This window comes from Papaver somniferum, chromosome 5 (genome assembly GCF_003573695.1).
Source record: "Papaver somniferum cultivar HN1 chromosome 5, ASM357369v1, whole genome shotgun sequence".
Lineage (NCBI taxonomy): Eukaryota > Viridiplantae > Streptophyta > Magnoliopsida > Ranunculales > Papaveraceae > Papaver > Papaver somniferum.
In genome coordinates this window covers 131,649,711-131,712,547 of record NC_039362.1, presented here as the reverse complement: position 1 = coordinate 131,712,547, position 62,837 = coordinate 131,649,711, and the positions used below count along the sequence as shown (strand labels likewise).

At 36.6% G+C, this 62,837-nt stretch overlaps 2 protein-coding genes and 2 long non-coding RNA genes across 16 annotated transcripts; 2 read left to right on the top strand and 2 right to left on the bottom strand.

The window, feature by feature from the left end:
• Positions 1-2,127: 2,127 nt before the first annotated feature.
• On the bottom strand, positions 2,128-4,683 carry LOC113282737 (probable transcription factor At1g11510). The gene is made up of 3 exons (XM_026531801.1): positions 3,619-4,683; positions 2,519-3,340; positions 2,128-2,414 (listed from the first exon to the last, which is right to left on the bottom strand). The coding sequence occupies exon 1, from the start codon at positions 4,508-4,510 to the stop codon at positions 3,629-3,631; it is 882 nt and encodes a 293-aa protein (XP_026387586.1). The 5' UTR covers positions 4,511-4,683; the 3' UTR covers positions 2,128-2,414; positions 2,519-3,340; positions 3,619-3,628.
• Positions 4,684-6,397: 1,714 nt separating this feature from the next.
• Positions 6,398-7,750, bottom strand: LOC113277815. The gene is made up of 5 exons (XR_003325150.1): positions 7,561-7,750; positions 7,409-7,443; positions 6,940-6,992; positions 6,715-6,797; positions 6,398-6,632 (listed from the first exon to the last, which is right to left on the bottom strand). It is a non-coding gene; the product is annotated as an uncharacterized LOC113277815 (long non-coding RNA).
• A 17,330-nt stretch (positions 7,751-25,080) lies between these two features.
• LOC113282736 lies at positions 25,081-30,740 on the top strand. 13 transcript variants are annotated; one of them, XR_003327153.1, is made up of 7 exons: positions 25,083-25,957; positions 26,388-26,453; positions 26,756-26,881; positions 27,350-27,696; positions 27,800-28,061; positions 28,621-29,991; positions 30,165-30,739. It is a non-coding gene; the product is annotated as an uncharacterized LOC113282736 (long non-coding RNA). The 13 variants fall into 13 exon arrangements; XR_003327149.1 differs by having other exon boundaries at positions 27,800-29,936; positions 30,165-30,241; positions 30,349-30,736; XR_003327142.1 differs by having other exon boundaries at positions 27,800-29,991; positions 30,165-30,241; positions 30,349-30,736.
• Positions 30,741-61,442: 30,702 nt separating this feature from the next.
• On the top strand, positions 61,443-62,621 carry LOC113279609. The gene is made up of 2 exons (XM_026528290.1): positions 61,443-61,530; positions 61,783-62,621. Exons 1-2 carry the CDS (start codon positions 61,443-61,445, stop codon positions 62,619-62,621), a joined length of 927 nt encoding a protein of 308 aa, XP_026384075.1.
• Positions 62,622-62,837: the final 216 nt, after the last annotated feature.

Below are 62,837 nucleotides of genomic sequence, written 5' to 3'. Positions count from 1 at the left end.
CATAGAGTCAGATCACTACAAACACGGACTTATAAGGTCTTAAACGTGTTTGCCGGCTATGATACCAATTGAAAAAGCGGGGGTCTAAAAACCACACCCAATATATTGCTTAGCAATCTGTATGGACTAACTCCAATATACTTTCAAGATAATCAACTAGACAGTCAGACTCAATCTTAAGAAAATAATATCCAATAGTTATAGCTCAATTTCTTAATTCAATCTGCAATCAAACAAATAGCAATTTGCGAGCCCGATTGAATATAAGAAATAACTTGGACGGTATCAAAAACCAATATCCAAGTGTCAATCAATTTAATCAACAACCAAAGGTTGGATTCACAATTGATTGAACTTACGCACAAACTGTGATTTCAAAACAAATATAATGTGGAAAAGAAATAACACAGATACCAGAAATTTTGTTAACGAGGAAACTGCAAATGCAGAAAAACCACGGGACCTAGTCCAGATTTAAACACCACATTGTATTAAGCAGCTACAGACACTATTAGCTTTAAAGCAATTTTCAAGTGATCGAATGATCAATACGAAACATTCTGAGTCTACATCAAATGACTGTCTCACACAAATCATGTAAGATGTTACAAGCCGATTTTCACATGATCATCTTTTGACTTTCGTCAAGAATATAAGATGAACTTGGTTAAAGCGAAAGCTTACCAACACATATTTAGAGAAATATATAAGCGAGTTAAACTCAGCTCGAAATATCAAATGTGTATAATTGAAGTCTATATAGCTATACGACTTTTGTCTCAAATCTTTTGAGTAATAGATGAGTTCAAGTCTGTACATACCTTTTGTTGATGAAGTTCTACAAGCTCCCCTTAGTAGTTCTTCGTCTTCAATCAATGAACTCCGTGAAGTCTAATTCTCAACTACACTTACAATCCTAATCCTAGACTTAGCTATAAGTAGACTAAAAATCAAGACTTATAGTTTTGGCAACTAAACTTGACAAACAAGCTTGAGATAGCAACGCTTGCGAGTTCGACCGAGTAGTGCTCTAGCACTAAGACTGATATGCCTATGAGCTAGATTGATTATGATTCTCTAGAATATTAAAGAAGTAGACCTAATCTTTTGATTTAAATTCGTCTAAATCTAATGAAAGATTTTTGGCACTTTGATTTATCATCTAATAATAGTAAATTAGTTTCTGTCATGTTTGAGGCAGGGTAGCGCTAGACTTCATGAATACGATTATGGAACAACTCCTAGGCCTATAAAGAACATCACCAAGAGAGTCAAATGTATAGGTTCTTGCTTTAATCATGAGGCTTAGGGAAACAACTGCAGTATAGTATCCTGGACGGTTCATTCTATCTCAATTATATTCCATACCAAAGTCATTATAGAAGGATAGTGTTTGTAGCGGCTTAATACAATGTGTGTTTAAATTTGCGATGTCCCAGAGTTTTTTTTACCATTGTAGTTTTCCTCGTTCACAAAATTTTTAGTATCTTGCTTTATTTGTTTTCTGCATTATATCGATTTATTTTTTACAGTTGAAGTATAAGCAAGTTGTAGGTTAATCATTCTTGTGATTCAAGAATCTCAATTAAAGATTATCTAATGATATTGACTGTAAAGCTCATGCAAGGCATTATCTATTAGGTTTTGAAACGAAAAATTTAGTGGTGTACTTGGTACTCTCCCCTTTTCAAATTTCTATCGTTCGTTAAAGACTCCTCAAGGTTCGGGTGACAATGAAAAACGCGTTAGTAATAAGTTAACGTTCTCATAATTTATATTTATGTTATTTTACTTTTTGAAAATTCAATTAATCAATGTCAATCTACAGTTCAAACACCAAACTCTTACATGGAACAATGTTGGTACCAAGCTTAAAGTCTAAGACAAAATCTAGGCACCAAACTACGGAGAATCCAATTTTCTTTTATAATTTTGAAGTTGGATTCATAAAAGAGAGCAGTAGGTCTCAAATAATATGCCTGGGCCCGAAACTAAACATGAAAATAAAGTATTAGCTAAATGAAATTGGAAAGTAGTACACAGTGGTTACAAAACGAACGAATTTCAATAACAGCATGACTTATCAACAAGAATACAAAACGAACGAATTTCAATAACAGCATGACTTATCAACAAGAACAGATGCTTCAAAAAAAAAACAAGAACAGGGGCCGACACTATGTCAGAGCACCACCTATATGGTAAAACAAAAAAAACAAACAGACGAAAACCAAACTGTAAAAAACATTAGAAATTTTGAGCCCTAACAATTTGAGGCAGGCTCTATGCAACAGCCTAGCTGGCCTAGTCCATAAGACGGCTCTGGCCTAGTCCATAAGACATGACAATTGGCATAATTCCATCACCCAGATGGCTCTTCACAAGAGACAAAATGTTGAAGAGTTCCCGTATCTCTAACAAACAAGAAACGGCAAGTGAGACAGTTTGCTCTAAGAGGTTTGAGTAGTACTGAGGCAGAAGGAAGACAGCAATATGTAAGAACTTGGATTTGACCTACCTTGAAGTACTGCTCTAAAACCAACTCAGTCAGACCCCTTCTGGTCGGTCAACTTCTCAGGGTTTCTAGCAATAACAACCACATGCTCATGCACAAGAAAAGGGGTCATAAAACACACCATCATAGAATAGAAAACTGACGAGACAAACCATACCAGTGAGAAAATACCAACAAACGTCCAAGCTGTAACATAGTGGCGATAACTGTAACATGTAAAGAAATACTACAAGAGATGGCAAAATTTGACAAGACTCCTAAAAAAGTCATCAAAAGTGTGTTCTGTAAGAAGTAACTCAAGTGTCGATATCCTGATTAATATATTGAGGATGGGTCTGCAGTGTAATATCAATAAAACATGAATACTAAACGAAGAATCACCTGACACAACATCAAAGAAGACGTTACACAGAAATCTTAAAGCCTGCATGGCCCAATGCCCATACATGTAATGTGTTGTGGCCACTTAACTTAACATTCAGCTTAACACTCACTAAAACTGTAACCACCTAGTCCTCAACACCGTAAAATTGACCAAAAATATGTAGAAACTGGGGAGAGACAATCTACATCTCTATACCTGCATATTCCTCGGAATAGCAGCTCCTGGTGACATAAGCATCCAACATCATCTTAGCCATCAGTATACATACAAATTTTGACTAAACAAACGAAAACCTCACCCAAGATATCTGGAGAGAATCCACCATATGTTTACAAAAACTTCTGTGAGCACTCATTCTTCTCCTCATTCAGTATGTATATAGGTAAGAAGGGGAACTGTCGCTACAACTTTAGGTTGTTATGCGGAGTGACAGTAATTGTCTGTTCCATCAAGAGTAACTGATGATGAGTCGGGTCTAGTGAATGTTAATTTCGAATTGAATTAATACTTTAAATACTTTAAAAAGCTTAAGATCAATCGTTTCCAGTGGATCTCAAACAATTCCGAAAAAAAAAGAAAGACAATCAAACATTTCATATTTTCAAAATCCAAACATTTGCTTGACTAACCAAATTCTATAATAGCAAAAGAAAGCCAACTAACCGGTACTAACTGCATATACATTAGGTATGTATTAATCATTCCCATTACCGATTACCTCGCGAAAGTTAATCCTTTGACGCCTTGACAGCTCCCAAAACAGCCTCTATCGTCTCTCGCATCAATTTCAAACGTTTCAAGTTCATATCAAGCTCCTCCGCATGCAATTTCTTCCATTTTTTCTCAAACTCCTTGACCTTAGAATCACCAATCAATTTCAAACCCTCCTTCGAAAGACACTCTTTCATTCCAAACTTGGGTAAGTTACCCGACACAGGTAAGTTAGCAAGCAGCTCCCCCCATTTAGCTTTCACATTACTACCATTACCATCACCAACCTCCACATTAACACCAGCAGCATTTTTCCCAGTCTTTTCCTCCATTTCCTTCATTTTTTTGTAAAGATCACTCCAAATATCTTTCGAAATCAAATACAATCTAATATCATGAGGTTTCTCAAAAACAGGATCCTCATCACCATCGGTATACTTGTTCTTCATGGCATTAAAAAATCTAATCTTCAATTTTTGAATTTTTGGATACAATTGAGTCTTCGTATCAGGAAAGAAATGCAATGATTCTTTAATACCATTAAGAAATTCACCAAGAGCATTAACAGGGATCCAACCTTTTTCCTTATTCCATGTCTTACCTTTGTTTTTCCAGTCCCTCAAGCCTTCCAAAACCACAATTTCATCCTTTTCACTCCAAACCCTTTCTGCATTGAACTTTTTTGGCTCTGGTGGTTCAACATTAGGTTTAGATTTAGGTTTTTTTGGGAGCTTATCAGAACCAAAATCAACCCCATCTTTATGAAATTTCCTCAGTACATCATCAGAACCAGACTCATCTTCAGCTCCTCCTCTTCCTCCTTTTTCAGCATATTCTTCTGAAGTTGAAGCACTTGGTGGATTATCAAGAAAGGGGTTTGGACGCTTCGTCCGAGCCATGAGAAGAAGAGATTTTCGATGAGAAGGGTTTACTCACAGGGTCTTGGATGCTTCTCCTCCGCTATATGGTGAGTGCCAGGAGAGGAAATGAAGGGGCTTGGAGGCGTTATTCGGCTCTTTTAGGGTTTTGTTGGGGGATAGGAGACGCAGTCCTCTCCAATTATCAATGCAGTTGCCGCTTTTGGCCTTGGAATGTGCTGCTGCTGCTGTCCCATTTTAATCACGCGGCAATGCACCAGGTCTTTATTTTTTTTATTTTGGACAACGACCAAAGGGAGGAGTCCCTTAGTGATGAAAAAATGGCGAGTTTGTCCATCACAATGTTTGTGCAGAGAAACTGAAATTGGCTTTTTGGAAATCACAATTTCATGAAATTAAGCTCAAACTTGGGATCATCAATCAAATTGATTACAGATTTCAGTCAAACATCATTAAACAAACAGATTCACAGTTCAAATTTCTTTAAAATAGCCATCAGATCGATTGAAATCGATCAGTTTCAGTATCATTTTATTAAAAAGCAGTTCCCTTTCATCGTCGGTCTTCACTGCTGCAACAGTAATCTAGTGATAAATTTTTTATTTTGTAAATGGATATTCATTAAAAGAATCACGCGGTAATGCACCAAATCTTTATTTTTATTTATTTATTTTTGATAAAAAATTTAGTTTGTAAATGGATATTCATTAAAGGAAATCAAGAATTGGCGGAACCTCAGTTACATCATGAGTAACGCGATCTAATATGTGAGATCCAAAATATTAGATTTGTCTACTAATAGTTTTTGCATAATATGTCTTCGGAATCCAAAATATTGTTAAAAGATTTTGCTTCCTTTATCAGTGTACAAGGTCTGTTCTGCCCGCCCAGGCTAGTATTATAAAATTGCTTCACGGTTTTCCGATCATAAGAACAATAGTTAAATTCCTTGCTCCTTTGGTCAGTTAACAAAAAAAAAATCAGGAATCAAAATGATCAGCATATAATCTGCCAAACGAAACATGCCACTTAGAAAATTTTCAGTTTAATCTACATGTCCAACGTAAACCCAGGAATGCAAAAGTTGAGTGAATTAAATTTCACAAAATTGGTTAAAAAGATAAAAATCAACAATTCCTGGATGAAATGGACAGTTAGATTTTGATATTGTTTAAATGGACAAAAATGTAAAAATAGGCAGGATGTAACCAGTTTCATCGTGTCCATTTTTTAAATATTTTTTCTTATTTTTAATTTACACAGGATGTATCCAGTTTCATCCTTACTATATTTTAAATTTAAGCTAGGATGAATCCAGTTTCATCCTTGCTATTGTTTTTTTGGCCATTTCACCCAAACTATTTTTTACTGGTCCATTTGAACCGTGATTTAAAAATATTTGGACAAATGACCCATTTTCCGATTAAATTTTCAGTTCAATTTCCTCCATCTTCTCTTGGTTTTGCTATATGTAATTAGTAACCATTATTTACTATATACCTGTTAACATTATCTAGTTCGCGCCTTCCAGGCATATGCACGGCAGTGATACTACCTTTTATTTAGTCGAAGAATGGCGTTAACTACTATTATAGGGGAACAAAAATCACTTTTGGTAGAAGCCGTAGCAATACCCATCAATCCTCAAAGAGCCTACTAATTGTACTTGGATACTGAAATCTGCTAGTAGAAAATATCTCACTTTGGACAAAATTGGATTCATATACACGATTCTTTTTTATAGCATTCATTTTACGGTTGAATGACCAATACTTTGTTGAAACTGCATAAGCATAGCACACATTTCATGATTCCCATAAATACCTTCACAAACAAAGACATGGAACATTATCGTTGGATATTAATATGATAAACGAACAATGTGTTAGATGGTCGGGAAGTAAAAAGCAGCAAAGACATACCACGCGACAGTGAAACTGAAATTGTGAAAGCTTACCTCATTGTTTTCATTGCAGCATAATCTGCTGTCCGAAAAGACAGATATAATCCTACATAAACTTTAACTGGAAATTAGTTCTATCACAAAATCGTCATTGTTCTAAATCCAACTTCTGTTACAGGCTTGATGGAGTATTCGGTATATGTTAGTGGTTTTCAATTGTGCTTGGTATCACAACCACACCTGCAAACGAATGACAACTTGGTTTAATTAAGAATCTTTGAGAAATTTTTGTTATTTTTCTAATAGACCTTGTCTGCCATACCTGCACATAATAGAAGCATCGCAAATTCCTTTCCTGGTCAGTAATCTAAACTACATTTGATCATTCCATTAGGTGGCTTCTAACTGCATACAACAAAATAACAACGTGAAAACGGCCTCCCCATGGATACACGTACAAACAAAAAAAGATGAATATGGAAACCATGTGAGATGCAAACATCAAAAAATTTCACTAAGAAATCTTGGCAGAGTTATCATTCCTAACCTTTCTTGCATTACTAAACGCTTCCAAGAATTCCTTTGACTGGCATCAAACAACTACACACAAAGAACAGTGAAACCAATTAACTAAAATATGATCAAAGGAAATTGCAAACATAATATATAATTTTACTTCTATTTAGAGCAAATCCTTATTCATTATTAGGGCCGTATTTGATGTTTAAGGGTACGGACATTCCCGACACCTCCACCACAAACATAATACTCCACTTCGTTTTTTGGAAAAGGTAAAATTCATGTATCTAACCAAGCACCTGAGATACTGCCCCACTTTCTAAACATGCATTCACAACATAGTTGGAAAACAGGTCGAAGCCTAATACCATACTCCGAAAGACAATGATGGAAACTTGTACAAAGGAGAGAAAGTAATCATGTGATAGAAACTTGTTTTCTACTTTCATCGCGTTTCTTCTGTAGAAGCCTACAAGGCTACAATTTAACCATTTTACCTCTCCGATCTCTTCAATAAGACCATCTCCGGTGACTGCCAACAATAATGATAAACATGAAACCATCTCCTACCTTAACCATAATCTAATTTTAGAACTGTTGTCACAACTTTGCCTAAAATGCTGATTAAAAAAATTCATTGTATACAAACCTTAGTCCAGAAAATTTATGTAAGTATGAGCTATAATGAATATCCCTTTTATTTCCTCAACAGTGTCTCCATATTCATCAGAGTTGGCAAAAAATAGTTCCACACACAGTTACTCTCCATGGAAGCATTGTTACAGTGAACTCCATCCATATTCTACGTGATCACCAGCATCATTGTAACCTCCAACTAAATTGACCTAATCATCAAAAACATATCCAATTCAGAAAACCCACAACTTGTTAAAGAATTCGTAATTTACATTAAAGCCATTTGGCAGAATTATATCTTTTCAAATTTCTTCGATCACCATGAAGAGGGAAAACGATCTAACTTGTTTGGCAGTGTTGGGAATCCTCAATATTTCTTCGATCACCATGAAGAGGGTTTTGTTGTATTGATAAGTGATTTGCATTCGGCAATATATATGTAACTGAATAGTCATGTCTGAATCCAAAAGGCGTGCAAGAGCAGCGTACCTTCTCGTACAGTCCGAGACAGTTATTTTAGGTTACGTCTTTTAACCAAAAGACGCATGGATTCTGTAGCATAAACTGCTGTGCTGACGTGGGCCTCTATATTTACAGCAAACTTAAGATTGAATCTGCTTTCGACACGTAAGCATTATCATTCCCCTTTATATAAAGAAGTATTGATTTGCCACTGTATTTTCAGTTCTTCTAAAAAGTTTTGACAAGATTTAACTAATTTATCTGCTTCCTCCGAAAAGTTCGGCTATTCCAAGAAATAACAATTGGCTTTCCATTTAGGAACTTGATTAAGCTTTCACAATCAACCCCTTATGCTGAAATTGGCCAGGTTCTTTTCTTTTTCCGATGATGTTGCCCGTAGCAAACCTACAACTTATGCTTCTTGGGGGCCTGAACTAGTTGATGGTGTTGGAATTTTGAGTAAAATTATTTATGCAAGTGAAAATTATTTTTCAAAGTTTAAAATCCAACAGGTGTGTTTAGAGTCATGCATTTTCGCCCATAAGACACTTGGTGCACAAGTTTTATGGAGAGTCACTGTTAGATATGGAGAGTCGTCTATGGATGAAGAGAGACCTTGTAGAGTCACTATTGATTCTATAAATACCCATCGCTTGTATTAGTTTTGTATGAGATTTAAACATGGTTTTGAAGAAACAAAAGTGTCAAGAGTCATGTCGTATTTAAGATCACGGTAATTGTTAATATTCGTCGGTCGATTAGTACTATAGTTCTACTTACTACAAGGCGTGGTTGTTGTTTCTTGGGAGACGATATTCGTAGAATCGTGAGCATCGTATGCGGGGATGAATTGTCTTTAAGGAAATAGGATTACCTCGCCTCGATCAACCCAATCCGAAAAGTTTTTCTAACTCTCTATTTTGTTAGTATTTTTGTTTGTCGCACTAACATGCTTTTCGAGAAACCGAAAATGCATTATTTCCAACAGATTTTCCTGCTCCCCCTCTTTCAGAAATACTTGTATAATTATGAATAATTAAAGCAAAGCTAGAAGGTTGGGTTACAGAAATCTATGTTGCATTAACATTGATTTTAAGACTATATCTATCAGGAGTCGTCCAAGGACCGTTTGTTTCCTTAGACCAGAATTGGATATATCGTTGGATTTCTAAAGACAATTGAATAGGAGATTGCAATTTTTCTTAAAACCTTTGTTACATTTTTATTTACATATAAACCACATTTTGGTAGCAACCCATTCTAGAGATATTTCATCCCTAGGGTTTGTATCCACTCTGTACATATGTCTAACAATTTAGTAGAGCTATTGAGTAATCTCAAGATTAAGGTCTAATTTCCAAGACAATTTAACATAAGGGCAATGGAGAAATAGGTGATCCACTGTCTCTTCTTCTTCTACATTAAAAGTACATAATGTATTGATGTTTTTTATTATCCCTTTGAGTTTATAATTTGTTGTTAGAGCATTATGAAGCTATTTATAGAGAAATAGCTTAATCATTTGTGAGACTTCTAGATTCCATACAAATTTCCAAAAGGATTAGTTTAAAGACTAGAGGAGTTTGTTAGAGCATTGCGCGGTCGAACTCCCAAGTGTTGATATATACAGCTTGTTTTCAAATTTAGTTGTCAAAACTATATCTTGATTTCTAGTATGCAATTAGTTAAGTCTCGGTCTAGGATAGTGGAGTTGGAAAATGAGCCAGTCATCATTTGCGTTCTACCGTTTGAAGGTGACTATCAACCGATGCTTTTGGAGAACTTCATCAATAAAAGGTAAGTGAAGACTAAACCACCTACATCTCAAGTGATATTCACTTTTCTATCTTGAGACGATTGTCGCATAACTAATTAGTCTAGCTTGCATAGACAAGAATTTCGAGTCGATAACTAATTATTTAGTTTACGAATTTCTCGAGATATAATGACTAAGCTTAATAAACATTTTTTCATACTTGATCAAATTCGGTGGAGAAAAATTTATTGTTCAGAGCCAAATCATGATTCAAGTTTATCATTTGAAATTAGGCTGGAACAGTGATAAGTGTCATTGTTGTTACTCAGGAATTGATTTAGAGAAATATCAAACTACTATATTCGGAATACAAAACAGTGTTATTAGTCTTAAAATCTGAGAAAACTGTTACATGTCTGAGGCCGTATTACATGTATTCGTAGACGTAGCAAAGTCGCTATATATCGACTTTCAGATTTGTGTGATATGCATATTCGTATGTACATCATGGGAAAATCTGTTTGTTTAATGATCCAGATATTTTTGTATGTTCGTATACAAACAATTATGGAACTGTGGTAAGGGAACCGGGTAAAATTAATAAAACCGGTATGCGAACCAAAACAGTTTTATGTTCTATAACCAGTTTAGTACCCAAACCGGTACGTGAGATGAATGTTCTGTAAACTCCGGAACCGTCAAAGGTCTAAGAGTTTGCAAACCGGTACATGAACTAAAAATTTCTGTAGACTCCGGAACTTTGAGTTGGTCAAAGTTTGCAAACCGGTACGGGAACTGAAAAGTTCTGTAAGAGTACGGAACTTGGTAATTGCATAAGTGTGCAAACCGGTTTATCAACTGAAAAGTTATGTTGACTCCAGAACTCGTTAATTGCATATGAGATTGCAAGCTGGTCCGCATACTGTGACTCAGCTGATTCACGAACGGTTCAAGTAATTGTACCTTGTACATTACAAACTGTGTTGATCATGGTTCAAGTGCGATTAAATTATCTCTATGAAGTAATTTGCATTTTATCTTTTCTCTAATTAGCACTAGACTCAATTGATCACATGATTGTGACTCAATCTTAATTTCTTAGTGAAGCCGAAAATGAGTGTTAAGCTTTTAAGTTCAAATCGGCTAGTTTCGGCTAACCATGTTGAACATAATATTTATACACGGTTCGGTTACTGTTTACCTAACCATAATGTATATCTTGTATATGTAGTTAAGATTAAAATCTTTCATCTAACGGTGGTGTTGATGATGGATTTTTGACGAAGGTTAAAATCGTCAAATCATAACTTTGCATATTTCTGACCAACTTCAGACACGTATGTGAAGTTTATATTTCAGAATCTAAGCATGAAAGTTCATGCCGCGATGATTTCTGATTGAGTGTACAGGATATGCAGTCTCTCAACTGATACCACAACATATTTCATCAGCTAAGCAATTTCAGTATTCACTTCTGTATAGAATCGAAATGATTGGACGGCTCCTAGATGTATTAATCACTAGTATAAAGCAATACCGTCTTCAGGATATCGCAATGTTCCCTGACTTTACAGAATAAAACATTTTAAACGAGTATGACGCTTCAACTAGCTCATACCTCGATTTTCGAATAATTATAATGCTCCTAGACAGCGTGCCTGCTAGTATAGAGCCATCAATCAATTATTTCTAGTCGCAAAATTAATCAATTGAACTCCTAGAAAATATTCTACTTTCTTTATAATATTTCGTTACTTCAATTCTGGATTTTCCCAGTAGAATTCCATGGGTTAGTATAATATTCAACTTTGAATGAAGACTTTCGCGGCTACCTTGAACGTATAACCATCGGCCACCACCGAGTAATCCCCAAGAAAATGGTGCGAGTGTACTTAACAATAATGCACGAACGAGCGTTCAAAAATATGGACGAACGAGGAAACCTATGCAAAATAGGGAATAAAAATAATAATAATAAAATAATAAAGAGGCGCCTAGGGGACCAAGCCGACCGACCAGCTGTTCATGCCGTCGTGGACGGTCCTACGCCTCTCCATTTATTTATCTTATTTTATTATTTTTCCTAATCTCGTGAAAACTCCTTCATTCGAGCAAAACTCTTAGTTTCTCCATATTTCCTCACACGGTGAAAATACCACCAGTCGTCCGGTCATGCCCTAGCTGTGGCCAGTCCCACGGCCTCTCTAAATCCTTATTTTATTATTATTTCTTCTCTCATCTAATGAGACTCCTTCGTTTGAGCAAAAAACCCAAAATTTTCCATATTTCACCAATATTGCTCAAACTACCAAAAAGCAAAAAAAATCAAATGTTCACATGACCGATTAGGCTTCCCACAGAAAATATTAAAATATTGATCGCACGAGCAAAGTTCTACTTTCTTATTCAAGCAAAATTGAGAGTTTCAGTTAGATCAAACTCTTCTGAAAATCCAAAATATTGCTCGAACGCAGTCAGAAGATATCAAAACTCACATAATTGAGCCACGAGCTATATCGTGACATGATGATGCCACCTTGACTGACCAAGGTCGGCCCTTTAGCTTGCAAGGAGCCGGTCCCACACATCTTCCTACTTTTTACCTAATTTGTCTTATACAGTTCATATTGGGTTCAAACTCTTTCCAAACAACTTGGAATTTGATCAAACGACCATCAGTTGATCCCACGACCACCAATGGTCGGTTCTATACCCCTTGGTCGGTCCATCATCTCTCCATAATTAGGTTTTATTACCTAATTCTCAAACGAGCACTATTTTAATAAATGATTAAACCAGCATTTAATCATTCTTTCACCAACTGGTCTACAAAGGACTTTGGTGTTTGCTCATTCGAGCATCTCGGAACTACATGGTGGATCCATCATCCCTTGTAGCGGTCCCTCTCACTCATTGATTTTTCAATAAATCATCAATTGATCAGCCATCGATCAAAATTAGGGTTTCAGATCAAATGATATGCAAAGCATAATTCTGAACAGGTTCAAACACCAATATTTTATGTTGATTCAGCAATCAACATTCTAATTAATTATATTCGGTCCAACTGCCAATATTTTATTTGGTTGTGTTACCAATAATCATTAAACGAGCAATATTTTCTCACACTAACAATATTGATTCAACTATCAATATTTAGTAATTCATTAAATGAGTATTATTTGCTCAGACGAAAAATATTTGCTCAGGCTATCAATATTGATTCAACTATCAATATTTAATAATTCTTTAAACTAGCAATATTTGCTCAGACGAGCAATATTTGCTCAGGTCACCAATATTGATTAAACCATTAATATTTAATTATTCCTTAAACGAGCAATATTTTCCCAGGTTATCAATATTGATTCAACTATCAATATGCAATACTTAGTCAAACGAGCAATATTTGCTCAGACTATTAATATTTACCATGTTGATCCAACTATCAACATTTATTCGAGAATTATACATCTATCTCAACAGATATTCTCAATCTATGAGTTATAGAGCATTCGTCAATCATGTTCGACTCATAAATATCAAGACTCATCGTCTAATCAAGTCAACAACTGACTAATTAAATACACGTCTGCCTTGCAGACTCCACAATCATGAGACATCAATCATGTTACATGGGGGGATATTAACTAGGGTTTTGTTCTGGCGGCCTACGGACATGTGTCCATCCACGATGAGAGATGTGAGTAAGTCGTGCAAGCGTTTGAGGAAGTTAGCAAAGTAGTGGATGGACGATCAACCGATTCTTCGCACGACATGGAACTGGTTAAACCACGATCTCCCACTTTCTCACTCTTTCACTCAAGCAACCGTCACACTGTGGAGATCAATGTGTCTACATTCTGGCAATATAAATAAGTTCATGAATTTATGATTGAACAAGAACACAGATATACGGGAATTAACACAAGAACTTTCTTATTCGGAAAGGAAGAGACTCGACTGAATCTCACCTGAACAATCACTCTCAACAGAGCAGAATTCCAAATTATTTGAACCCAGCATTTCATCTATTTGCAGAAACCTACAACCATTCACAATCCTTTGATCATCATTGATCTCACACATACTTCTCATCTTCCCTCTTACAGACCGACCCATCCTCTCTTATGACTGAATTGACTCTGGGACGACCATTTTCTTGGTTTAGGCCGGAGTCCTACAAATTGATCTTTCGAACTCAAAGCACTCTCGTGCAGTGCATCTGTTTGCAAAAGGTTCAAGCAATTTGCTCGGTCGAGGGTCCCCGCCCGAACGGTCGTCTCTTCACTTTCCCAAAAAACCAACAAATCGTTTTCTCACATCAACATGTGGATATTGTTTGCTTGGTTCCAAAGCTATCTTAACTTAAACCTAAAGCAACCTAAGTTTTGAAGTCTATATAAGGGTAACTCTTGGAAACTTGGATCTTTGAATCCCGATACTACTTTTTGTTGTGTCCTAGTTGTATTTAGAGTCGTCCTCTCTAAAAACCCTTTTAGGGTTTAGAGCAACTGCAGTGGTCCGATCAAAACCAAAGACCAAAAAAAAAAAAAATTGGGTTTAGTCCGTGTTGCTACGCTACGGTGGTGGACTATATTTGATCGAGCGGAAATATAACGTTCGTTTGCTGAGGGGCGTAGGTATTATGCACGCCTGGATGGAGCGTATATAAATATTACGTCCGTTGTTGAACGTAGACTTAACAAACGTCGGGTGCGGGGCGTGTGTATAATTAACGCCCCACAAAGTGACCTACTTATCACCTTCAAGTCAAGTCGATAGAACTACAACCTAAAGGAAAGATTGATAGAACCATTAATCTTGATGTTTTATGTATCCACCGTATGTAACCATATATTTCCAACAACTTCTTTCGTCATGTTAAAAATGTACAATTTCAGCATGTGCTATTTAGTTTGTTACAATTAATGGGGCGTGAACTTTACGCACGCATCAAATGGGGCATATATATTTTGTTCGTCTTAATGGGGCGAACTTATACTCAACGTCTGTCATAAGGCGTACATTATACCAATGCCTAATCAGGCGTACATTTTACCAACACTCAATAGACGCGTAAATTACATACACACCTCACCAATGGCACGAGGAATGTACATACGCTTCATATGAAACGTAAGTTAAAAGCTCGCCTATTACCAAACGTACTTTATAACTTCGTTCGACTAAATTTGGTTGTCTGGGTTTGAGACCAAATATAGTCTGAAATTTGGTTTCAGTCGAGGTTTCACTCTTTAGTCCGTTCGACTGTGTCTGGTTTCTGGACCAAATTTATGGTTTTACTCGTCCACTGTGGTTGCTCTTAATGACTATAAAGACTTCGTATGGATTCGTGAAGCCAGGTCCAGTTATCTTTTACCTTGAGAACTTGAGTATCCTGATCATGATTGTTTGTAGAGCTTCCTCCAACGATCAAAATAGATAATAATCAACAGAGTCTCTTCATCACATACTTTGTTGATTGCACAAGTTTGATACTTGTGAGGTGAATAATAATATAGGTTGCACTTTGAGTTGCATAAGTCCGGATTTTGAGGATAGACATACTTTTGTGTAAGTTGCTATCATTTTTCATCACATGGATCTATCGTTTGATCTAATCATCCATTCAGATCGTAAATCAGGAAATCAAATATAGGTTTAATCGATGGGAGGAAGATTTGGTTTAAAGTCTTCAATTGAGGTTGAAGCAACTATTATTTGTGGGTGACATCAGCTAAGGGAATCAATTGCGCAGAGTCTTGCGAGATTCAAGAGGCGTAAGGAGGCGACTATACCTTATTGGTGGATTTTCTCTTATGGCTCAACTACATTCCAGACGGAAGTTAATTGGCAGTATGTTAGTGTATGTAGTGGTTTAATACAATGTAGTGTTCAATCTGGACTAGGTCCCGGGTTTTTATGCATTTGTGGTTTCATCGTTAAAAAAACTTCTGGTGTTTGTGTTATTTCTTTTCCACATTATATTGTTTATCTCTACAATTGTAATATCACAGGTTGTGCGTTGATCAATCAAACTATCTAGATCCAACCTTGTTAGTTGGAAAAGACTTGATTGATCCTTGGGCATTGGTCTTTGGTACCGTCCAAGAACTCTCTTTGTAGTTAGGTTCACGGATTCAATTCTGTAAGCATTCTAACAACGAGAGAAATAGAGATATAACTCTAGGAACTTTCCTTGATTGAGTTTTTACTCTCGGAGTTGTGTTGAGTTTGTCCATACATATTGCCTAAAAAAAGTTGGTGGAGTATCTTGGTACCCCATGCGTTTTCAGTTGGTATCAGAGCAGGCAAACACGTTAAGACCTAATAAGTCTGCGTTTGAAGCAGTCTGAAGTTATGGACAGAGATGAAATCTCAAAAAACTTATCACCAGTAAAGATCATACCAAATCCCAAGTGTGTTCTAGAAACTATTGATGTTGATTTTAGTACTGATCTAATGAAGGTGATCGATAAGCTCTGTCATGAGAAACACAAATTAAAAAGAATTATCGATGGACTTCGCTGTGAGATCTATATCAAAGATTCTTATCTTCGAGAAGTTTCTGAAAGGGAAAAGACCCTCCAGGATAAATTGGATGAAAAAATTCGAATTAATAAAGAAAATGTTGTAGGTACTGGACATTCTATATCCACTATCAACAAAACTCTTGGGATTTTGAATTAGGTAAGAAAAACTTCCGATCTATCTATGGATTCGAGAAATTCACTTAACTCATGTGTCATGAATTGTCGTCAGTATGGAGATAAAAGAGGCTTAGGCTTTAATAAAACTATTCCGACTCAGAGTGGTGCGAAGGAATTTCTTGGTGTTGTCACACAAACTGTAAGCTCCTGTATGTTTTGTAATGCTCTCGATCATTACCAACATACTTGTAAACTCTTTAAGAAAAAATGAATTAAAGGTTGCTAATAATCTTAATAAGAAAACTGGAAAACTTTTCTCTAACCTCATGAGTTCTGAAAAACTAACAAATTCCTTCCCCGGGAACAATGATGTTAGTATGGGATCTTTTTTTTAAAGTCATCCTCACCTTTTCAGTGGTTTCTAGACAGTGGGTGTAGCCGGCATATGACAGGCGATCTCTCGTGGTTCGTGAACTCGAGTAACTTTGATGGAGGTCATGTGCTAGATTAGCAAAAAGGGAACGATCAAGCTACCTGGTGTGCCTGAAATCCATGATGTTGTTTACGTTAAAGATATGACTGCAAATATTCTTTTTCTTAGTCAAATTTGCGACAAAGGCCATAAAATTATCTTCAGTGCCCAAGAATGTGACATTGAAGATAAATCCAGAAGAGTAATTTTTCGGGAATAAGTGGCAAGAATAATTGTTATCTGTTGGATATTCAGTCTAATCTTTGTTGCAATCTGACAAAGGTGGAATCTACACACCTTTGGCATGAGAGTTTTGGTCACATCAATTTTCGCCTTCTTGGCAAGATCATTAACAAAGAACTTGTCATATGTGTACCCAAAAATCAATGCCAAAGTTGATGGTGTTTGCGGATCTTGTCAAAAAGGTAAACAAGTACGGGTTTCACATAAATCATCTCGAGAAATTTCCACCAAAGCTCCACTTGATTTATTTTATATGGATCTCTTTAGACCCATTCAATAACCCATTGTTAGGGGAAAGAAATATGCCTTGGTAATGGTTGATGATTACATCAGATTTACTTGGGTGGCGTTCTTGGCTCACAAGGATGAAACCCTAAGTGAATTCAAGATTATTGTTAATAGAAAGCAAAATTAGGAGCGATTTGGGAACTAAATTCAAAGATACCAAAGTGTTTGAATTCTGTGACCAACTGGGTATTATTCAACAATATTCTCCACTTATTACTCTGCAAGCTAACAGAGTTGCAGAAAGGAAGAATAGAAGTATACAGGAAATGGCTAGGGTAATGCTCCATAAAATAAACTTACCATTGAAGTTTTAGGAAGAAGCAGTCTTTACAGACTATTACTTGATCAATCATGTGTATTTACACTCACGAACTCTGAATACTCCTTATGAGTTATAGTATGGTAAGAAACCTAACTTACACTATCTTCGTGTGTTTGGCAGTAAGTGTTACATTCTTAAAGATCGTGAACAAAAAGGTAAATTTGATTCAAAAAGCGATGAAGATATTTTCCTTAGCTATGCACCAGACAGTCGTGGGTTTAAAGTATATAATCTCAGAACTCGTGTCATGATGGAATCAACAAATGTTATCATTGATGATTTGAAAGAATTTCATCGTGGTGACTCTCCTGCTGAGTGGCCTTATTTGGAGACAACTGAGAAAGTCAAAGAAGTTATGGAGTCAGTAGAAGTTGTACCTATGGTTTCTGACCCCGACGTTTCAGATGACGAGAAGAAAAACCATACAAAGGGTGTTCCTATTGAACGTGCCACTCCACGACATTTGTCGGTTCATAGGAATCATGATATTAACAATATTATTGCAGGAACATAGTTTACTGCTAAGAAGAGAAACCAACTTCGAAACATTTGTAATTTCGGCTGTTATCTTTCGCAAGTTGAGCCTAAAAATGTTGATGAAACTCTGAATAATCCCTTCTAGGTGAATGCAATGCATGAATAGATAAATTAATTTTAAAGGAAATAGGTATGGGAACTCGTTCCTTGTCCTCCTAACATTAATATTGTCGGTACAAAATGGATATATAAGAACAAGTCAGATGAATTCGGTACAACGGTCCGAAATAAGGCAAGACTTGTCATTCAAGGATACTCACAGATTAAAGGAATCGACTTTGATGAAACTTTTTCTCTTGTTTATCGCCTTGAGTCCATAAGATTATTATTATCGCATGCTTGTTTTCTCAAGATTAATCTATTTCAAATGGACGTAAAATATGCATTCTTGAATGGATGTTTGAAGAAAGAGGTATATGTAGCCTAACCTAAAGGTTTTGAAAGTCCAGAGTATATGATTGTGTATATAAGCTCAACAAGGCATTATATGGATTAAAAAAAGCACCTCGAGCATGGTATGAAAATCTTACTAATTCTCCTCTTCGTAAACGGTTCTCAATAGGAGGAGCGGATAAGACTATGTTTACCAAATAGAGTGGGAAAGACGTCCTTATTGCTCAAATCTATGTAGATGATATAATTTATGGGTCTACTTCAGAGAAACTTGTTAAAGAGTTTCAAACTTCTCTCGGCAAGGAATTCGAGATGAGCAATGTTGGTGAATTAAGATTCTTTTTGGGTCTACAAATTCAACAACACAAGGATGAAATTTATATTTCTCAAGAAAAATATACAAAAGATCATGTTAAAATATTTAGTCTTGAGAAAAGTATTCCCAAATTAACTCATATGCCCACTATAAGGATAAGAATGGATTTGATGTTGATCAGAAAATATCTTAGTTCTTGAATGCTCAACATGATTTTCAGTAATTCGAATCGCACTTGAGTTATCACAAAATATCTTCATAGTTCCAGTATCGACTCCATAAATCAATAAGCATTTGTTTCATCCATAAAAGTTGAGTACAAAACAAACCTGCAACAATGTATTCTGCTTCGCACGTTGATAGTGATGGTGAGTTTTGCTTCTTCCAATGCCATGCAACAAGATCGAATCCGACATAGTACAATCCTCCAGATGTGCTTTTCCTATCTTCTACACAACCTACCCAATCTGCATCAGAATATGCTGTAAGATCAGTGTTAGTATCAAATGTATAATAGGAGTATGATGTACATATCTTATGATCCGTTTTGCAGGTGCAAGATAAGATTCTTTTTTCTTAGCCTGAAATCTAACACAACAACCAACGCTAAAGGCGATATCTGGTCTTGTTGCTGTTAGATATAGAAGGCTTCCAATGATACCACTTTATTAGAGATCTCTATGGAAACGGTATTATCAGCATAAATTTTGTGCCGTCAGAACAACAATTGGCTGATATTCTCACCAAACCTTTAGACACCAAAACATATCAACACTTATGGAAGTCTTTTGGTGCTGTTTTGGTTAATTAAATCAAGTTTTCCAATTGCCCCTGTACTTATCTATATTCCTTTGGATGTGTAAACTTGAGTTCCAGGTAAGAAATTGTTGTCATTCATTCAAATAGTTCTTTTTCACGAAAGTAAGGTCACTCACGTTGTTCTCTCGGGAATGACATTTTATGGGGGAGAATTGTTAAATGAACTTGTGCTTAATTGTTATGTCTTTGTGGGGGAGTGTGGCTGTGGAATTATAAAGGAAATGCTTGTATCTTTTTAATCTCCTAGGATGAGCACTAATTATTTATTACTATGTGATATCATCTAAAACAAGTTGATATGAGGAGTTGCATTTTAACTATATGTTATTATGTAGTATCTCCATCTTCCTTAATAATTTGGTTGTATTCATTATGATCCTGCAATTTTCGTACCTTTGTTAATTTTATTGACAAAAAGGGGGAGAATTGTTTAGTAGTTTCATACTACATACATATGGTTTACGGATCATTATGTAAGGAGGAGTGGATCATTTAAACAATAGATTTTCCTATTAAACAAAGTATTAATTAAGGGGGAGAAACATATCACCATAGTATTGCTTCATAGTTGAGATACAATTGAACTTTGGAGGGAAGATAATAATACTATGTGTCTGCATAACAACGATAGGGAATATTTTATTTTCAAAAAGTTGGTATCGCCATGGAATCGGTTCTTCAACAACAACGATGTTGAGTTGAAAACATTCAGAATCATTGCAACTTGAAATTATGAAAAGTTCAAGGAGAGTTGAAAAAACCGGTAAAATCAAAAAGACATGATGGATCGAGGAGTTTTTCTTCAAAACTTTATTTTTGCTATCCATATGTATTAAATAGTTTTGTCACTAAAATCGACAAAGGGGGATATTGTTAGAGTATTGCTCGGTCAAACTGACAAGTGTTTCTATATCAAGCTTGTTGTCAAATTTAGTTGTCAAAACTATATCTTGATTTCTAGTTTACAATTGGTTAAGTTTCGGTCTAGGATAGTCTAGTGGAGTTGAGAAATGAGCCAATCATCATTTGTGTTATACAGTTTGAAGACGAAGATCAACCGAAGCTTTTGGAGAACTTCATCAACAAAAGGTAAGTGAAGACTGAACCACCTATTTCTCAAGTTATATTCACTTTTCTATCTTGAGACGAATGTCGCATAACTAATTAAACTAGCTTGCAAGCCTTGCATAGACAAGTATTTCGAGTCGGGAATTAATTATTTAGTTTACGAATTTCTCGAGATATAATGACTAAGCTTAATGAACATTTGTTCATACTTGATCAAATTCAGTGGAGAACAATTTATTGTTTGGAACCAAATCATGATTCAGGTTCATCATTCCAAAATAGCCTGGAACAGTGATATGTGTCAATGTTGTTACTTAGGCAAGTTCCAAATTGATTTAGAGAAATATAAACTATTATATTCGGAATACAAGACAATGTTATCAGTCTTACAAACTGAGAAAACTGTTACATGTCTGAAGTCGTATTACATGTATTAAGTACACATAGCAGAGTAGCTATATATCAAATTTCAGATTTGTGCGCTATGCATATTCGTATGTACATCATGGGAAAGTTTGTTTGTTTAGTGATCCTGATAGGTTTGTATATTCGTATACAAACAATTGTGGAACTGTGGTAAGGGAACCGGGTTGAACTAATCAAATCGGTATGTGAACCAAAACAGTTCTATGTTCTAAAACCAGTTTAGTATCCAAACTGATACGCGAGATAAATGTTTTGTGAACGCCGGAACCTACAAAGGTCTAAGAGTTTGCAAAACGGTACACAAACTAAAATATTCTGTAGACTCCGGAGTTTTGAGTTGGGTAAAAGTTTGCAAACCTGTACGTGAACTGAAAAGTTTTGTAAGAGTCCGGAACTTGGTAATTGCATAAGTGTGCAAACTGATTTATGAACCGAAAAGTTTTGTTGACTCCGGAACTCGATAATTGCATATGAGTTTGCAAACCGGCCCGCGTACTGTGAGTCAGCTGATTCACGAACGGTTCAATTAATTGTACCTTGTACATTTACAAACTATATCGATCATTATTCAATTGCGATTAAATTATTTATATGAAGTAATTTTTATTTGATCTTTTCTCTAATTAGCACTAGACTCAATTGATCACATGATTGTGACTCAATCTTAATGTCTTAGTGAAGTTGAAAATGAGTGTTAATATTTTAAGTTCAAATCGGCTAGTTTTGGCTAACCATGTTGAACATAGTCTTTAAAAACGGTTCGGTTATGGTTTACCTAACCATAATGTATATCTTGTATATATGATTAAGGTTCAAATCTTTCATCTAAAGGTGGATATTGTTTGTTTGGTTCCAAATCTATCTTAGCTTAGACCTAAAGCAACCTAGGCTTTGAAGTCTATATAAGGAGAATTCTTGGAAACTTGGATCTTTGAATCCCGATACTACTTTTTGGTGTGTCCTACTAGAGTCGTCTTCTACATAAATACTTTTAGGGTTTAGCGACTATAAAGACTTCACAGGGATTCGTGAAGTCAGGTCCAGTTATCTTTTATCTTGACAACTTGGGTATCTTGATCTTGATTGTTTGTAGAGCTTTCTCCAACGATCAAGATAGATAGTAATCAATAGAGTTTCTTCGTCTCATACTTTGTTGACTCCACAAGTTTGATACTTGTGAGGTGAATAATAATTTAGGTTGCACTTCGGGTTGCGTAATTCCGGATTTTGAGGATAGCCAGACTTTTGTCTAAGTTGTTATCAATTTCCATCACCTGGATCTATCGTTTGATTTGATCATCCGTTTAGATCGTAAATCAGGAAATCAAATATAGGCTTAATCTGTTGGAGGAAGATTTGGTTTCAAGTCTTCAATTGAGGTTGAAGAAACTCTTAGTTGTGGGTGACATCAGCTAAGGGAATCAATTAAGCAGAGTCTTGCGAGATTCAAGAGGCGTAAGGAGCGTGATTGTACCTTAATCGACGGAATTCCTTTTAAGGATCCACTTCTGGTGTTTGTGTTATTTCTTTTCCGTATTATATTGTTTATCTTTATAATTGAAATATTACAGGTTGTGCGTTGATCAATCACAGTAGCTAGGTCCAACATTGTTAGTTGGAAAAGACTTGATCATTGGACATTGGTGTTTGGTACCGTCCAAGAACTTTCTTTGTAGTTAGGTTCACAGATTCAATTCTATAAACATTCTAACAATGAGAGAGAAATATAACTCTAGGCACTCTCCTTCATTGAGTTTTTTCTCTCGGGGTTATGTTGAGTTTGTCCATACAGATTGCTTAAGAAAAAGTTGGTGGAGTATCTTGGTACCCCCTGCGTTTTCAGAGTTAATTCCAGCCTCATTCAATTTGTTGGACATGGATTTAACTGAAATTTCCCCTGAAGTTGTTAATTTCCATATGAGTTTTTCATATTTTAAAGAGTCAAAAATATTTAAAAAGAGAAATATTCTACTTATTTTTGATGTTATGTTTGCTGGAAACATTGCTTGTAGGATTAATCAGATCTGCTACAAGAGTTGAATAGCTGTTTGTTGAGTTACGGTAGGTTGTGAATTTACCATGTAACCTAGGTATCTAGTTACCATCTAAGCCCATCCCTTACTTCCCGGATACTATTTTATTTTATTAGTTATGTTCATTTATATATGTATTTCTATATCCACAAATTTTTATCCGAAAATTTTATTTTAAGTGGAGATTTATTTCTTAAGTATTTACAATCTAAGAATTTTTCCGAGAGTGGGTTTGGTACTTTAATTAGTCTCCAAGCAACTTCAGTTAATATTGCTAAGTTCAATTTTTCAGCATCTCTGAATCCTAAACACCCTCTAATTAGTCATTGGTTTACACTAGTCTCGCCAAATTTTAGGTAGAAACTTTTAACGTTTGGCTCTATCCCACACCAGAAATACGGTTAGATTACATTAATTGACCATATGAAAGGTTGGCATACTAGCTAAAACATGTTTGGGGTAGCGCCTTAATTTTCTAACCCAATATATTTCATCTTTTTTACAATTTTCTTTTGTCTATGAAACCTAAGAGTATTTTAGGATGATATGCTTGATTTTTATGAGTTTAGACATTATTCTCTGATGTTTAGGATGTACTTTTTTTTTTTGCTAAAGAAGACTTCAGATTTTTCGAAATTAATCGATTGACCAGAAGCCCTACTAAACAACTCTATAGTTTTTAGAGGATTTTTACATTCAGTTAGGTCTGCTTTCACAAAAAGAAAGCAGTCATCAGCAAAGAATTAATAAATGAGAAATTGGGTTGCCTTTCGGAGCAATTTTGACTTCGTGAAGGATTTTCTTGCTTTCATGTATTAGGAGAAGTCTTTATAAGACATTTACATTTCATAATTTATGCAAAAATGATACAAATATGGTAAAAAGAAAACTATTCTATATCCACTTGGGCACTGGTGGCTAAGAAAAGTTTTTACCACCCGTTGTTAGATAGGTTTACCACAAGTAATTTTAGTATCCACGTAGGGAAACACACAATTTTGGTGTCTATCTAGGAGAATGCGCGACAAAAATGTGTGCATCATACAACTGACTCATCCTTATTTGAAAATTGGGCATATAAGATAGGTGGTCATACTTTTTTAGGTACTGAATATGACCGGCTCATGTTTGTTTACAAAATAGGCATATAAGATAAGTTTCCATACTCTGTTAGGTACTTAATATTTATGGAAGAGAGAGCAGAGACGTGTCTATGAAGGGGCTAACCCGAACTATAGCTTATCCCTGAATTTAGCCCCAAAGTATTGGTATACTTATTTGATTAGTTTTTATACTTAGCCGAATGGATAGACTGAGTACCTTATTTTGTTTCACTGACGTAAGCCTTCTATTATTACCAGACCACTTAGAGAAATGTTAATCGTAAGCTTATTACCAAGCCCACTACTATTACTTGTTTTCACTGATCTGATAACAAGTTTGAAGATTTTACATTAATATTCAAATATCTTGATCTCATTATATATGTGTGCGCGCGCACGCAGTTTTGGCTTAATTTATTTTTCTATAGTTGTTAACATTGAAATTAAATTGCTAATACGAGAATCTACTACTATTGATATTTTTTCTTTTCTCCGGTTTTTAGTATTACTAATACTATCTTAGGTTTTTAGAACTACTAACAACGAATACCGTGTATAGGTAACATAGCAAACTTTTTATATGGGTAACATAACAAACATCTTATATAATATCTAATTCCTTTAAAATCCTAAATTCCTTAGGCTCCATGTTGAACGGTGACCATCACCCTCTCACATAATTGTTCCGTTTCACTTTTTCTGAAAGGAAAAAAAGGAATTCCCTCACAAAAAAAAAGAAATCTATTTATTAACATATTTATCCGAGAAAAAAGAAAAACAAATCCGGAAAAAAAAAACATGTACGAGAGAGCAAATTCAGAGAAAGATCTTGGAACAAACCCTAGAAGAAAATCATTAATGGCTGCAAAATCATGATGAGTGCAAAAACATAACATAATATCTCCTTTACTGAATCTCCAATTCTCTTTTCTCTTCGACCTCTCACAGAATTGTAACACTGAGGGTTCGAGATCGAGAATTTAATGATAAAGAAGATCGTTGTCTGATTCCGTTTGAAGAGTAGATGGGGAAGAAATTGATGGTGGTCTGTTGATATCGAGAAGAAGGAATTGATGGAAATTTGATAAATTAGGGTTTGGATTGAGATATGAAGATGATTCTGATAATACTGGTGTTAACAGCGAGGAATTGGAATTGGGTTTTGTATGAATTAGGTTTTGAGATGTTGGTGACGAGCTCTGTCCAGAAGAATTGATATTAGGGTTTGGTGATCTGAGCGAATTCTGTTTAGATTTAGGTAATCTTTTTCGATTATGCTGTTGAATTCAGAGAAGCAGATTCAGAGTAAACAGCGAGGAATTGAAGTGGTTTTGATTGAAGTAGGTTTGGGTTTGTCTCGAATTAACAGTTCAGAGAAGATGATAATGGTAAAATTGGAGTTAGGGTTTCTGGTGAAATTGGAGTTAAGGTTTCTTGATTTTTCCTGATTGCTCTGTGATTGATTTCTCGGTTGATGCACGAATTTCTCGAAATTGTGGCCCTCAGGTTGATCATGCAGGTGTGAAAATACTAGATACTTCGATTGTTTATTTTGTTCAATGTATTTTACTGTATTCATTAAATTATTTTTTCGAATTAGTGTAACTACATTACACTAGACTATAACGATTATTTATGTGTTATTGGGATTTTAGGGCAAGTTGATCGAATAAACTTCGGCAAATAAGAAGATGTATATAGAAATATTGTTGCCAGAATTACATTAGTTTCAATTTTTGTTTATGTTTCTTTTTTTGATTAAGCTTTTTGATTGATTGTTGAGGAGGAAGGAAGTGAGATACAATATATATACTGGATTATCTTTCCCAAGAAGCTTTTTTTTTAATAAGCTGGTTTCACAATCTCAGAATACCACGAACTCAGCAATCAGATTGGCAATATTAATCTTACATGTATGTCATCTAATTCCCTTACTCATGTTGATTCAGAGAAGCTTGAAAAAGGAGTGTCGGAATTGAGAACTGACAATCGTGGGCTTGAGGTCTATGTTTATGGTGATGATAATTTCCGTGCTTTGTTAGTTTAAGGTTTTGGATTTTAATTTATGTCTTTTCAGATGGTTAAGGAATTTTTGCTTTTGAGAGATTTTAGTTTGTTTGTTCAATTTTTAGTTGAATCCGAATGTGGGTAAGACCTATTCTTTGTTTATAACAGCAGAAATCGCAATTCAGTGATGCAAGGGGCTTCAATTTAGTGCACCAGTTTATAGATATACGAATAGAAGTTTTCATCTACAATTCTTATTTGTTGGCGTTCTTAAGATTCACATAGCTTATTAGTTTTATCTATTTGACAGGTATCAGAAGCCATTGTGAGCAGCAACACCAGTTTAATCACTGTTACTACAGAAAGTGGTGAGTACCCTTCAGGAACATACTAGGAAGATCAATGAAGCCTGAAGGATTTTTATGTACCCAATCAGGTAGTTTTTATTAAATTCTTCCCAATGTCATAATATGTATTCCCAAATTGCATTTTCCAGTCGTATAATTACTAGCGCTGATGTATATTGGAATATGTTCTTTTCATTTGTCCTTCGCTAGAGAGGTGTCATGAGCGGGGAAAGGGGAAGATGCCACTTAAACATGATTTTGTCTATTTGATCTTTGTCGCCCTTACACACAAGTGCAGTTAGACATGTAATATATATTAACTTAATTCAGTTTGCATGCGCATAAACCACTTTGTTAATCGATACATCATCTTCTACAGAGGTCCTGTACATCACAATGTCAGGCTTCTCTCTACGAAAGTTGGTCAATGGAGCTCGATAAATGTCTCGATCTTACAGTTTGTTAAGAATCCTGTTTTTGGTTACTGGATTAAGAATCCTTTTTTTTTTGGTTACTGGAATTAGCATCCTCTGACTTATATGTTCCTTCCATTACAGAGCAAGCACAACAGACACCTGGCCCCTACTGATAATCCAGACTGATCCGTGAACGTTTGATTGTGGAAGACCTTCCATTCCTAGAAAAGACCTACAAATTTGGGCACCACTAACTTATCTGGGTTTTCTTTTAGTATCTATATCTATCATTCTCGAATCCTTGGCAGGGATGGTGGTACTATGGGAACTTGTCTTACGGAATGGGTAGATATGCTCAGTTCAGTTTAGCAGATGGGGGATTGATGTGTGATGTTGTCCATTGTGGGGATGTGAAGAAAGCATACTTAATTAAAATTCCCTCTTTGGATTCGACATGATGATTCTGCCTTTCTAGACTGTCCTCTGAGGTAAGCCTTACTCTATGTAAAATTTATTTTGTGTTTCGGCTTTAAATTGGTTTTGTGCTTTTACGTTTTGCTATAAACAAAAAGGTTTTATGTTTTTGTGCAGGACTTCCAATACTAGATTCTTGAGCATGCTATAGATGGAAAATCCAAGATAACATTGAGGTACTCATATAAATAGCTTTTGAAGTTGTTGAGGAGCTAGCTGTTCCTGAGAATAAATTCATATAAGGGCAAAATCAGTTTCTTTAATAAGTGAATAGAGTTCAAAAGATAACAGTGGTTTGGTTGTATGGATTGCGCTTGACAACCACCCTCTGTATTGTGAAGCACACAATTTATTTTGTGTCCATATTGATGCGCTAAAGGTACGTGCATATCGATTCCTTTGTCTTGCTGCTTCGTTGCTTAAGCTTTCTTATTTTATATTTCATCTGAGCATAATAATTCATGTGAATCACTAAAATCTTTTGGAACCTCACCTGCGGATAGAAACGGATGCATTGAATTAGGTACATGGTTTTGAACTTGCAACTAATATGATTTTGATACTGATCACATCCCACACTTTCCGCTTCCTCTAGGCAGTGTACGTAGGCTGTAACATTTTCTACCCATGTGGTATACTGGTGAGTTGCAGTTTCAATGTAGAATCAGTTCCACTTTCTCCCAGTGATAACATTGTATTACCGAAGTTTTTAGAACTATAATGTGAAAGCGGAAATTTACCCAAAAGATACAACTGATTGCAATATTGAACCTCTTGACATGCATAATTGTTATAATTTTAGTTTTGAGTTAATCAACCTAGCCAGTGTTTCTTTATCAGTATAGTGATTTGGTATCAATTTAAAATGTAATTGTCATATGTAATGGAAAGGTATTTATGTATCTATTATGACATTGTTCCTTTTACTAAGCTTACAGAAGTGCTGACAAGGTTTGGTTAAAGTTCAAAAGGATGTGGTGATTACAGACACGGACCTATTCCTCCACATTCGACTGCCAAGGCTTTTGCGTGTATTTAAGCCAAGGAGATAGCGATGCTGATGCATTTTTTATAATGATATAATTATAGGGGGATAAATTATATTATCCCCCTACAATCATCTTCTATTTTCTCTTTAACCTTCGACCCTAATTTCAGATGTTTATCTGTTTCAATCGAATCAGCTTAATGAAAATCAACAATCTGGGGCTGTGCTGTAATTGGGGATTTCGTCAAAGTCCATATTTCATATCTCATACACCGAGAAACAGTAATTGGGGATTTTTGGAGCTGTGCTGTAATTGGGGATTTTTAAAGTTGATTCAAATCAGTTGAAGTGTCGTTAATCAGTAGAGTTTTTTATATATCGAACTCTTTAATCTTCTTTTTGTGAATTTCTGGCGCAATCAAAACCGGTAATTCAAATTTGGATTTTTGGTTTAGGGTTCAGTAGTATTCGATTTGCGTTTGGTTTTTTCTGATGGTTCAATTATAAGGTTTGCTGATGGAATATAACATCGTTTAATGTCGACAGTTGTGTTTCTAATTTGATTGTATTATCAACTTTCTGTTAAGCACGAAGCTGCCTGAATTTTGTTTTAGCAGGCTTTATATAATCAGTCGTTGTGTTTTTATATATAAAGTTGTCTGTATTTCTTGCTGAAAAAATGTCCAAGATTTTCTCCTCTCAACTTAATTCATTAACGATTTCCTAGCTTGTGATTCGCATAAGAAAATCCTCTTCTTCTATTTTACCAATTTTGGTGTTCAATTTATTAGCGTTTGGCATCAATTAAAGTATATAACTTTGATTATTGCAGTAATTGTTTTAATTGATTTCAGAAACATGTGTGAGAGTAATGTTATGAGATTCCAATATGTTAGGTTTTTAAAAATTCCTATTGGGGAATTCATAAAATAGGTTATTGTTTTGTTTATAAGTGTTTTATTGTATTTAGGGACAATCAGAGGTTGAATTGGAGCTGTGATCGTTGAGCAGTTTTCATGGATTTGCATCCAATTATAGTCACCACTGAGTGCATGAAAGAAGTTAAGTGTTCATGGACCGTCGAAGCTGCCACAGACTGGTAATTGTGCCTTTGTTATGTTGTTACTCTATCAGCATTCCCAAAACGGAAGAGTGTTTTATTATTTCGATTTGCTATAACATAGTTTCGAGGGAAAGATTGAGACTATTCTTAGTCGTCAGAACCAGCTAGCTTGCAATTAGTTCAATTTCAGAGATGTTAGTCAGGTGGGTGTCCCTTGGAGCATCAATATGCATCCCAAGTTTCTGATTCTGTCCGTAGGTAATGTTCTGGCTCTCCTATAATTAGGTGTAACTTCGTTGATCGCTTCCTAGGCATGTGTCTAAATTATTATCTTCTACCCTGATAGGAAATCTTGCATAGTTTTAATGGCTATTAGAGTATGGGTGCGTATTAAACATTTTACTTTCTATTGTGTTCTTATGCAATGCCAGGTATCATAGAAAAAAATTAATTGCACAACAAATGATGTATTCAGCTCAAGCTTCGGCGACAAGAGGCATTAAACAAGGTATGCAAAATTCTGAAGCTCATGTAAATCAAAATAAGCATCGAGGCAGTTCAATTCCGATGTTGATAAATTAATAACGGTTAGCCGTAAACATATGCAAGCAACAGTGACATGATGGACAGTCCAGTGATGCCAAACTCCCATGTTCATTCCAGCGTCACAATATATTGTTAAGAAGAGACATCGATTCAGTATATAATGGCATATGACATAGAGATACCAATATGTGCGAAGACTAAAGTTGGCTGGAGTCCATCAACTTAAGAAGAAATAATGGCGGCATCTACGGTAGGCTCTTTCTTATGGATGGGGGTGAATGTACTGAAGCCTAAGGAACATGAGACTTGAGAGCGGATCCATAGAATAAGGAGCTGATGTGGCTTTTTTATGATGTTGTAGTAAGATGATTCGTTCACTCAGATTTGTTGAGAATTTGTTTTAAGATTTAATAAAGAAAATAAGGAAAAATATATATACAAAATTTGTCACAGGATGAAGAGAGACCGGGACTCGGGATTCCACTGGTTTTCATGTTCATGGGGTTCATAAATTAATCCTAGACATTTATAGTTCAAAGCAAAAGAAACAATAACTCTATTCTTTGCCAAAGTAGATTTTGTAAAACATCAATTGTAAATTACAAGCATAGTGTATCTAAAACATCTAAGACTAAGCATACACTATCTAACAAGATAACAAATGATGAATAGAAATCATAAATCATTTAAAATTTATGCAAAAAGTAAATAAGGAATTTATTAAATTACCCCAAGGATGAAATACAGCTTCCTCCGTCGTCCCAGTGAAGGGTTCTAGCTCCACATGGTGAAAACACACTCAAAAAGATAACTCATAGCTCAAATGGTGTTTTTATTGGAGAAATAAGATAAAACAGAGATTTGCAATGGTCTACGGGTGTTACAAATGTTGCAAAGAAGCTGTTACAAAATTATAGCACAAAACAGTCGCAGAAGCAACAGTCTTTTTCTGGAAGAAAACGAAACGGTTTTAAGACACTAGAAAACGACTGCTACTTGCAGTCTATTGTTCTTCGTGTTCTTCTCTAATGGAAGCAGCAGCAACACTCTGCAACTCTAATTTCTATACTCTGTTCTCACCCCTAACTCTCCATCCCCCTTCTATGACTCTCGAGAATCCTTTTTATACCCAACAGCCTCATAAAATCTTGCTCAATCACTCCAAATATTCTCCCATTACTCGGCAGTAAACGATATATTTTTCTTTCCTTTTTTTATCTCGATCACGTATCTGCAGCTGTCAATTAGTGAAAACTATCCCTGTTTATCTTTGTCACGCTCCAACAAGTCGTTCAAGTCATTACACATCATCAGAACACGTACAAATTCTTCTAGAACCCGTGGATATCTTCTTCCTATACGTGTTTTCCCTGTTTACAACTCGTGGATTGCCTAGCCGATTCTATCTAATTCTGATCAAACCAAAAGCCCACAACGTGTTTGCTAGGCCATATCACAACTTCCTACCAAAAATCAGCCATTGAATCTCCCTAGAACACGTTCAAAACTTCGATCAAAAATCTGCCAGTGAAGAAGGAAATTTTCCCGCCAAAAATGAAATTTGAATTTTAGAAGGACACCCCTTATCCAGTGGTCGCCCCTTATCCGTTGCTGGAGTGCGAATAGCAGATGCCTTTTGGGTGACCTGGGGTGCCCCTTAGTAATTGAGGTGCCCCTTATCCAACGGTGAGAGTCCGAATAACACGTGTCCTACGGGGGTTTTACCAACATTTCGAGCCGAATTTTCCAAAAAATGTTTATTTTCCAAAGGTGCCTACAAACACATAAAACACCAAAATTAGTACAAACTCGAGTGCCAACAATATATAGTATTGAGATCAAATTAAACACAAAAATGTGTCTATCAGGAGCTTGCAGATAGCTTACTAAAGGTACATCTCTTTTGCAATTAATAATTGCAGGTGAATATTTCAGTTTTAGGATTTGGGCATCTACAGGTTTGGCAGAGTGTACTGTTATGTTGAATTTCAAATTTGTGCAGCAAAGTTGTAGGCTGACGTTGGCAACAATTCCAGTTGGAAAGAGCCTTTTCCAGCAATGGTTTTCATCATCACTTAGTACCACTATTGCTACCATAAATTAGTTGTTTTTTTTGTTGCTAAGAGATTAAGATTCAATCTTCACTCCTGATTGACCGTGTTGGTAGTCTACTTTATATTTTAGTTGATTTTGATGGACTGCATTGTGAAAATCTATTACATATTAATGTGACTTTGTAAAATACGTTAACTCTTTTGTATCCCCTTGTTCTCAAACAAGTTATATATCGATGCAGCTAAAAGGGTTCAAGTCGCTGACTCAATTCTAACTCAAGTGGAGGGTATATATATTGAGATCTATGTACGAGGATAATTCTTCTTTTTCTCTTTTTTGTTTTCCTTTTTGTGATTTTATTTTCTTTGGTGCTAATGCAACGGTTGTAAGTAATCATAACCTATTACTTACATGTTGTGCAAATGCTGCTTCTATATATTGGTTAACTGGATGGTTGTTTTGTAAATGCTTTTGACCGAGTATCCGTAACTAATAACCTCATGTTTTGTAAATGCATTGAGCGGGGCGAGGAGAAACCGAGCCACATCAAATCAAACATGCATGGGGACGGGGCGAGGCGCAGCCGATCCATGCCTAATCAAAAATACATCGGACGGGGCGAGGCAAAGCCGACCACACCAAATCAAAAATGTACCGCGATGAGGTGGGAAAAAGCCCCGCAACACCAAATCAAAAATGCACGACGAGACGGGACGAGGCGCAGCCGAGCCACACCTAATCAAAAATGGATGGGGATGGACACCTAATCAAAAATACATCGGACGGGGCGAGGCGAAGCCTACCACACAAAATCAAAAATGTATCATGATGAGGTGGGGCGAAGCCCCGCAACTCCAAATTAAAAATGCACGACGGGACGGGGCGAGGCACAGCCGAGCCACACCTAATAAAAAATACATTGGGACAGGGCGAGGCAAAGCCGACCACAGCAAATCAAAAATGTATCGCGACGAGGTGGGTCGAAACCCCGCAATTCCAAATCAAAAATGCACGACGAGACGGGGCGATGCCACATCACACCAAATGCAAAATATGGTTAAAAGAAAGAAAAAAAATGCCCAGTGCGTAACATGGGCACAAAATCTAATAAGTCTTTTAAAATTTTATGTTTCTTATATGTGATTCATATTAAATTTTATATATTTTGAAATATAAATTATATCATGGCATGGTATCTCGTTTTAAAAACGCAGGGAGCATAAAGTCTTGTGATAAAGGAATTTTTTTTGGAATACTTCAATAGTTAGAGCAAGATAATTTTTGTGATTTAAATAATGCAGATACAATAATACATACGCCACCCAATAACATATGGTTCACTATGGTATCTTTTAGTCTCTTATAGTTATGGCCAAATGATTGAATCTCAGTAAGGGTTATCTTTTCTTTGTTGTTATTGTTTTGATTATAAGAGAAGGTTAATCTCATTAATTAAAAAGGATATATGTATTTGTACAAAGAATAACAACAAATAATTGTCTTAATTGATTTGATAGGGGAATACAAAGAACTCAAAACCATCACTGGTGTAATCAAGATACCTGAACAAGTTGTGCTGTGTTTGAGCCCTATCAAATAGGCTAGAAGCAGAAACATTGGAAGCATCTACACCAGTAAAAAAAAGAGTTATCTTCTGCTTGAAGTAATAATAACAAAGTTGGTTGATTTAAAAGCTCTATTTAATAGAGTATGTTCAACCTCACATGGAATGAAAACGACTGCTAACAAACACATGTTTGATGAGCCTGCAACCTAGCCTCAATCCCTCACATTACCACCACTGTACTTGCCTATAACTGATATAATCCATTTTTGTATATCTCTTAAGAATGAATTGATGCCATATGAAGCTGCTAGGAAACCCAGTGTATAGGCTTTCCTAAGTATTATACATTTCTCTAGAATACTGTTGATTTGTCTATTTGGTTTTTTCCTTCTTCATGCTGTTGTTGTAGAATTAGCTACTGAAGATAAACAAAAAATGGAGTTTTATGAAGATCTCAATCTCTTGGTGTCTGCTGCTCTAGTTATTAGGAAATCAATGAAATTATCTCTGAATAAGTTCTGTTTTATAACCTAAATCCTCATCCTCCTACAGCCATTGTTCCAGTTGTTATTTCATGATGATAATGTTGATCGTATTTTGATTACTTATCAGGAATCAATTCATTAGTCGAAGGATATCATTCACATGTATTCGTTGTACAACTTTGTTTACCTAGTTTTCTTGTTTACTTTTTATCTTCTCTCTGCCTCCTTTACATTTCCAGACCCATTTCGTTCAATGCTACAATTCTTTCTCTTCCTCGGATATTCAAGCAAAATCTAGTGGTTTCCATTTGTGTGTTAGCTTTAATAATTACAAATGATGTCGCTTTATCCTGTTTTTTTTTTTTAATTTCTGCATGTATTCTCCATTATCTGGGTCGGTCCTGAGAAATTGATGCCTCGAAGTTAGTATTCGAGATGTTGCTCCTATATAAGGTTATATATGGAAGAAGAGAAAAAACTAGAATTTTCTTTTTACGCCATCTTCTTAACACAATTAAGCAATTATTTATTTATTAGATCATGATTAAAAGTGTAATAAAACTAAAAGATGAACTCGAAAATTATATTTAACAAGAGCAAACATATCGACGTAAAACTATATAAAATATTAAGACTTTTTGGATTTAATTTATATTACCACAGTTTATCTACTATATGCAATAATACTAACTTAATCATAAAAATATGTCTTATGTATTACATATGTAGTAAATAAATGTGATATTTTCTTGAAAAACGTGGATAATTGTGATATAAGTTGTATGCCTTCATTTTAAACCCATTGTTTGAAAAATATTGTTGATTCTTGTGAAAGACATGTTTATAATTTGGCAAAAAAACATGAATTGAATTATGTGCCCTTTTATTTTAAACTTATTGTGTCCTTTCATTCTAAGCTATGACATTTTAAATTCTTAGAAAATGTAAAACTGAATGTAGTGTTACCACATCAGAAAAAATGATTTTTCTTTATATAAAAAAGAAGATAAAGTTAAAGGAAATAAGAAATCCACGGGATGCAAAGAGTAAATAGTAAACGTGTTTCTTAATCTATGTAGATTTTTAGAAAAAAAATCCTTTTACTACCCCTTTCAATAGTTTATCAGAGAATACCAACAAACTAATTAAAAGTTTTGAATTTTTTGTCCAAAACTGACATCATTAATCTGATTGATCATAAAAACGAGAAAAACAAAATAAATTGATGCTTTTTGATGTCCAAAGTTGAAGTTTGGTCATTTTGTGTCAAAGTCGGCCCTGCAGGTTATGATAAAGAAAAAGGTTTATGGTTAGTTATAGGGATATTAGTTTTAATTTTATATGATATCATATTTTATGTTATTTATCTATATATCACAGCATTATGGCATCTAGCCTTCGTAGTTTCGGTATTAGAACACAATGTATGGGGTTTATCAGCCATTAAGAGGAGTAACCAACTCCTAAGACAGAAAAAATATACTGCGTTTCGTGTTGCATGACTCTACTTAGCAGCTTCCGGCATTTCTGAGCTTATAGTGTATGGGATTCTCGTCTTCCATAATACGGCTTCCGGTAAATTTTCACTATTTGGGTATGAGTTTGTGGTCTTCCATAATCATGGTACGCTCAAGGGTTGGTGGTTTGCGCTCATGTTGGAAGGAGTGAATTTGAGTGGGTTATTAGTTTAGAATGTGTTTTATCATGTTTGTAAGAGTCATCACCATCAAGTTATTGATAAAGAGGCTTTGCACAATTATCTTGAGCGCTAACAGTGATTGGAAAAGTATAAAGAAGAAATCTTGAACCTGTTTTCTTGTCTTTCTTTTTTATTCTTCTCTTTGTAGCCTATCTTTTTTTTTCTTAGCTTTTTGTTTTCTTCTTGTTGTTTGATCCAAGGCCTTGTCCTGGTTCTCGTTTGCACCAGGTTGTGTTGTTCTTCACCGTGTCTTCTTTCTTTCTTATTTAATATATTAGTCTTGAACTTAACTTGTGGCACATTTATATACTCATACTCAATTTTCATAAGTGCATACCCTTTTATATACCGCATGTTTCACATAAATTTCCTATAAACTTATGGACTTTAAGTGGACTCCAATAACAACAAAGATGTCAAACACAAAGAAATTAGCAATGCCTACTAAGCAGCCTTATATAGAACTAAGACATTTAACTTACAACTGGTCATGGTATAAGTTCTGGAAAACTATCATTACAGGTCAGTTCAAGTCACAAACAAAATGCAGTAATCCTGTCAGAAACTAGTAAACTACACATGGAAAATGCAAGATAACAAAGAAGGATTGTCGTGAATCAATATTCCATTCCAGTTATCCTTCCAGTGGAAGTGTATACAGAACTGGAAACAATGCATTAGTCTCTTAAAGGAGGGACCTAAGGTTGTGAACATCGAGGATGGATTGAAGCAACTAAACCATCCAGCTCTCTACTCTACTGACTCCAGAAGCATTTAAGCGCAAAGTCAGAAAAGTAAGTGATTTGAGAATTTTCTTGATTATGACGCATAATGTTAGACAATTGTTCTGATCAAACACTTAATTCGAGAAAACACATAGTTTGAGATATTATGGTACGTCTCGATAAGTAAGTTGGTGACATAGCACTATAATGCAATTGCTCTCAAATACGCGTATTTAAAAGAAATAGTGTATGTGAATATTATCAAGTCAGCATCCCATGGTTATCTATGTTCAAAAGGGACAACCAAGTTGTAAATTTATACTTCCTGAAAACACTGCGAGAATTTACTCTCTTTTCAATTTCTATGATGAAACAGTGTTGCCTGTCAAGTGAGAGGTTGAGAGCAAGGTAGTTAATATCGCGTATCGGTCTCGTATCGTTCGGGTCCGATACACCTATACAAAAGATAATATCGGTTTTTATCGGTGATACATCATTCAATATAAAATTTCAAATAATTATAAAACCATAATAAAAAAATAATACAAATCATACACATATCTCAAATTTCCAAAATACAGGGTAGTTAATTATCCAATGTTGTGATTGTTGTCCCATTATGCCGGTAAATGTTTTTTTTTTGAAGCAATCTTTTTTATTATCCTTCATATTTCTCTGCCTTGCAATCAAAATATGGTTTCCATCTTATATTTTACCATATATATAGTCACTGATTTTATATTATAAATATATTAGAGATTTTTACCTTCTCCAATTGACGTTGTACTTATCTGTAAAGACTAGATGCATGTTGATGAAAAATGTATTCACGAAACCGATATTATCGGTGTACAAGTAAAACCGATATATTGGTCTGTACCAGCCTGTAAAACCGATAATATCGTTCCGTCTTTGTATCGCCGATATTTTCGATATTGTATAGGTATTTTCCGATATCCGATAAAAACCTGTAATATCGTCCTGTACAACGGATGTTGACTACCTTGGTTGAGAGTTTCTCTTAATAATTCATATGGATTATTTTGACTAAGAAAAGTATGGCAGGATACTTTAAAATAGGAGATCACCTATATGAGTGTGAAGTGGTGCCGCTTCTGTGATAACTATAAGTCTAAGTTAATCTAGAGCACTCATGAAAAAACAACATCGTTCAGGGACAAAATGAACACAACCGATAACCGAATATGTAAGGAAATAAGCTGTGTGATATCTATTGTGCATCGATTTACATTATAAAGTTGGGAAGTTCAATACATCTGTTTATGATTGAAAATCGTTTCTGCTGATTTTGGTAATTTCGGTGAGTGGGTGAGAAACAAATCTAAACCCTAAACAAATGTACTGCACGGGAGTACTTTAGATTCGAGAGATCAATCAATACAAATCTGGCCTAAACCAAGAAATAGTCGTTCTGGATTTGCTTCGGTCACAAAGAGGAGGAAAAGGGCTGGTTTAGGGAGGGAAGCGAAGAGAGTGTTGAGACCAGAGCAGTTCTGGAAGAGTAGTACTTGACTTGTATTAGAAGATGAAAGCTTTGAGAAAGCTAGCAAGAGTTTCCTTTCTGAGTGTTGTATTTCTCCCTGACCAAAAACTTGTGTCATGGTGGAAATAGGTAAAACCTATTTATACATGTCCAAGTGAAACGTACACTGGCCCCGTAAGAAAAGAAATGGATGAGTTAAATGGGAAGAGGTGATAACGCCTGGAATTGATGGAATTTGATGGAATTGATGTTCCATAATGAAAGAGCGATTCACCATTACTTCCTGCATTTACTAACCGTTTTATTCTTATTACACTTTCTTGAAACATGCATTTGTGTATGCCGCACGCTGTAGACCGCCAAACCAAAACCCTAATGAGCATCCCCCAGTTTGTAACATACGTTTTGATGTCTCGAGTGTTTTTCGTGGAAAACATGTAGCATGTCGCTGGTGTTCGATAAGTTGAGCTTGAGAGACTTGCCGGCTCAGTGGCGACCTTCGACGGTTGAGATTTTGCATAAGAGGAATTGTGGCCTTTGATGTAGGCGCGGCATGCCAAAGTACAAGGGTTGCACGGCATGTGCCAATGGCATGTGTGGCATGCCTCGGCCCTGGGTTGCACGTCGGGTGCAAGTGGAAGTGCCAAAGTGCAAGTGTTGCATGGCATGTGTGGTATACCTTGGCCCTAGGTTGCACGTCGGGTGCAAGTGGAAATGCCAAAGTGCAAGTGTTGCACGACATGTGTGGTATGCTTTGGCCCTAGGTTGCATGGTTTTCATGCCAGGTTGCAAGGGTTGCACGTCATGTGCCAATGGCGCGTGTGGAGGCTTTGGCCCTAGGTTGCACGGCTTGGCATGCCAGGTTGCACGGCATGTTCCAATGGCGCGTGTGGCGGCTTTGTCCCTAGGTTGCACGACATGTGCCAATGGCGCGTGTGGCGGTTTTGGCCATAGGTTGCATGGATTGGCATGCCAGGTTGCAAGGGTTGCAAGGCATGTGCCAATGGCGCGTGTGGAGGCTTTGGACCTAGGTTGCACGGCTTGGCATGCCAGGTTGCACGGCATGTTCCAATGGCGCACGCTTTTGGCATGGTTGCCATTTTGTGCAATGGTGGTGCGTTTTTGGATTTTTGGCATGGTTAACGTGATGATTTCCGGTTGCTTTGCGGTTTGGCGTGGTTGCCATATTTAACGCAATGGTTGCGCGTTATTTGTAGTTTTGGCATGGTTGCCATATTTTGCACAATTATTGCATGGTACATGAAATTTCTATGTTTTGTGTGATGATTGCACGGTGCGTGCATTTGGCATGTTTGCCATGCTTTTGCGTAATGTTTGCACGGTACGTGCAATTGCTATGTTTTGCGCGATGTTTGCACGGTACATGCATTTGGCATGTTGCGTGACATGTGTGAGTGGCATGATTGCCATGCTTTGGCGTAGTGATTGCACGGTACGTGCAATTGCTATGTTATGCGCGATGATTGCTCGGTGCGTACATTTGGCATGTTTGCCATGCTTTTTGCGTAATGGTTGTGCGGTATGTGTGAACACATGGTTTCGCGCATCGAAACCTTAATTTAGTATTTGGAAAAGGGTACCCTGGTAATTTTGACATAAGCGCGTTAAATGCTTTAATAAATGTGTTAGTATCACCGGTGACGTCATGCTATACGTGAGGTTTTATAGTTTTACCCCCTGTTCAAAAACCACCATCAACATTAAGTCCCCTGCTTAGCTTGGAACATGGGCCTTGTTGCGAGGTAAGCATAAGATGGTGACAGACGAGGATAGAACTGAGACATTAAGTCGTAAAAGAGGGCCGAGGAGATTTGTCTGACCTTTTTCGAGATGTAAGTAAGAATCCACAATCCTCGCATCTGGTAGTTTTGCACAAATCTCAATATGACTAGGTGTCTTTGGGGCCAGGCTTTGGAACGCGAGGCGGAGCTGCTAGCATAGACTTGTCACGAATGGGGCTTGTCAGTACAAATGGGCCTAGAATGGGCGTGGGTCATTTGGCAGAGCATGGCGTTGGCAAGGAAGGCATGGCTAGCGCGGACTGGCAAGGCTGGCGCGGATTGGCTGGCCGGCGCGGATTTTGGAAAGGCCGGCATTGAGCACTTGGTAGGGCCGGTGCTATCAAGGAAGATGTATGCGTTTTTAGGAAGTGGAAAAGCTTGCTATTGCGGGCCCGGCTGCCTTTCTTCATGCACGTCTTTGAAAAGGGAATCCTTCCCTTATTCGAAGTCCCTAACTATCACGCCTATAAAGAGGTTATCCACCTTTTATTTTGTACCTTTGTTTCTCCATATCTTTGCGTTAGCAACAAAGTGGTAGGGAGAGTTAACATTCCAGGTATGTCTTCCGGCGCTCTTTCTCAAATTAATTCTTCCTTGTTTTTTTTTGTCATGCAAAAATCTAGATGTATATATGCTTCGCATGAATCCGTAGAAAATACTGTTCTTCCATATCTTCGTAGAACTTAGTCATAAATGTGATTCTCGTGAACCTGTAGACTTTCGTCATGAATACTGCGGCAGTGTGTTTGTGAAATCTAGTTGCTTAGGGTTTTCCCTTATTTTGGTGTAGCCGTGTGTGGGTGATAATTTCTTCTTGTCTTGCCTTCTTGATGTAGATACCTTGTTAGTAAAACAACACAAGAAACTCCGACAAGATGTCACCCGGGCAAAGTCTTGCTTTACCAAAAGACGTTATTAGTTCTAAGCCAAACACGGATGATGACTTCTTCACAAAGCCCCTTGCCGCATCCCGAAAAAAATAATCCCAATTTCGTGTCGATCCTCTTGACCGGTTCAGAAGATGAAAGGAGGACCCATTCAGTCCGACCAGAGAGTGTAATACGGTTTTGTCTTCATAGAGGAGAGTATTCTGCTTCCCATATTGACTTTAGAATGTGTCAAATCCCGTTGCGCTCCTTCGACAGATGGATTGAGTTAATGGTGAGCCAAGAACACGTAAGTGCTAACTTGACCCGAGCGCGGATCATTGATGTTGTTAAGGCATCTGCAAATCTTCAAATTAGGAAGGATATTCCTGGTTTAGTTGCCTTTATCTCCAGATGGTTTCCAAACACTCATACAGTCGTATGTAGGTGGGGTGAAATGACTTTCTCCTTAGAAAGCGTGGCTCTTCTGTTGAATCTTCTCGTAACAGGAAACCTAAATATCCAACTGACAGAAGATGAAGAAAAGATGCGAGCCACTCTTGTTGCGAAGTCGAAGGATTTCATTCAGAGAGAGAACGAAAAGTGCTTCTACGGCTGGTGGGTGTCCCAATGGTTCCCGGATTAGCTGGACCCGAGCCAAAAGAATAGTACACTTCATGTTGCGGCATTCTTGGCTCTCTGGTTGTCCAGGGATGTTTTCGATGACGGTTCCAGCAAGAAAGAGATAAGACAAGAGCTTCTGATGATTGCCATAAAGTTAGCGAAAGGCGTAGTTCTCCCCATTGGTAGCTTGTTCCTTGGTTCTCTGTATACACATCTGGATCACCTGGTTGCAGACATGCGTGTTTCAAACGGTTATATGAAAGTGGACTCGTATGTCCATGTTGCCTTCCTTCAAGCGTGGTTGTGGGAGCATTTTGAGAAATATGCTCCGAAGTCGTTGCCTTCACTTCCCGCGAGTTGGGGTGGCTCCAGAATTCTCCGATAGGTGAACAGGTGTCCAAGAGTCGGATCGAACTTGGATTAGGTTCCTTGACAAGTCGCACGAAGTCAATTTTCTCCCGTGGGCCCCGGTGCAAACGTCTGTAGTTCATGTTAACACCTTTGCTTCTGCTCCAAATATGACTTTGCTTTCCGAAGGTAACCTGAGTGTTGGTGAAAACTTTTTTATGCGTAGTTGCACGTCTGGTTGTATGTCGTCTTTCTTTAGGGGGGCTTTCCAAGTGGCTTCTTATAATATTGATCGTGCTTCCCGTCACATGAGTTTCGACCAAGGGACCCCCTTTGCTCGTCAGCCAGTTGCTTCAGAGAATCCGTTGTCGGTCGTCTTCAATGCCAGCGTTCTTGTACCGGGTACGCGTCTACCCTTCTTGCCCTTGGAAAGAGTTTCTTCGACGACCTTCAAGTATAATGAGTTATGGCAAGATGAGTTCCTTACTATTCGCGGCTTTGTGAATCACATGGTGGCGAACGCCCATTGTAGACCCTCCCCTGAGGTTTTGGCAAAGCATCCAATGTTGAGGGATCCTTCTGCAACTACGCGAAAGTCACCTGGTAACGTGGACAGTCCCCAGGTGAAGCAACGAAGGTCGAAGAATCGCGCTGGTGGATTTCGGTCAGTTTCGACAGACACGGCGACCCCAGTGTATTTCAATCCTTCCAATATTCAGGTAGGTGTCTCCCCTGGCTCAACTAAAACGTGTAAATCTTCATTTTGTTTCTGAACTTTTGCATCTTGTTCCTACCAGGGTTTCGGTAGTGTGAACGCCTTTACTGCGCTTGCTCGTCGTCAGGAAATAACACCTCTTCCGATAAAGGCCGGCAGTGTTGAGCCCTCAAGGAAAGAGTCAGACAAAGAGAATAGTTCATAAGACCAAGGTAACTCTTCTGGCAGCAGCACTGGATCTTCTTAGGGAAGCGGATCGGTGAGTCTTGCACATGTTTTTTTTTCTTTTCCTTTCTTTCTTCTTTTTCGAAAACGTCTAACTTAAGATTACAGGAAGAATCTGAGGTATGATCTGATTCTGGAGACGGTTCTAAGATAGAGGCTTGTGAAGATTTTCCTTTAGCTGCAGCGACTGCTATTGGTGCTTCAGAGATGGAGGTTGATCAGACGAAAGGCATGGATGCGGCTCGAACAACGGAGAATGCTCTGACGACTGTCAACGAAGCGTGGAAGAGAATCCCTTGCCGGCTATGGGTCTGGTTGCAGGCACCACTTTCGATCCCCCGTACTTGGTTTCTTATCCAGGTCATGTGCTGGTCGGTGGCTTCAGCGTGCTGGCTAAGTACAAGGTGTTGTACACCAAAATCTGGGAAAGGTATGGACATATCGCCACAACCAGGAAGATCACCAGTCGATTTGCGCTGGTCAAACGTGTGGAGGAAGCTCTGTCTTCCATCGAGGATATGTGTGAAGTGACCGGCAATACCGTTTCTGAGGATGTCATCGTCAGTTGGAAGTATCATCGTGATATGTGCATAGAAAATGAGTTCAACGCTTCGTGGTTCGTCAAGGGCTTTGCTGAGATCCAGAAATTGAAAACCGAAGTAGTCGAGAGTCTTTCTGCAGATGAAATCGCACAGCAGGAGGCAGAAGTCGAAGAATTGTCCAAGACATTGACTTTGAAGAGAGCGGCTCTCGAGGATGCAAGGGAGGCTTTCTCCAAGAAGAGCAAACCCCTGTTGGATAACTTTCCTTGAATGTGTCTCTGTCTTTTCCAAACTTTCGCTTAGGTTCTCTTCTTTTTTTTTGAAAGGCAAACAAAGTGCCTATTTTAACGTTTGATTGATTTTGATAGATGGTTGGTATTTTATGAGGATATTGGGTTATTTTGAAATGAATGGTTTTAATAGTATTGCTCTGGTTGTGACTTGCGAATAGGATATTGCTTTCATGAAAGTGTGTGTCGGTAGTTGGCATAAGATCAAATAACACGATGGTCTTATCGAGAACCTAAAATAATAAATCGTATATTCCGTCTAGTCTGGACTTACTCAGTTTTCCTGGGTCTTCTGATGAAAACAAGATCCTTCCCGTGTAAAACCGATTTTGTATGCAGTGTTGTCGTGATTGGGAAAAGTCCCCAGTCGCTTTTGGAGATTCCTGGTGACCGAACCGTTTGCTTTCAGTTATTGTGAAGTCCCCAGTCATCTCTTGCGGCTTACGGCTGGTAATCAGGTTGTCTGGCAGTCGAATCGTAGATCCATGAATAGATTGCTTGTTTCTTCCATCCTGATGTCTGAATCGAAGTATGAGATCGATTCTTGAAAGCTGATATTGTAACCGAAAGATCAATCTCCCACTGTGGTCGCCAATTGTTTATGGGTGAAAATCGTTTCTGCTGATTTTGGTAATTTCGGTGAGTGGGTGAGAAACAAATCTAAACCCTAAACAAATGTACCGCATGGGAGTACTTTAGATTCGAGAGATCAATCTATACAAATCTGGCCTAAACCAAGAAATGGCCGTTCCGGATTTGCTTCGGTCACAAAAAGGAGGAGAAGGGCTGGTTTAGGGAGGGAAGCGAAGAGAGTGTTGAGACCAAAGCAGTTCTGGAAGAGTAGTACTTGACTTGTATCAGAAGATGAAAGCTTTGAGAAAGCTAGCAAGAGTTGCCTTTCTGAGTGTTGTATTTCTCCCTGACCAAAAACTTGTGTCTTGGTGGAAATAGGTAAAACCTATTTATACAAGTCCAAGTGAAACGTACTCTGGCCCCGTAAGAAAAGAAACGGATGAGTTAAATGGGAAGAGGTGGTAACGCCTGGTATTGATGGAATTCGATCGAATTGATATTCCATAATGAAAGAGCGTTTCACCATTACTTCCTGCATTTACTAACCGTTTTATTCTTATTACACTTTCTTGAAACGGTCATTTGTGTATGACGCACACTGTAGACCGCCAAACCAAAACCGTAATGAGCATCCCCCAGTTTGTGACATACGTATTGATGTCTCGAGTATTTTTCGTGGAAAACATGTAGCATGTCACTGGTGTTTGATAAGTTGATCTTGAGAGACTTGTCGTCTCAGTGGCGACCTTCGACGGTTGAGATTTTGCATAAGAAGAATCGTGGCCTTTGATGTAGGCGCGACATGCCAAAATGCAAGGGTTGCACGACATGTGCCAATGGCATGTGTGGCATGTCGCGACCTTGGGTTGCACGTCGGGTCCAAGTGGAAGTGCCAAAGTGCAAGTGTTTCATGGCATGTGCCAATGTCATGTATGGTATGCCTTGGCCCTAGGTTGCACGTCGGGTGCAAGTGGAAATGCCAAAGTGCAAGTGTTGCACGGCATGTGCTAATGGCATGTGTGGTATGCCTTGGCCCTAGGTTGCACGGTTTGCATGCCAGGTTGCAAGGGTTGCACGGCATGTGCCAATGGCGGCTTTGGACCTAGGTTGCATGGCTTGGCATGACAGGTTGCAAAGGTTTCACGGCATGTGCCAATGGCGCGTGTGGCGGCTTTGTCCCTAGGTTGCACGTCTTGGCATGCCAGGTTGCAAGGGTTGCACGGCATGTGCCAATGGCGCGTGTGGCAGCTTTGGCCCTAGGTTGCACGGCTTGGCATGCCAGGTTGCTAGGGTTGCACGGCATGTGCCAATGGAACGTGTGGCGGCTTTGGCCCTAGGTTGCATGGCTTGGCATGCCAGGTTGTAAGGGTTGCACGGCATGTGCCAATGGCGCGTGTGGCGGCTTTGGCCCTAAGTTGCACGGCTTGGCATGCCAGGTTGCAAGGGTCGCATGGCATGTGCCAATGGCGCGCGCTTTTGGCGTGGTTGCCATTTTGTGCAATGGTGGTGCGTTTTTGGATTTTTGGCATGGTTAACGTGATGCTTTCCGGTTGCTTTGCGGTTTGGCGTGGTTGCCATATTTAGCGCAACGGTTGCGCGTTATTTGTAGTTTTGGCATGGTTGCCATATTTTGCACAATGATTGCATGGTACATGCAATTGCTATGTTTTTGTGATGAGTGCACGGTGCGTGCATTTGGCATGTTTGCCATGCTTTTGCGCAATAATTGCATGGTACGTGCAATTGCTATGTTTTGCGCGATGTTTGCACGGTACGTGCATTTGGCATGTTGCGTGACATGTGTGAGTGGCATGATTGACATGCTTTTGCGCAGTGATTGCACGGTACGTGCAATTGTTATGTTCTGCGCGATGATTGCAGGGTGCGTGCATTTGGCATGTTTTCCATGCTTTTTGCGTAATGGTTGCGCGGTATGTGTGAACTTAGGGTTTCGCGCATCGAAACCCTAATTTAGTATTTGGAAAAGGGTACCCTGGTAATTTTGACATAGGCGCGTTAAATGCTCTAATAAATGTGCTAGTGTCACCGGTGACGTCATGTTATACGTTAGGTTTTACGGTTTACCCCTTGTTCAAAAACCACCATCAACAACATCGTATTCACTGAACAACTAGTAAACCCAGTAAGTACACACTACAGAAGATTCAAAGCCAGGTGTTATCTCTCCCGATGTTCCACGCATAAACTCTTTCTATCGTCTGCTTAAATTTGCATGAATTTCTATTCAATGTGGGGATTGTTGAATAGAAATATGATATAGTGTGTCCACTCACTTAAGCTTTTTCAACATATAGTGTCTTATCCCAAGATATGTGACTATCCATGGAAGGATGTGGCTCTTGGCGAAAGGATATATCCAAGAGCCTCCTTGAACCTATATAAACCCCACACATTCTCCATTGCATGTATGAGTTTTAGAGTCAAAAACTAGTGTTAAAAAAATTATAGTTTGCATGTCGTCTTCAAGAGTTAAAGAAGAGTTTGTGTTACATCCATTCTTGTTCGATGTTTGGTGATCCTCGAGTGCTGCCAGAACAACCAAAGGAATTGTTGAATGTTGGAGACATATGTCATATATTGTAAACAACATAAAGTACATGGCATTAAATATATTAAGTAAAGAAATTACTCGCCTCAATACACCCAAGTAAGTTTGTTTAAGTTTTATTTAGATTGATTATGATTATTTCTTTCTATTCTTCTTCTTTTCTTGTTTTGGTTTTCGATAACCAAGTGTATAACAAGAGATGTAATAATAAGAAAACCTTTGTTACAAAGAGTTGTAACTGAAAAAGCGGGAGTCTAACAACCACACCCAATATTTCTCTTAGAAATCTGTATGGACAAACTCCAATATACTTTTAAGAGAATCAACTAGACAGTCAGACTCAATCTTAACAAAAGTATATCAAAGAGTTATATCTCACTTTCTCGATTCAATACTTACTGAAGCAAATAGAAATTTGCGATTCTAATTGAATACAAGAGAAACTACTTGAACGGTACCAAAGACCAATGTTCAAGGGTTAATCAATTTCAATCAACAACCAAAGGTTGGATTTCTCAATTGATCGATTCAATGCACAACCTGTGATATTTCAATTATGTAAGAAAATATAATGCGAAAAAGAAATAACACAGACACCAGAATTTTTGTTAAAGAGGAAACCACAAATGCATAAAAACCCCGGGACCTAGTCCAGATTGGACACAAACTGTATTAAGCCGCTACAGATACTATCCTACTACAAACTAACTTCGGACTGGACTGTAGTTGAACCCAATCAATCTCACACTGATCCAAGGTACAGGTCCACTCCTTACGTCTCTGATCTCAGCATGATACTACACACTTGATTCCCTTAGCTGATCTCACCCACAACTAAGAGTTGCTACGACCCAAAGTCGAAGAATTTAATAAACGAATTTGTATCACACAGAAAATTCTACGATAATATATAAATTTGTCTCCCACAGAAATACTACGAGTTTTTGTTCCGTCTTTTGATAAATCAAGGTGAACAGGAACCAATTGATAACCCGGACATATATTCCCGAAGAACAACCTAGAATTATCAATCACCTCACAATAATATTAATCGATTAGCGAAAGAAGATATTGCGGAATCACAAACGATGAGACGAAGGTGTTTGTAACTTCTTTTATATCTTTCCTATCGGAGAAATCAATCTCAAGCCAATATTACGATTGTACTTAAATATGATAGAAACAGGAAGATCAGATCACGCAACTACAGAGAAAATAGTTGGGTCTGGCTTCACAATCCCAATGAAGTCTTCAAGTCGTTAACCTACAGGGTCTCGAGAAGAAACCTAAGGTTAAAGGAGAATCGACTCTAGCTAATACAACTAGTATCACACAGAAGGTGTAGGGATTAGGTTTCCCAGTTGCTAAAGTTCTCCTTTATATAGACTTTCAAATCAGGTCTTGCAATCTAAGTTACCTTGGTAACAAAGCATTCAATATTCATCGTTAGATCAAAATATGATTAGATTCAAGTTAATACCTTTCGACCGTTAAATCGAACTTAGATTGTTACACACAAATGAAATGCACGTTTATTTAGGTTTGTGTAACCGTACTCAAACATGTACAATTAGTTGGCTCAACAATAGTTAACAAAATGGTTAGCCATATGAGCACTTCCATATCAACCATATTCTTCTTTACCACAACTAGCTCAAATGACTCAAATGAACTAGTTAGAGAGTTGTTCAATTGCTTAGATCTTATAGAAGTATACAAGACACAGTCGAAGCAAAAACGATTTGATTCACTCGAATCAATTCATGAACTTTATATCCACGGTTTGCAATTATGCATTCCTTAGTTTATATAAGTTTAAGTTCACGAATAATCGTTTTTAGAGAATAACCAACCCAAATACGCGAACTGGTACGCGGACTTAAGTACCCGGAATACGTTTGTTTTCAGTTCACAAACTCCAGTAGATTTTCACGGGACGTGAACTTCCGATGGTGTGCATACTGGTACGCGGACTTTAGTTCCGGTTTTCCTAAGCAGCAAAGTACGCATACTTTGTTTCAGGGAATAAGGACTTACACATATGTGTTACTACACAATGTTTATATCCTTCCAAGGTTATATATTCTAAACTCTCATTTCAATCATTGAAGCATAGGACGTTATATGATTGTTATTCACAAACCATTTTTCGTCAAAGCCATTTTCAAGTAATTGAATTTTAATATGACTTTCGTCATTAGTAAAGATGAACTTGGACAAAGCGAAAGCTTACCAACACATATTTCGAGAAATAGATACGCGAGATAAACTCGGCTCGAAATAGCAAATGTGTATAATCAAAGTCTATATAACAATACGACTTTTGTCTCAAGATAGGAGATAGAGTAGATAGACTTTTGAGTGATAGATAAGCTCAAGTCTCCACATACCTTTTAGTCGATGAAGTTCCACAAGTTCCTTGAGTAGTTCTTTATCTTTGTATGATGATTTCCATGGAGTCTTGAGCTCAACTAAACTTTCTATCCTAGTACGAGACTTAGCTATAAGTAGACTAGAAATCAAGACTTATAGTTTTGATCACTAACATTGACAAACATGCTTGAGATAGCAACGCATGCGAGTTCGACCGAGCAGTGCTATAACAATCTCCCCCTTTGTCAATTTAGTGACAAAACTATCAATACATATGGAATACAAAATAAATAAATAAATTTTGTACCTTCTCTTCCACATGTCTGATCTCCTTGGTTTTCAACATTACTCGAAATATTCGTCACTTCCAAGTACTCCGATGATTCCAAAGGTTGTAAGTTTAGTATCATCGTTGTTGAAAATCCGTAACTATAACAATGAGAAAACAATAATTCTCAATCATTATTAACAGTGTCATAGTATTATTACACAGCATCAAAGTTCAATTATATCACAACTTCGACAACAATACTATCACTCCCCCTTAGTAAATACTCCATATCATATGGAAACCACTCTGAAAAGGCGAGGATACCCAAATATACCTCAAGATAAAACTTTTCCTACCTATAAGTCCTTTCTCTGAAAGTGATTGTCTATGGACTGAGTCGAGACAATGCAACTAATCGGTTCACACTTCAGGTGATCGTCTATGGATACGAGATCGAGACAATACAACAACGAAGTATGTTTACTTGATAAAAAGGTTCGGACTTAACCAAACACAATAGGATTGCTTATCAAGTAAATAGGAATTAACATTTGTGTAATTTACTTTAATTATAGTAAAATAATTATAATGCGGAGATACAAAGTAAATGACACAGCAAGATTTTGTTAACGAGGAAACCACAAATGCAGAAAAACCCCGGGACCTTGTCCATAATTGAATACTCTCAGGATTAAGCCGTTACACAAAATTACACCAACTTCGTATTGTTGAGACCAAGCAACTAAAGCTATAGTTCACCTAGGTCCGTCTGTATTCCCACGCCTCCAACTTATGAATAAGTCACGTACTTGGAACAATTCCTTTGGTTCGTATTCCAAACAGTAAAGGAACAACAAATCTGTTTGGTATCAACTCTATTCAACCAAGTGATGTGAGTTCGACAAAGGCTCTTCCATTTATCTTAATAAACTCCTTCGTCAGGTTCTTAGATCTATCTTATTCTCAACTACTAAAGTAATTGTTAAGATTTTGCGATCAATAATTTTAATCACAAAGAATTGTATTGATGTCGATCTACACAATTAATCAATCCAATCTACCACAAGGATAAATCGATTATAGTTGGATCCTCTTATACCGAAACAAGTATTGTGCACACCAAAGATTATGAACCCCAAATCAGAAATCTTTAATATCTTTTTTGTCTTCAGATCTTCTTAGATCTTGAATAAACACCTGCAAACAACAACTTGAATCTCTTGTGATCAATCACACACAGAAAGGAGTCTGTTAAAAATGGATTATCACAAGATTGCATTTAGCACTAACAACAGTCTAAAGATCCCTGTTGAAACTTCGATCTAGTTTGAGTGAATCTTATATCAGAAGAGAAGATTCTCAAGCATAAACAAACTAGGTGCAATCAAAGTTCAACCACAGTTAGTCAATCAAATCAATCGAAAATACAAGATAAACCGCAATTATCTAGTTTCCCACCTACGGTACTAATAGAGCTTCTCAATCCCAAATAAGACTTTAAACTGAGCGGCCGTAAGAGATTCCGCCTAATTAGGTTACTCTCCTCTCCGAATAGGCGGCTTCACCAGTAACAACACAACCGAGGAAGTTTGCTGTCACGAAGGATTAGTTTGCTAGAAATGCAAACTTCAAGTATTTATAGACAAGGAAGTTTGGACACCAAGGAATTTCCAAAACCGAAAATATTTTCAAGATATGCAATATAATTCCAAATTCGGTTTCCATAATTCCTGGAAATGCTCTGTCCAAAATAATGACCGAAAATCTCTTTGGAAAATCTTTAACTAGTAAATGCATACTAATAATTCTCATTTTCCTAAAATAAAATTAAGACCTTAATTAAAAGATTCTTAACTTATTTATGTTTCGATCCTGGGATTTTCTTCCTTTAGTTGTTAAGGAATAACTTTGAACAATTAAAGATAAACATTACTGCCTGTGTTCAAAGTGTGTCGACATCCTTACTTTGTAAGTTCTCTTTCATACTTACAACCTTGAAACCGATTTTCCACACTTCCAATCAAGTTTATAATTGGTTCATCTCTCTTTCAAGAACTATGTGATTGATTAAAAACACTCAATCACAAATCATGGGTTTAACGGTTCTACCAAAACAAGTTTCGTTTCTACCTCCATGTGAGTATTGTGCATAGTCACACTAGCTTTCCAAAATTCGGTTGACTAGGTACTAGGGTCTGTTCCACACATATATATGGTATCTAACTTATATGTGTTGCACATGTCCATAGGATCGGTTCCCCTTTATGCTACAAAATTGTTGCACCTCATACAAGGATCGATTCCCCTTTGTGATGTGTTGCACCTCTTACTAGGATCGGTTCCCCTTTACCCTGATTTGGTCATACACAAATCACAAACGCGATCATACCATCTCAGGTGATTACTTAAGATCGGTTTCACTAATAAAAGTCATACCAATACATAAGTCATGCCTTTGTGAATAGTTTTACCAAGAACACAAACAAATCATGATCGATTATAATAAATCACACATATTGATTGTTTACGAGATATGCAATGAATAACAATACCAATAACGCATGGCGATTTCCTTTTCGATTCATAAACAAGTGTATGAACTTACTTCCTTAAAACACATGTAAAACATTGTTTCCTAAGATGAAATCCTCACCTCATACCCATACATAATCACAATAGCATTTAAACGATTATGTCGATGTCTTATCTACAAAGTTTAATGGTTAAGCAATAAACCTCGTATTGTATTCCTTAATACTATGTCTATCTAGAGTGTTCATGCTTCGCAGTTTTGTTTTCAATATGCACGACTTGAAAGATACGTTAGGGAATAAAACATTTCAAGTCAAATATCACTAACCTCAAGTGGAAGGATGATGTTGTCGTTGTAGATTCTTACTTCTTCAAGTCTTCGCAATACTTGTAATGTCTCATATCCTAACACTTTCAAGCTAACCTATACGAAGTTGACTCTAATACATAATCAAGCGACTCTTAAATGAGTTTTAATTCACTAAAATATGACAATCAAACTTGACATACCAACGCTTGGTGGGTTCAACCGAGCTATGCTCTAACAATCTCCCACTTTGTCAATTTTAGTGAAAAAACTCTTACAATCATATGGATAAACAAATTACAAGAATTCATTACACATATGCTTGATTCCCGAATTCAACAACACAATAACCTGTATACATTCAATCCTTAAATGTCGTTGTTGACATTATAATAACAAAGCTAATACTCCCCCTAAAGGTGAGATAGGTAGATTTTTTCAATCCGCACGTCTTTGTTATACCAATTAATATGATATGTTACTCCCCCTTAGTCTATGCTTTCACTCTTTCGTTAGATAAACGTTTAAGCACAATTGTCCTTTTCCTTAGTGATACCAATCAATATAAAATCAATTCCAGTATCACTTGTTTACTCCTTATATTTCTCCCCTTTTTTGTCACAAAATGACAAAGAAACAAAAAAATAAAGGAAAACCGAAAAGAATCTTACAAATCTCAAAATAGACTTGCAAACCTATAGAGTTAAGAACGAGGGTTCCGCACACTATTTTTGATAACCAATATCAAAACCGAAACTACAAAGTAATTTGTTTTGATATGTTATCAAGGAAATAATTGCCCGAAGCAATTTTCCCTAATAGTTTAGCAAACCAAAAATCAACGAAGCACCTTAGTTCCTTTGCTAAACTGATTGTATAAATACAATCGCTTGTTCGATAAGACCAAATAAAGATAACTCTATTTTTCTCATCAGGTTCTAATTATCCATATAACTTAGACCTTTAAGTTTTAAACAAGACAAGTACTAGGTTAGTTAACTAGCATTTCTTGTTAAGGCATTCGATTAGACTTGAATAACCAAAACCTCCACTTTGATAAGTCTAACTAAGGTCAGAATTAACTTAGTTTCTCTTATCCGGAATCGAATTGGACTAAACAATTCATACCGTAAACCTTTTCTTTCGTTAAGCCATAAAAAATTCATACAAACCAAAATAAATCAACTTGCATAATTATTCACCTCAATCGGAGGCAATTGAAACAACATAGACATTAAAGCACCGCAATTGCACCGAAATCTTGTAAGCCTAAACAATTGATACCACACAACAAAAGCAAGATAACAATAGTTTTTCTTAACTGGAAACAATTGAATCACACACATATCCATACACACATAATGGAATAAAACATCAATTGTACCGAAATTTTGTTAAGCAAAAGCAGAATATATATGAAATAAAATCAGGATTTTCTTAAACAGGAAAACAATTAACTAACAAAATTGTTACCTCAAATTTCGCATCCACTTCTCCAATATGTTTGCATCTCCTTCCAGGGAGAATTGATATCGAAATATCATTATGTTGTCATCCTTATGCAAAACAAAAGAATAACAACAACCAACCTTTACCAGAGAAAGGTTGAAAACTGGACGCACAAGGTACTAATGTACCTTGACAATCCCTATGGATTTCCTTATATTCTCGAAAGTTTCTCTATCTAAGGGTTTGGTCAGAATATCATCCAGATGACAGTCAGATGGAACATACAATTTGATAACACCATTCTCATATAACTCTCTAATAAAGTGATATCTGATATCTATGTGTTTAGTACGAGAATGTTCAACTGGGTTTTCAGTCAATCGAATAGCACTTGAGTTATCACATAGTATGTTCATGGTTGAAATATTTATTCCATAGTCAATGAGCATTTGTTTCATCCACAATAGTAGGGTACAACATGTACCAGCAGCAATATATTCTGCTTCATAGGTTGACAAGGACTGTGAATTCTGTTTCTTGCTATGCCAAGCTTCAAGGTTTTGACCAACATGGAAACAACCACCAGAGGTGATTTTATGATCATCTACACATCCTGCAGAATCAACGTCTGAATAGGCAACAAGACTGTTGTTTGTATCCATAGAGTATGAAAGACCATAATCTATTGTACCATTGACGTATCTAATGATCCGTTTTACAGCTTTGAGGTGTGATTCTCTAGGATCTGCTTGAAATCTAGCACAACATCCCACACTAAAAGCAATGTCTAGTCTTGTTGCAGTTAGATATAGCAAGCTCCTTATCATAGATCTGTATAGTTATTGATCAACTGATGTTTCTCCTGGATTTGATTGAAGTTTTCCAGTAGTTGGCATTGAAGTTGCCATAGGTTGTGCATCTCTTAGTTCGAATTTTACAACTAAATTCCTTGCATATTTTTCTTGAGAAAGAAGAATATTGTCCTTTTGTTGGTATTTGCAAGCCAAGAAAATATGATAAATCTCCAACATTACTCATTTCGAATTCTCCACTCATAAGGTTCAGAAATTCATCTGTTAGAGTCTTTGAGGTGGATCCACAGATAATGTCATCTACATATATTTGTGCTACAAGTACATTTTTTCCACTCCACTTGGTGAAAAGTGTCTTATCAGCACCACCTCTAGAGAATCCCTTTTGGAGTAAGAAGGATGTCAGTTTATCATACCAAGCTCTTGGAGCTTGTTTTAGACCATACAAGGCCTTCTTAAGTTTAAAGACATAATTTGGGAATAATGGATCTTCAAATCCTTTAGGTTGAGCAACAAAAACTTCTTCTTTTAATTCCCCATTCAGAAATGCAGATTTAATATCCATTTGAAAAAAATTTATCTTAAGATAACAAGCATAGGAAAGTAATAGTCTTATTGATTCTAAACGAGCAACATGAGCAAAAGTTTCATCAAAATCAATACCTTCTATTTGAGAATATCCTTGAGCAACGAGCCTAGATTTATTTCTGACAATCGTTCCAAAGTCGTCTGATTTGTTCTTGTAGATCCACTTTGTTCCAATGATGTTTACTCCTGGTGGCTTAGGAACAAGTTCCCGTACTTCTTGTATTTCAAACTGATAGAGTTCCTCGTGCATTGAGTTTACCCAAGCAGGTTCACTGAGTGCTTCCTCAACATTTTTCGGCTCTATTGAAGAAAGAAAACATGAATAGTAACAGACATTCTGAAGTTCTCTTCGAGTCATAACTCTAGCATTGGCATCTCCAATAATGTCTTCAGACGAGTGTCTTTGATGTACCCATTTAACGAGTTTTTGGAAAATATTTTCGGTATCATTGGGTTGTTCAACAATACTTTCATTATTATACATATCATCGGTGTCACTAATTAAAGGAACAACAGATGGTTCGGCTTCAGTCTGTTTTTCTTTAATAACAGTTTCAGAGGGAGGAAGCTCTGCTGCAGTGTGATTGTCTTGGCAAAAATTGCTAATGTCATCAATGACCACATTAATTGATTCCATCATGAATTTGGTTCTAAGATTGTATACCCTGAAGGCACGACTGTCAGAAGCATACCCAAGAAAAATTCCTTCATCACTTTTGGAATCAAATTTTCCTCTATGTTCTCTGTCTTTGAAAATATAGCATTTGCTTCCGAAGACCCTTAAATAGCTTAGATTGGGTTTTCTTCCATACCATAATTCATATGGGTATTTAGAGTTTTTGATCTTAAATAGACCTTGTTTATAATATAACAAGATGTAAATACAACTCTCCCCCAAAAGGTTAATGGTAGGTTTTTATTATGAAGCATTACTCTTGTCATTTCTTGAATATTTCTATTCTTTCTCTCAGCTACTCCATTTGCCTGAGGTGTAATAGGTGCAGAGAATTGATGACTTATTCTAAGACTATTACAGTATTCATATACTTTCGTATCCTTGAATTTTGTACCACGATCTCTTCTTATCTTCTTAAGCTTACGACCTTGTTCATTTTTAATTCTATTCACAATGATTTTGAACTCCTCAAGAGTGTCATTTTTTTGCTTCAGAAAAGCAACCCATGTGAACTGAGTATAATCATCTACCATCACTAAAGCATACTTATTCCCTCCAACAGATGCTTTTTGGATTGGGCCGAATAGATCCATATGTATAAGATCGAGAGGAGCACGAGCGGCTATATCTCGAGAAAGTTTGTGTGGAATTTTTCCTTGCTTACCCTTTTGGCATGCACCACAAACACCTTCTACTTTAGTGTTAATTTTTGGAACGCCTTTGACAAGTTCACGGTTAATGAGCTTACCTAGCATTCGGTAGTTGATATGACCAAAGCGTTCATGCCACAAATGAGTTGACTCAACCTTAGTCAAGTTATAGTATAAATTGGATTGTATATCAAGGAGATAACAATTATTTATACTTCTTCGTCCTCGAAAAATTACTTTTCCGGACTTATCTTCAATATCACATCCTCTCATATTGAGGATAACTTTGTGACCTTTATCACAAATTTGACTGACATACAAAAGAGTAGATTTCATTCCTTTAACATAAACAACATCACGGATTTCGGGAATACCTAGAAGTTTGATAATACCCTTTTTGCTAATAAGACAGTTGCTTCCATCTCCAAAGGTCACAGATCCTCCTTTGTAGTTTTCAGTTTTTGTGAACCAAGAAAGATCACCTGTCATATGTCTACTACATCCACTATCTAGAAACCATTGAAATAATGAGGTTGTTTTAAGTGCAAAAGCTCCAAGACATTGTTCACCATATTTACGATGGTTTGTTAAGTTTCTAAAGAGTTTCTTAACACGGTAAATCATACATTGTGTAAAACAAATCTTCTGAATTAAACAATTCCATCCTTTTTGACAACGGTTCCTGATCTGACTCTTTTTAGACTGTTTAAGATGTCTGGATGAAAGAATTGAGCATTCTTGAGAATCTATTGATTTAAACTCTTCGGATTTTTTTACCAGTTTTCTATCAATCATGATATTACCGATCTCATCAGTATATGACTGGTTCTGTTCAATCCTTTTATCTAACATTTAACAAGAGCAGAGGGATATTCTTCAGAGTCCTTTTTCAGACCATATAAAATCTTTAAAACGTTAATCGAATCGTTCATATGATTCAATTTCTTATAGGTTGGATCGCACCAAACACAGATTGTTAGATCTTTTCGTGTTTGCTTGCTCGGATACCAATTGAAAAGGCGAGGGTACCCAAATATACCTCAAGTTAAAACTTTTCCTACCTATAAGTCCTTTCTACGAAAGTGATTGTCTATGGACTGAGTCGAGACAATGCAACTAATTGGTTCACACTCCGTGTGATCGTCTATGGATACGAGATCGAGACAATACAACAACGAAGTATGTTTACTTGATAAAAAGGTTCGGACTTAACCAAACAAAATAGGATTGCTTATCAAGTAAATAGGAATTAACATTTGTGTAATTTACTTTAATTATAATAAAAAAATTATAATGCTGAAATATAAAGTAAATGACACATCAAGATTTTGTTAACGAGGAAACCGCAAATGCAGAAAATCCCCGGGACCTTGTTCAGAATTGAATACTCTCAGGATTAAGCCGCTACACAAAATTAAACCAACTTCGTATAGTTGAGACCAAGCAACTAAACCTATAGTTCACCTAGTTCCGTCTGTATTCCCACGCCTCCAACTTATGAATAAGTCACGTACTTGGAACAATTCCTTTGGTTCGTATTCCAAACAGTAAAGGAACAACAAATCTGTTTGGTATCAACTCTATTCAACCAAGTGATGTGAGTCGGACAAAGGCTCTTCTGTTTATCTTAACATAAACTCCTTCGTCAGGTTCCTAGATCTATCTTATGTTCAATCACCAAAGGTAATTGTTAATATTTTGCAATCAATACTTTTAATCACAAAGAATTGTATTGATGCCAATCTACACAACTAATCAATCCAATCTACCACAAGGATAAACTGATTATTGTTGGATCCTCTTATACCGAAACAAGTATTGTGCACACCAAAGATTATGAACCCCAAATCAGAAATCTTTAATATCTTCTTTTTCTTCAAATCTTCTTAGATCTTCAATAAACACCTGCACACAACAACTTGAATCTCTTGTGATCAATCACGCACAGAATGGAGTCTGTTAACAATGGATTATCACAAGATCGTCTTTAGCACTAACAACAATCTAAAGATCCATGTCGAAACTTCGATCTAGTTTGATTGAATCTTATATCGGAAGAGAAGATTCTCAAGCATAAACAAACTAGGTGCAATCAAAGTTCAACCACACCGTTAGTCAATCAAATCAATCGCAAACACAAGATAAACCGCAATTATCTAGTTTCCCACCAATGGTACTAATAGAGCTTCTCAATCCCAAAGAAAATTTTAAACTGAACGGTCGTAAGAGATTTCGACTAATTAGGTTATTCTCCTCTCCGAATAGGCGGATTCATCAGTAACAACACAACCGAGGAAGTTTGCTGTCACGAAGGATTAGTTTGCTAGAAATGCAAACTTCAAGTATTTATAGACAAAGAAGTTTGGACACCAAGGAATTTCCAAAACCGAAAATATTTTCAAGATATGTAATATAATTCCAAATTCGGTTTCCATAATTCCTGGAAATGCTTTGTCCAAAATAATGACCGAAAATCTGTTTGGAAAATCTTTAACTAGTAAATGCATATTAGCTAATTCTCATTTTCTTAAAATAAAATTAAAACCTTAATTAAAAGATTCTTAACTTATTTATGTTTCGATCCTGGATTTTCTTCCTTTATCTATTAAGGAATAACTTTGAACAATTAAAGATAAACATTACTGCCTGTGTTCAAAGTGTGTCGACATCCTTACTTTGTAAGTTCTCTTTCATACTTACAACCTTGAAAACGATTTTCCACACTTCCAATCAAGTTTATAATTGGTTCATCTCTCTTTCAAGAACTATGTGATTGATTAAAAACACTCAATCACAAATCATGGGTTTAACGGTTCTACCAAAACAAGTTTCGTTTCTACCTCCATGTGAGTATTGTGCATAGTCACACTAGCTTTCCAAAATTCGGTTGACTAGGTACTAGGGTCTGTTCCACACATATATATGGTATCTAACTTATATGTGTTGCACATGTCCATAGGATCGGTTCCCCTTTATGCTACAAAATTGTTGCACCTCATACAAGGATCGATTCCCCTTTGTGATGTGTTGCACCTCTTACTAGGATCGGTTCCCCTTTACCCTGATTTGGTCATACACAAATCACAAACGCGATCATACCATCTCAGGTGATTACTTAAGATCGGTTTCACTAATAAAAGTCATACCAATACATAAGTCATGCCTTTGTGAATAGTTTTACCAAGAACACAAACAAATCATGATCGATTATAATAAATCACACATATTGGTTGTTTACGAGATATGCAATGAATAACAATACCAATAACGCATGGCGATTTCCTTTTCGATTCATAAACAAGTGTATGAACTTACTTCCTTAAAACACATGTAAAACATTGTTTCCTAAGATGAAATCCTCACCTCATACCCATACATAATCACAATAGCATTTAAACGATTATGTCGATGTCTTATCTACAAAGTTTAATGGTTAAGCAATAAACCTCGTATTGTATTCCTTAATACTATGTCTATCTAGAGTGTTCATGCTTCGCAGTTTTGTTTTCAATATGCACGACTTGAAAGATATGTTAGGGAATGAAACAGTTCAAGTCAAATATCACTAACCTCAAGTGGAAGGATGATGTTGTCGTTGTAGCTTCTTACTTCTTCACTTCTTCAAGTCTTCGCAATACTTGTAATGTCTCATATCCTAATACTTTCAAGCTAACTTATACGAAGTTGACTCTAGTACATAATCAAGCGACTCTTAAATGAGTTTTAGTTCACTAAAATATGACAACCAAACTTGACATACCAACGCTTGGTGTGTTCAACCGAGCTATGCTCTAACACACTCCCCCTTACATAATGATCCGAAAATCATATGTATTTGTAGTGTGAACTACGCATTAATTATCCCCCTTTTTGTCAATAAAATTGGCAAAGGTACGAAAACTAGTGGGATCCTAATGAAATTTCCATAGAGACATTTCATGACCAAAATAAAGCACATGCCAACTTATTAGATGCAATCATATAGACGAAGCTAAATGCTTTCATCAAGGAGTTTATAAAGATACAAGATAACTCCTATAATATTCCACAGCCGTACTCCCCACAAAGATCTGGCAATTAAGCACAAGTTCAATTAAGAACTCTCCCCCATAAATGTCATTCGCGAAAGAACAACAAGATCAACTTTACATTCACAAGAAAAGAAGGATTTCTTTGGACATAAAAATCACATACAAATACGAATTTGAATCCAAAAATACTCAATTAAATTAACCACAAGAAAACCCATGATTAATTTAATCGGAAATGCTCAACATAAGAGAACTTACGGAACCGCACAATATGTACATAAAAAATATGGATCAGGGAAGATCAATACTGCAGAATAGACAAGGATTCGTCCAATTTCATCACTATTTGCACAATGACATACAATAGACAAAATCCTTGTAAACAAAAGTTTTATCCTTTCTTCCATCAAAATATGATATAAAAGGCTTTAACTTTTGTAATGTCAAAAGTTCATTCATTCTTTTATCAATACATGCATATCGACATACGAAAGACTTAACTTTTGACAAAGTATGGGACAATCATAGTTCACGGACGCAAACACACGTATTCCATAACATATTGCAATATATAAAATCATAAAAATTAATACTGCAAAAATCATCTTCCAAACAATTTTAGAATCTAATAAATAAACCTAAAACAATGAAGATGAAAACATTGGACATAATTCTACCATTTGGTCAAGTTTAAAATGGGATTGGAATGTATTACAAGACAAGATTAAATGGTGTGTTGGAAATGGTCAAAGCATATCAGTATGGAATGATGCTTGGGCTGGAGATAGTCCATTAATCCTCAAAACTGAGTTCAATTCTTATGTGAAGAATAATCTGCATATGAAAGTGGCAAATCTTATTTACAACAACAGATGGGAGGTGCCAATGGAGATGCAACAACTTCTGAATGCTAACAATTTTCCTGACATGGGGATAGGGAATGGTCAGCTAATCTGTACTGGCAATTTACAAGGTAAATTCACAACAAACTCAGCCATTGCTATTTTAAGGCACAAAGAACCAGAACTGCATTGCTACAAATATATATGGAATTCCTTCCTACATCCTAGCATAGATGGTAATGTTTGGAAATTACTTCATGGAGTGTTTGTAGATGACACAGTCATGGTAAAAAGAGGATATGAATTAGCTTCCAGATGTTGTGTATGTGAGGAAATCCAAGACATTATGAATCACTTGTTATGACACTGTTCTTTTAGTGTAGAAATTTGGAGCTGGCTCTGCAATATCTTTGAAGTTGGTCTTCCTCATTCTTTTGATAATATCTGGAACTATTCAAAGAATAAAAGTCCTCTCATGAAAGAAGTTTGGATTACTGTTGCTTGCTCTGTTATCAAGGAACTATGGTTTCAAAAGAATAAAAAATATTTTGAGGTCAACCCAAATATTCAGCATTTCAAGCAAAAAATAATAAAAATGGTATCTGAAGGAGGACTGAGAATGAAGGGCACTAAATGGAATCAGAATTATGATCTTCAAATAATTGATTTCTTCAATTTGGGTTTCAGACAAAGCAAATTTCAGTGCATTAAAAGTTTCTACTGGATTCCTCCACAAATAGGTTTTACTCTCTTTTGTCGTGATGGAGCATCAGTGGGTAATCCAAGAGCAGCAGGATTTGGTATTGTTGTAAGGAATCATCTGTGTCAGGTGGTTGGGGTTATGGATGGAGGTATTGGTATTGCTACCAATTATATTGCAGAAACTTATGATGTGGTATGTGCAGCTGAATTGGGTGTTGAATGGGGTGAAAAGCATATAATTATCAGTTCAGATTCTAAAACTGTCATATCAGAATTTGCCAGGAATAAAGTTCCTTGGTTCATTAGAATGATATGGTTGAAAGCAATGAAGAAAATCTCCTCAATTCAGTTTAATCATAGCTTCAGAGAAGGAAATTTCTCAGCTGACACAGTAGGAAAGAAGGCAGCCAAGCTTATTGCAGGTGAAAGGAAGATTTTCATTGGTAGACCTAAATTTCGTACTAAAATTGAAATGTCAAGAACTGTGTATTACAGATTTTGTTTAAAAGATGGGCTGTAGTTTAGTTGTTTTATGTTTCTGGGCCTATTAAGTTGGCCTCCTTTTGTTGCTTTTTCTGGGCCTATATAGTTGGCCTTCTTTTCTTTTCCTTATTTTTGTAACCTCCAATTTTTGGTTCTCTTCTTTTTAATAATATCTATGACTTAGAAAAAAAAAACATTGGACATAGCTATGTGTAATCACAATAATGGCTATTCCAAAAACTAGTTATTCTTC

Bases quoted from the DNA above. Each gene is read 5' to 3' on its own strand.
- LOC113282737 (XM_026531801.1), bottom strand. From the start codon at position 4,510: ATGGCTCGGACGAAGCGTCCAAACCCCTTTCTTGATAATCCACCAAGT.
- LOC113279609 (XM_026528290.1), top strand. From the start codon at position 61,443: ATGGAGATGCAACAACTTCTGAATGCTAACAATTTTCCTGACATGGGG. The intron at 61,531-61,782 runs GTAAATTCACAA...CTTTTAGTGTAG, and splicing joins CTGTACTGGCAATTTACAAG to AAATTTGGAGCTGGCTCTGC.